The 72,089-nt window shown below is 43.1% G+C and overlaps 2 protein-coding genes across 2 annotated transcripts; one reads left to right on the top strand and one right to left on the bottom strand.

The window, feature by feature from the left end:
• Positions 1 to 33,037: 33,037 nt before the first annotated feature.
• On the bottom strand, positions 33,038 to 33,950 carry LOC308346755 (disintegrin and metalloproteinase domain-containing protein 20-like; the record flags this gene model as incomplete). Its single annotated transcript, XM_080809780.1, has 2 exons — positions 33,038 to 33,085; positions 33,168 to 33,950. The coding sequence occupies 2 exons, from the start codon at positions 33,948 to 33,950 to the stop codon at positions 33,038 to 33,040; spliced, it is 831 nt and encodes a 276-aa protein (XP_080665906.1).
• A 31,361-nt stretch (positions 33,951 to 65,311) lies between these two features.
• On the top strand, positions 65,312 to 67,522 carry LOC308346754 (disintegrin and metalloproteinase domain-containing protein 21-like; the record flags this gene model as incomplete). Its single annotated transcript, XM_080809779.1, has 1 exon — positions 65,312 to 67,522. The coding sequence occupies one exon, from the start codon at positions 65,312 to 65,314 to the stop codon at positions 67,520 to 67,522; it is 2,211 nt and encodes a 736-aa protein (XP_080665905.1).
• Positions 67,523 to 72,089: the final 4,567 nt, after the last annotated feature.

Here is a 72,089-nt window from a genome sequence, read left to right as displayed (position 1 = left end):
GAGCTGAGTCTTTAACCCAATGCCCCCAGTGTCTGTCTCCTCCATCTTCCACCAGGACAGGGCACATGGGGACCACCATGTGAGACTCACTTGAAACACCAGCTTTCTGCCTCAGTTCCACCCTTTTGTGCCCTGCTCCATGGAGGGACTATGGACAGAGGGGATTTGAAAGCATTTTATCCCTTGCTCTGTGGGCCAGGTAAAAGCTGTCCTGTGACCGTGTTAGGTGTCCCTAGAAGTTGGTCTCTTGGGCTCACTCTGGTGTGTGCTGGAAAGATCTGGTTTTCTACATGAGGGATGGGAGCCCTGTCCTTGCATCATGCCCCATGTTTCTGAGTGCAACACTGCCCTTCCATGAGGAGTCACAATGCATCAGATATTCAGGAGAATTAGGGTCCGTCACTGCAGCTCTACTGAGAGCTGCACACAGACAAGGAGTCAACATCTCAGTGTCAGGACCAGAGTGAATCCAGACCCGTCCTCCGTGCTCCTACTGGCCTCCTAGAAGGGTTAAGATGCAGAAAACTTGCAATATTGATTGTTGGTGATTGTGCAGAAGAGCAGAGTGTCATCCTGATGGGAAAGAATGGATGCAGTCACTTTGAGAGACAGTTTGGCAGCTTGGAAAAGACACCACCACAGTTTTACCCCAGGACCCTTTTGTCATGATCTCAGGTATTTACCTGGCTGAATTGACAACTTCCGTCCACTCAAAACTGGACCTGAATGATTGTGGGGCTTCATTCATGATGGCTGAAATTGGAAACAAGTATGATGTCCTTCCACAGGTGAATTAATTAGCAGTCTGGGCTCCACCGGTACAATGCAGTCCTACTGGGCTTTAGAAGAAATGAGTTCTCAAGGGGGATCAAGACATGGGTGACTCTTCCTTAATGGACAGGGTCTTCCCATGACAGGACATGACTGCTTTAACCTGAACAACTGAGTAGCACTTAGTCATTCACAATGAGGTGCAGCCCCCTCTCAGTCTAGTTCCACAGCCTTGCTGTCACCTCGAGAAGAAATGCTGTCCTCTTCAACCAGTTGCTTGCTTCCCTCTGGCATCCCAGTCTCACCCACTAACCACCAATCTGAGTTATGTCTCTCAGGATTCACCTGTGGTGTGTATTCCGCAGGACTGGAGTCCTACGCTGTGTGATCTTTTGAGTCTGACTCTTCTCAGTTAGATTAGTGTTTCCGAGGTTCACCCATGTTCTACTGTCGAATGGTATTTCATTTTTATTTTGACTGGGCAGTATCTTCCACAATTTATGTATCCACATATCTATCGCTGAATATCTATGCTGTTGCCACTGTTTTTGGTCATTGTGAATTATGCCTACATGGACAGGGGTGTCCATGTGTTTGTTTGAGTACCGGTCCTCAATTCATCTGTGGACTGGTGACATGATCTTCCCATCTGTAACTTTCTGAGGAATTTTCTTTTTTCCCCAGTGTCTGAATCATTTTGCATCCCCAGCCCACAAATGGACACGGATTCCCTTTCCCCCACAATCCCTGCTTAACACTTAATTTCACTTTGTTTTTTTACAACTATCCTAGTGATTTGCGAGTGGTCTATCATGTTTGTTTTGTTTTAATTTGCATTTCCCTAATAATAATGATGCCGAGCATATTTTCATGTACTTGTTCACCATTGGAGCAGTGAGTTCTCAAATCCTTTGCCCTTTTAAAGTGAGTGGTTTATCCAGGGGGGGGGGCAAGATGGCTGCAGAGTAAGGGACCTCGTTTCATCTGGTCCCTCAAATTTAGCTCGGTATCCATCAAACTATTCTGAACTCACAGGGGTTCAACCTCAGATACAAGAAGATTCATCTGGAGCTCCAGAAGCAGAAAAATGACTACTTTTTGCAGTGTAGTAGGTGCATAACCTTGAATCTTAGGGAGGAATATCCGAAGGTAAAAGGAGGGTGGTGGGAGCCACCATAAACCGGCTGCTGGGAAGTGATATAACACTGGAGCAAAAAAGTTGAGACCTTTGGAAATCTTCTCTAGTGAGAGACAACCCCTTCTGAAAAGGACACATGGGGAGCGTAGGACAGAACTCTAGGGGGATCATTGTGGTCTCAGGATTCCAGGAGAGTCAGTAAGAACAGGGGAACTGGTACCCACAGAGTGCCCAAGGAGTGGAGCAGGGAGACTTGTTGTGGTCAGCAAACCCAGAGGGTATTTTCATCTCTGGTCTCCATAAGCCAGGATAGGAGATAGTAGGGAGACCACCCTCTGACTGACCACCCTGAAAAGGACTAGAAGGTGACAGCTTTTTAACATCCCAAGGGAAACAAACAAACAAACAAACAAACAAAAAAGTCTGCACCCATGACAGGGCAACAGCTCTCAGGGCGGTGTGAATCAGGAAAGGACACTGGGGCAGCACCAAGCATGACCTGGGAGCTGAAGAGGAGGGTGCATGTGAAAGCCCACAGCCAGTGGCAGTTGCAGAGTCACAAGGCACAGAGATGCTTGCGGGTCCCCTTGACTCCCCTGGAAGTGGTGTGTTGGTCATGAATTGAGAGAGTCTTTGGAGTTTGGTACACGCTGAAGTGGAGAAGGTTTGAACTGAGGGGTTCATTGAAGAAAGGGGACTGCGACGTTGCAGCTCTCGGCTGAAGATGCCTGTATTTTTCTTTCTTAATTTAATTTTTAAGATTTCATTTTATTCTTACAGTGTTCCAAAATTTATTGTTTATGCACTACACCCAGTGCCCCATGCAATACATGCCATCCTTAATAACCACCACCAGGCCTTCCCAATCCCCCACTCCCCTGCACTCCAAACCCCTAGTATGTTTCTCAGAGTCCACAGTCTTTCATGGTTCTTGTCCCCCTTTCCCCTTCTCTCCCGATTCCCCCCAACTCACTTCTCCTCTCCTTCTCATGATGTCCTCTGTGTTATTCCTTTTGCTCTAAAAGTAAGTGAAACCATATGATAATTGACTCTCTGTATCTGACTTATTTCACTCAGCATGATCTTCTCCAGTCCCGTCCATGTTATTACAATAGTTGTGTATTCTTCGCTTCTGATGGAGGTGTAACATTTATTCTTATGCTCACAAAGTGACACCATCTATTGATCTGCTTCCAACACAGCTCATACACCAACCCAGACAAACAAGGCTTGTGAGTTTAGCAAAGACATGCACACATGTGATCCTGGGAGGTCCAGGGTAGCTAACTCTGTCCTTGTCCACTTATACATGTGAAATCTTCCTCTCGACATCTAGATTAGAATCCAATCCCCAGCAGTGGGAGTTCACAGCTCTATCTTCTGGAAGGTTGAGGTCTCTAGGGAAGACAGAGCTGTCATCTTGAGGAATTTGAGTTTGTAGGGCCTTCACTGTTTCTGGTGTCAGCTTCCTAATGTGATGGTCTCAGATGTCAGATGTGGTCCTGCAGGGATGGTTTGAGTGTCATGACTGACAGGGACTGAGTCTCCTAAGGTTTCCTGTCCTCGGTGCCACAGCAGAAGTCAGGTCTAGGACTGGTGAGGGGTTCCAAGACCTGCACCTCACCAGCACCATCTCTGGATTCTATCTCAAGCAATAATTTCTGGTGGAATTGAATCCACCATCACCAGGTGACCGGATGCAAGATATTTTTTCACAAATCATATATCTAGCAGGTAGACAGCCTATCCCATAAGCCTTTGCATGTCCATCTCCAAAATCTCACCAAAGAACCATTTCTTGGAGATGACTATACTTAGTGCCCATTAAGGTCCTGGCCCTATATTCAAGTGAAGAGACACTGAAGGGACCCATTGAGAGGTGAGACCCAAACCTCCCTGCAGGGATACAGAACAAGCTGGGCTGCAGGGTTGCTCAAGTCAGCGTAGGGTTCTCAGGACCCCACAGGGAGCAGAGATCACAAGGGGACACTCTAGTCACCAGGGGACACACAAGACCCAACAAATATAGGGTAGGTCCAGCTATAGGTACAGAAGGTGAACTGTTTTTCTTCTCAGATTGAAAATATGTATTGGGATTGTGGGTCCAGATTTTTACAGGATGGGAAATTTTATTAGTATTAAATTATAATCTTTAGGCTGCTTTTGGTAAACTAAAATATATTTTAAGTGTTCTCTGGAAATTTAAAAAAATGAATATATCATGTGGAAATGAACGTTTGGGACTTCATCAAGATAAAAAGCTTCTGCACAGCAAAGGAAACAGTCAATGGAACTAAGAGGCAATGGAAAAGGAGAAGATATTTGCAAATGACACTACAGATAAAGGGCTGGTATCGAAGATCTATAAGAAATATCCCCAACTCAACAACCAAAAAACAAATAACCCAGTCAAGAAATGGGCAGAAGACATGAACAGACACTTCTCCAAAGACATATGAATGGTTAACAGATACATGAAAAATTGTTCAACATCACTAGTTACCAGGGAAATTCAAGTCAAAACCACATTGAAATACCACCTTACACAAGTTAGAATGGCCAAAATTAACAAGACAGTAAACAACGTGTGTTGGAGAGGATGTGGAGAAAGGGGAACCCTCTTACACTGTTGGTGGGAATGCACATTGGTACAGACACTTTGGAAAACAGTGTGGAGGTTTGTTAAAAAGTTAAAAATAAAGCTTCCCTATGACCCAGCAATTGCACTTTTGGGTATTTACACCAATTATAAAGATGTAGTGAAAAGAAAGGTCCCATGTACCCCAGTGTTCATACAGCAATGTGCATAATAGCCAAACTCTTGAAGAAGCTGAGATACCCTTCAATAGATGAATGGATAAAGATGGGGTACATATATGCAATGGAATATTGCTCAGCCTTCAGAAAGGATGAATACCCACCATTTGTACTGACATGGATGGAACTGGAGGAAATTATGCTAAGTGAAATAAGTGAAGCAGAGAAAGACAATTATATGGTTTCATTTACTTATGAAACATAAAATATAGCATGGAAAGCATTAGGAGAAGGAAGGGAAAAATGCAAGGGGAGGGCAATCAGAGGGGGAGATGAAACATGAGAGACTATGGACTCCAGGAAACAAACTCAGGGTTTCAGGGGAGGGGGTGGGGGAATGGGTTGGCCCAGTGTTGGGGATTAAGGAAGGCACGTATTGCATGGGACACTGGGTGTTATACGAAAACAGTGAATCATGGAAGACTACATCAAAAACTAATGATGTGAGGAGGGGCAGGATGGTGGAGACATAGGAGACTCTGTTTCAACTGGTTCCCTAACGTAAGCCAAATATCTACCAGAACACTCTGAGCATCCAGGAAATCAGCTTGAGATGTAAGATTGTACACTTCTGGATCTCTATGGGGGAAAAATACATCAGTGGAGAGGTAAAGCAGAGTAGGAACACTCTGACTGATATTGGAGGATAAACAGAAGGGGGAGGGAGCACCAGAAGTGACACATTGGAAAGTAATACCCCAATACAAAAGTGCCCGGTAATTGGAGACCAGTGTTAACTTACTCAAAAAGCACTGGTTAAAAGCACTCAAAAAGAACAAAATATCTTAAGGGGCAACTTGTGGAATCCAGTGGTCATGGGCGGGGGTTAACACCACATTCCCAGGATGGTCACTGCGGATGACCACCCCTGACAGAGTCCAATAGGACCTCCAGTTAGTGGTCCCTGAGCCTGCAATTTTCCACTGCTTGCACCACTGCTCAGCTGGGTGCACTCCTGTCCACATCTGAGAGAGCCTGATGTGGGCACCAGCCCATGGTCTCTGGGACCACAGCCTTCTGCCATCACAGGGTCTGAACCTCCCAGCTCATGCCTGAAAGAACCCAATGCAATCTCTGCTCAGAATCCCAGGGTGGCAGCCTTCCACAACCTACATTACTGTGTGGTCTGAAGGCACCTGGCATGGGCCTGGACTCCAGACAGCAGTCCCAGCAAAGGCAGGCACCAGAAGTGGGCTCCCTGGACCAATGTAACTCCTGGCATTAGTGGCATGGGGGTTCAGAGACAAGTGGGAGCCTTGGGTGACCACTGGGACGGTGGTTGGTGGTATGTACTGCCATTGGGAGGCTGTGCTGTTCAGCAGAGTTTGCAGAGGGAGAGTCTGTGTGTCCTGGACCACACAGAGGGGTACAACCTGAGGCTTCTCTATGAGGTGGAGGATTGGGTGCAGACAGATGCTTTCTTTGCTCTGATCCTCTAAAAAGCCAGAAAACGTCACCAAAGAGCAAAACCCTCCAGAGAACAAAGACCTGAAAAACCAGTTTCCACAGAAACCAGCCCACCTTTTTTTATATTTAAACTTTATATATTTTTTCATTGTTCCAAGATTAATCGGTTATGCATCATACCCAATGTGTTTCTGCATCACACTAAAAAAAAAAATACAGAATACTCATGAAAGAAATTGAACAAGACACAAAATTATGGAAGATCATTCCATGCTCTTGGATCGGAAGAATAAACATTGTTAAAATGTCTATATTGTGTAGAGCAATCTATACTTTCAATGCCATTCCGATCAAAATTCCACTAGAATTTTTCAAGGAGCTGGAGCAAGCATTCCTAAAATTTGTAAGGAGCCAGAGGAGAACCCAAATTGCTAAGGAAAAGTTGAAAAAAAAAAAAAAAGCTGGGGCATCACTTTGCCTGATTTCAAGCTTTACTACAAAGCTGTGATCACCAAGACAGCATGGTACTGGAACAAATACAGACGCATGGAACAGTGGAACAGAATAGAGCCCAGATATGGACCTTCAACTTATGGTCAACTAATCTTCGACAAAGCAGGGAAAAATATACAGTGGAAAAAAGACAGTCTCTTCAATAAGTGGAACTGAGAAAATTGGACAACTGTGTGTAGCAGAATGAAACTCGACCATACCCAAAAATAAACGGGAAATGGATAAAAGACCTCAACATGATGCAGGAATCCATCAGAATCCTAGAGGAGAACATAGGCAGTAACCTCATCAACACAGCCACAACAATTTCTTTCAAGATATGTCTCCAAAAGCAAAAGAAACAAAAGTGAAAATGAACTTTTGCGACCTCATCACGATCAAAATCTTCTGCACAACAAAGGAAACAGTCAACGAAACAAAGAGGCAACTCATGGAATGGGAGGAAATATTCGCAGATGACCGTAGAGACAAAGAGCTTATATCCAAGATCTATAAAGAACTCATCAAACTCAACAGACACAAAACAGATAATCACGTAAGAAAATGGGCAGAAGATATCAACAGACACTTCTCCAATGAAGACATACAAATGGCTACCAGACACATGAAAAAATGTTCATCATCACTAGCCATCAGGGAGATTCAAGTCAAAACCACATTGAGATACCAACTTACACAAGTTAGAATGGCCAAAATTAACAAGACAGTAAACAACGTGTGCTGGAGAGGATGTGAAGAAAGGGGAACCCTCTTACACTGTTGGTGATAATGCAGGTTGGTGCAGCCACTTTGGAGTGGCTTAAGTGTGTGGAGATTCCTTAACTGTGGAGATTCCTTAAGAAATTAAAAATAGAGCTTCCCTATGACGCTGCAATTGCACTACTGGATATTTACCCCAAGGATAAAGATGTAGTGAAAACAAGGTCCATCTGTACCCCAGTGTTCATAGCAACAATGATTACAGTCACCAAACTGTGGAAAGAACCAAGATGCCCTTCAATGGACAAAGAAGATATGGACCATATACACTATGGAGTATTATGCCTCCATCAGAAAGGATGGAATTCCCAACTTTTGTATCAACAGGGACGGGACTGGAAGAGACTATGCTGAGTGAAGTAAGTCATGCAGAAAGAGTCAATTATCATATGTTTTTGCTTATTTGTGGAGCATAAAGAATAACAGGGAAGACATGGGGAGCTGGAGAGGAGGAGGGAGTTGGGGAAATTGGAGGTGGAGATGAACCATGAGAAACTGTGGACTCTGAGAAACAATCTGAGGGTTTCAGAGGGGAGGGGGGTAGGTTGGGTGAGCCTGGTGGTGGGTATTGTGGAGGGCACGTATTGCATGGAGCAGTGGGTGTGGTGCATAAACAATGAATTCTGGAACACTGAAAATAAAAAAATAAATAAAAAACCTGGGGCATCACGTTGCCTGATTTCAAAGTATATTAAAAATCTGTGATCACAATGATACAATGGTAATTGGCACAAAAACAGACACATAGACCATTGGAACAGAGTAGTGAGCCCAGATATGGACCTGCAACTCTATGGTCAAATAATCTTTGACAAAGCAGGAAAAAAAAAAAAACATGCAGTGGAAAAAAGAGTCTCTTCAATAAAGGTTGCTGTGAAGATAGGACAGCAATGTATGGAAAAATGAAACTTGACCATTCTCTTATACCACACGGAAAGAGTCCAGCCCCCTTCACAGCCGGCTGGGCGACTCAACCCAAGCTATACTGACAGGAGGACAATGAAGCAGGTCCTTCCCTCAGAGGAAAAGCCAAAATAATAAGAGGACAACCAGCACAGGGTTCCCAAAGAACTGTAAAACCCCAACATCAGGTAAAACAATATATTAAGCTCATGGTGTGGCCCTATAACATATATATTTCATAACTACCTTTTTAAAATTCATTCTGATGATTCTTTTCTTTTAATTTTTAACCTACTTTCTTATACAACTAGATTTTAATACAACATATTCCTTAATGACTTTTGAACTTCAACTTTGTTCATTATATACTGTGTTTCTTTTTCTTTTCTTTTCTTTTTTTTTAATATAGATATTGATATATGATTCAAGATAATCTTTTTTTCCATATTCAATACTACCCCCATATATAAACCAGTTTTAATTTCCCTTTATTTCTGGAAAGTTGAGGCTTCTTTTAAAATTAATTTCTTTTCAACATAACAGAATTCTTTGTTTATGCACCACACCCAGTGCTCCATTCCATACGTGCCCTCCATAATACCCACCACCAGGCTCACCCAACCTCCCACCCCCCGCCCCTTCAAAAAACTCAGATTGGATAGAGCAAGATGGCGGGGAAGTAGGAGGAGGCGCCTCTTCAACCTGTACCCTAATGTGAGCTGATTACCTACCAAAGAAGTCCGATCACCCATGAAATCAACCTGAGATCAGAATTATACATGTCTGGATCTCTACAGGGGCAGAAGACACCAGTGGGGAGGTAAAGCAGAGTGGGAACGTCGGACTGATATCAGAAGATAAACAAAAGGGGGAGGGAGCCACCAGAGGCGACCGGTTAGAAAGGAATACCCCAATTTGAGAGTGCCCTGCGTCTGGGGACCAGCATTAACTTGGAGTCTGGTTGAAAGCACTCAAAAAGAGCAAAGGTTTGTGGGGGAAATTGTGGGAATTGGGGAGGTTAGGGACAGGGGCTTAAGTCCCCGGACCCAGGAGAGCCTCCCCTGGCGCTGAGCCAGAGAGTGCTGCGGAGATACCAGGTCTTAGTCCCTGAGCCGCCAGCGCCCCCAAGAATGTGTGGGGCCTGGCTCCTGTGAGGGGCTGGTAGCCTCGCCAGCCATCAGAATGCTGCGCCATGCTATCAGAGCCTGAGACGCAAACACCCCACACCCTCCCCTGGGAGAGGTGCACGCAAGCCCAGCTCTCTTAGATCCAGAAAGACCAGGCACTCCTAGCCCGGGCCAGAGGGAAAATCTCAGTGTGCAATCACTGCTTAGAACCTCTCTGGCGGTCTGGAGCTGCCCAGAAGACGCCACTGCAGTGGTTTTGGGTACAAGCAGGAGATCCTGCCTCCCCAGGGACTGCGACTCAGAACCTGCTCTGCCAGCGGCCAAGGGGGAATTTATATGGGCTTTGCAGCACGCACAGGGGAGCAGACTGATGCTTCTCTCCGAGCGGGAGGTCGGGGTGCAGTTTACTTTCCTCTAAACCTCCAAACACCATCAAAAGCTGTCAAGGCGAGAGAAAAGAAGTGAACAAACATAAAAACCTCCAGAGAACAACAGCCTGAAAAAACCGGTTTCCTCAGAGCCCACCCCCTTGAGGGGGGAGGACTTAACTCAGGGAACACCATTGACTGAAAACCCATGTGGCAGGCCCCTCCCCCAGAAAACCAACCAGGAAAAAAAAAAAAAAAACTACAAGGGAACCACCACCACTACTTCATAGATACAGCTTTTATTTTTAATTCGTTCCCACTACTCTGGTTCATTTTTATATAGATAATTTTTAACCTATTTACCATCACAGTGAGATGTCCAGTACATCAAATTCCATAATAACCTTCTAACCTGAACTTTTTGATGCATACACCTGTGTTTTTATTTTGCTTTTCTATTTTTTTCATTTTTTAAAAATTTTAGTTTAGTTTAGTCTAGTTTATTCCTTTTTTATTTCTATTTTCTAATATTCATATAGAGTTAAACATAGGTAAACCAATTTTTAATCCCCCTTTATCTTAGGAAAGTTGAGTCCCTTAACAAAGATATCAAGATACATCCAGGAAGAATCAAAATAAACTTCCTCACCCACACTGAGAATCTATAACCACCCTCCCATCTTTTTCTTCCACCAGTGGTTCTGTGTATTTGTGTTTGTTGTGATTGTATATAAAGCTTATACTTGGGGTTCCTTTTGACGAGATTCTTTCTTTTTTTGCATATATATATATGCAAATATATATACATATAATATAATATATATAATAAATATAAATAAATATAGATATATATATATAGATTATAGATATACATTATATATATACATATATAGATTATAGATATAGATATAGATTATATATATATATATATATTTCTTTTGTCATATACTTTTATCAGTCTTTTTATTTGTCTGTTTTTGTTTGTATACTTCGTAAATCTTACCTTGGGGCCCATTTGGGCTGAACCTTCTCTTTTATCTTCACTTTTTTTCCTGTCTCTCTCTCTCTCTTTTTTTTTTCCTTTTTCTTTTATTTTTTTCTATCGTTTGGGTGAGGAATTCTGATTGCTCAGAAGTGTTCCAGGGTGCACCTTGAATGCACCACGGTCGATACATCCAGCTACATCTGTTCAGTCATCTCTCACCAAAATGACTAGGAGGAGGAATCCCCAACAGAAGAGAAATACAGAGGATGGGCCTTCTGCAACAGAGGTAATGGCTATCAACATAGACAATATGTTGGAAATAGAATTCAGGCTAACAATTATCCGGGCAATAGCTAGGTTGTAGAAAGCCATGGATGACAAAACAGAATTGATTAGGGCAGAATTGATATCCACCAGGGATGATGCTCATAATGCTCTCAATGAATTCCAATCTAATCTAAATTCTCTAAAAGCTAGGGTAACTGAGACAGAAGATAGAATTAGTGATCTGGAGGACAAACAGGTAGAGAGAAAGGATCAGGAGGAAGCATGGAACAAAAAACTTAGAAGCCACAAAAACAGAATCAGGGAAATAAATGACGCCATGAAATATTCCAATGTCAGAATTATTGGAATCCCTGAAGGGGAGGAGAAAGAAAGAAGTCTAGAAGATATAGTGGAACAAGTTCTTCAGGAAAATTTTCCCAATATGGTGAATGGAACCAGCGTACATGTACCAGAGGCAGAACGGTCTCCCCCCAAGATTATAGATTCCAAAAAAACATCCAGGCACCTGATAGTAAAATTGAGAAACCATAATTGTAGATACAATCTCTTGAAAGCTGATAGGACAGTGAAGCTCCTTACGTACAGAGGAAAGCCCATCAGAATAACGTCAGACCTGTCCACAGACAACTGGCAAGCCAGAAAGGGCTGGCAAGATATATTCAGGGCACTAAATGAGAAGAAAATGCAGCCAAGAATACTTTATCCATCAAGACTGACATTCAAAATGGATGGAGAGATAAAGAGTTTCCAAGACCGGCAAGGCTTAAAAGACTATGCAACCACTAAGCCGACACTGCAGGAAATATTAAGGGGGTTTCTATAAAAGAGGAAAAATCCTAAGAATAGCATTGAAGAGAAATATAGACAATCGACAGAAAGAAAGACTTCAAAGGTAACACGATGTCAATAAAAACATATTTCTCAATAAGCACTCTCAATGTGAATGGCCTAAATGTGCACATAAAAAGACACAGGGTTGCAGATTGGATAAAACGACAGGACCCATCCATATGTTGTCTACAAGAGACCCATTTTGAACCTAAAGATACACCCAGACTGAAAGTGAAGGGATGGAGAAGCATCATTCATGCCAATGGGCCTCAAAAGAAGGCTGGGGTTAAATAAGTCAAGCAGAGAGCGTCAAGTATCCTATGGTTTCACTTATTTGTGGAGCATAATAAATAATATAGAGGACAAGTGTAGATGGAGAGGAGAAGGGCGTTGAGGGAAATTGGAAGGGGAGGTGAACCATGAAAGACTATGGACTCTGAAAAACAACGTGAGGTTTTTGAAGGGGTGGGGGGTGGGAGGCTGGGGGAGCAGGTGGTGGGTATTGTGGAGGGCACAGATTGCATGGAGCACTGGGTGTGGTGAAAAAAAATGAATACTGTTACGCTGAAAATAAATAAAAAATTTAAAAAAAAAGAAGGCTGGGGTAGCGATTCTCATATCAGATAAATTAGATTTTGAACTAAAGACTGTAGTCAGAGATACAGTAGGACACTACATCATTGTTAAAGGGACTATCCACCAAGATGACCTAAGAATTGTGAATATCTACGCCCCCAATATTGGAGCAGCCAATTACATAAGAAAACTATTAATCAAGATAAAGAGTCATATTGATTTGCATACCTTAATAGTAGGAGATCTTAACACCCCTCTCTGAGAAATAGACCATCGAAGCAGAAAACCAATAAATAAACAAGAACATTGAATGACACATTGGACCAGATGGACCTAATAGATATATACAGAACATTCCACCCTCAAAAAACAGAATGCTCATTCTTCTCAAGTGCACATGGAACCTTCTCCAGAATAGACCACATACTGGGTCACAAATCAGGACTCAACTGATACCAAAAGACTGAGGTTATTCCCTGCATATTCTCAGATCACAATGCTTTGAAACTGGAGCTCAATCACAAGGAAAAGTTCGGAAGCAACTCAAACACCTGGAAGCTAAAGACCACCTTGCTTAAGAATACTTGGATCAACCAGAAGATCAAAGAAGAACTTAAACAATTCATGGAAACGAATGAGAATGAAGACACTTCACTCCAAAACCTATGGGATACAGCAAAGGCAGTCCTAAGGGGGAAATCCATAGCCATCCAAGCCTCCCTCAAAAAAATTGAAAAATCCAGAATACACCAGCTGTCTCTACACCTTAAAGAACTGGAGAATCAACAACAAATCAAACCAACTCCACACCTAAGAAGGGAAATAATCAAGATTAGAGCAGAGATCAACAAGGTAGAAACCAGAGATACAGTAGAACGTAACAACGAAATTAGAAGCTGGTTTTTTGAAAGAATCAATAAGATTGATAAACCATTGGCCACACTAATCCAAAAGAAAAGAGAGAAATCCCAAATTAATAAAATTATGAATGAAAAGGGAGAGATCACAACTAACACCAAGGAAGTAGAAACAATCATCAGAAGCTATTACCAACAGTTATATGCCAATAAGCTAAGCAACCTAGATGAAATGGATGCATTCCTGAAAAACTATAAACTCCCAAAATTGAACCAGGAAGAAAGTGACACCCTGAATAGACTGATATCTAGTAACGAGATTGAAGCAGTGATCAAAAACCTCCCAAAAAACAAGAGCCCAGGACCTGACAAATACCCTCGGGAATTCTACCAAACTTTCAAAGAAGAAATAACACGTATTCTCCTAAAGCTGTTTCAAAAAATTGAAGCAGAAAGAAAACTCCCAGACTCTTTTTATGAAGCCAGCATTACCCTGATCCCCAAACCAGGCAAAGACCCTACCAAAAAGGAGAATTTCAGACCAATATCACTGATGAATATGGATGCTAAGATTCTCAACAAGATCCTAGCAAACGGGATCCAACAGCACATTAAAAAGATTATACACCATGACCAGGTGGGATTCATCCCTGGGTTACAAGGATGGTTCAACATTCACAAATCAATCAATGTGATAGAACAAATCAATAAGAGAAGAGAGAAGAACCACATGGTCCTCTCAATTGTTGCAGAAAAAGCATTTGACAAAATCCAGCATCCGTTCCTGATTAAAATGCTTCGTGGTATGGGAATAGAGGGAACATTCCTGAATTTCATAAAATCTATCAATGAAAGACCCACAGCAAATATCATCCTCAATGGGAAAAAGTTTGCAGACTTCCCATTGAGATCAGGAACACGACAAGGATGCCCACTCTCACCACTCTTGTTCAACATAGTATTAGAAGTCCTAGCAACAGCAATCAGACAACAAAGAGAAATAAAAGGCATCCAAATTGGCAGTGAAGTAGTCAAACTCTCTCTCTTCACAGATGACATGATTTTTTATATGGAAAACCCAAAAGACTCTACCCCCAAACTACTAGAACACATAGAGCAATTCAGTAACGTGGCAGGATACAAAGTCAATGTACAGAAATCAGTGGCTTTCTTACACACTAACAAAGAAAATAAGGAAAGAGAAATTAGAGAATTGATTCAATTTACTAGAGCACCAAGAACCAAAAGATACCTGGGAATAAACCTAACCAAAGAGGTAAAGTATCTGCACTCGAGGAACTACAGAACACTCATGAAAGAAATTGAAGAAGACACAAAAAAATGGAAGACCATTCCATGCTCTTGGATCGAAAGAATAAACATTGTCAAAATGTCTATACTGCCTAGAGTAATCTACACTTTTAATGCCATTCCGATCAGTATTCCACCAGTATTTTTCAAAGAGCTGGAGCAAATAATCCTTAAATGTGTATGGAATCAGAAGAGACCCCGTATTGCTAAGGAAATGTTGAAAAATCAAAATAAAACTGGTGGCATCACGTTACATGATCTCAAGCTTTACTACAAAGGTGTGATCACCAAGACTGAATGGTACAGACATAAGTACAGACACATGGACCAGTGGAACAGAGTAGAGAGCGCAGATACGAACCCTCAACTCTATGGTCAAATAATCTTTGACAAAACAGCAAAAAATATACAGTGGAAAAAAGACAGTCTCTTCAATAAATGGTGATGGGAAAACTGGACAGCTATATGGAGAAAAATGAAACTCAACCATTCTCTTACACTGTACACAAAGATAAACTCGAAATGGATAAAAGACCTCAACATGAGACAGGAATCCATCAGAATCCTAGAGGAGAACATAGGCAGTAACCTCTTTGATATCAGCCACAGCAAATTCTTTCAAGATATGTCTCCAAAGGCAAAGGAAACAAAAGTGAAAATGAACTGTTGGGACATAATCAAGATCAAAAACTTATGCACAGCAAAGGAAACAATCAACAAAACAAAGAGCCAACCCACGGAATGGGAGAAGATATTTGCAAATGACACTGCAGACAAAAGGTTGATATCCAGGATCTAGAAAGAACTCAGATTGTTTTTCAGAGTTCATAGTCTCTCATGGTTCATTTTCCCTTCCAATTTCCCTCAACCCCCTTCACCTCTCCATCTCCCTATGTCCTCCATGTTATTTGCTATGCTACACAAATAAGTGAAACCATATGACTTGATTCTCTCTGCTTTACTTATTTCACTCAGCATAATCTCTTCCATCCCCGTCCATGGTGATACAAATGTTGGGTATTCATCCTTTCTGATGGAGGCATAATACTCCATAATGTATATGGACAGCATCTTCCTTATCCATTCATCCGTTGAAGGGCATCTTGGTTCTTTCCACAGTTTGGCGACCATGGCCATTACTGATACAAACATTGCGGTACAGATGGCCCTTCTTTTCACTACATCTGGATCTTTGGGGTAAGTACCCAATAGTGCAATTGCAGGGGCTTAGGGAAGCTCTATTTTTAATGTCTTAAGGAATCTCCACACTGTTCTCCAAAGTGGCTGCACCAACCTTCATTCCCACCAACAGTGTAAGAGGGTTCCCCTTTTCCACATCTTCTCTAACACACGTGGTTTCCCGTCTTGCTAATTTTGTCCATTCTTACTGGTGCAAGGTGGTATCTCATTGCGGTTTTGATTTGAATCTCCCTGAGGGCTAGTGATGATGAACATTTTTTCATGTGTCTGGGAGCCATTTGTATGTCTTCATTGGAGATGTGTCTGTTCATGTCTTCTGTCCTTTTTTTGACATGACTATCTGTTTTGTGTGTGTTGCATTTGAGAAGTTCTTTATAGAGCCTGGATATCAGCCTTTTGTCTGTACTGTCATTTGAAAATATCTTCTCCCATTCCATGGGTTGCCTCTTTGATTTGTTGACTGTTTCTTTTGCTGTGCAGAAGCTTTGATCTTGATGACATCCCAAAAGTTCATCTTACCCTTTGCTTCCTTTGCCTTTGGAGACATATCTTGAAAGAAGTTGTTGGGGCTGATATCGAAGAGGTTACTGCCTATGCTCTCCTCTATGTTCTGATGGATTCCTGTCTCACGTTGAGGTCTTTTATCCATTTCGAGTTTATCTTTGTGTACGGTGTAAGAGAATGATCGCGTATCATTCTTCTCCATATAGCTCTCCATTTTTCCCGGCACCATTTATTGAAGAGACTGTCTTTTTTCCACTGGGTATTTTTTCCTGCTTTGTCGAAGAATATTTGACCATAGAGTTGAGGGTCCACATCTGGGCTCTCTACTCTGTTCCACTGGTCTATGTGTCTGTTTTTATGTCAGTACCATGCTGTCTTGGTGATCACAGCTTTGTAGTAAAGCTTGAAAACAGGTAACGTGGTGCCCCCAGTTTTGTTTCTCATTTTCAACAGGCCTTTCAAAAAATATGAAGATTCACCTAGGAGGAACAGAAATAACCATCCTCACCCATATCGAGGATTCATAACCACAGTCCCTTCTTATTCTTCTGTCAGTGTTTCTGTGTGTTTGTTTCTGTTCTGGTATTGTATAAATCTTATTCTTGGGGATCATTTTTGCTGGGCACTTCTTTTGTTCCTGAAAATTACTTTTATCTTTCTTTTTATTTGTTCATTTTTGTTTATATATCTTATAAATCTTACTTTTTGTGCTTTTTGGCTGATTTTCTCTTTTCTCTCTCCCTCTCTCTCTCTCTCTTTCTCTCTCTTATTTTTTTTTCTTTTCTCTTTCGTTTCTGTGGTGACTTCTGATTGCTCTGAAACTTTCCAGGTTGCACCTTGCCTGGATCGTGGTTGATATATTCAACTATACATCCAGTCAACCACCTCTCATGGATTGACTATGAGGAGGAAAGCCAAACAAAAGAAAAATTCAGAGTCTGTGCCTTCTCCATCAGAAGTATTGCATATGGACAGAAACAGTATGTCAGAAAGGGATTTCAGGGTAACAATTATCCAGGCAATGGCTAGGTTGGAGAGGACCATTAGTGACAACATAGAATATCTAATGGTGGAAGTGGAGCTGATCTGGCAGAAGTTAAAAATGCTATCAATGAGATCCAATCTAATCTAAATATACTAACAGCTAGGGTAACTGAGGCAGAAGATGGAATTAGTGATCTAGAGGACAAACTGATAGAGAAGAAGGATCAGGAGGAGGTCTGGAACAAACAGCTTAGAAGTCACAAAAATAGAATTAGGTAAATAAATGATGCCAGGAAGTGTTTCAACATCAGAATTATTGGAATCCCTGAAGGGGTGGAGAAAGAGAAGAGACTAGAGGATATAGTTGATCAAGTACTGGATGAAAATTTCCCCAGTCTGGGGAATGGAACAAGCATTCCTGTCCTAGAGGTGGAATCAACGAATCTAGAAAGACCTACATACATTTGATTGTGAAATTCATGAATCTTAATTTTAGACAAGAAGTCCTCTGGGCAGCTAGGGGAAAGAGATTCCTCATGTACAGAGGAAGCTCGTCAGAATAACGTCAGACCTATCCACAGAAACCTGGCAACCCAGAAGAGGCTAGAAAGATGTATTCAGGGCACTAAATGAGAAGAACGTGCAGCCAAGTATACTCTATCCAGCAAGGCTGACATTCAAAATGGTGGAGAGATAAAGAGCTTCTAAGCTTCTAAGATAGGCAAGGTTTAAAAGAGTACGTGACCACCAAATCGGCACTACAAGAAATACTAATGGGGTTTCTATAAAAGAAGAAGAAACCCAAGAGTGACATAGAACAGAAATTTACAGAGAGAATCTAAAGAAACAAGGACTTCACAGGCAACATGATGTCAATAAAAACTTACCTTTCGAAAATCACTCTCAACATGAACAAACTAAATGCTCCATAAAATGGCACAGAGTTGCAGATTGGATAAAACGACAGGTATTGTCCATGTGCTGTCTACAAGAGACACTTTTGGAACCTAAAGATACATCCAGACTGAAAATGAAGGGATGGAGAACCATCTTTCATGCCAACAGGCCTCAAAAGAAAGCTGGGGTAGCGATTCTCCTATCAGATAAATTAGATTTTAAGTGCAAGACTCTAGTCAGAGATACAGAAGGACACTACATCATTCTTGAAGGGTCTATTCACCAAGAAGATCTAACAATTGCAAATATTTATGCTCCCAGGAAACAAACTTTTTAAAATGAAACCTAGATTTTCTCCACTATAGAAAGACTGTATTGTTCCTTCTGTTCTTCCTCTGACTGTGCTGGGCATCCTTCAGACTGTGTCTGCTCCATTATCTGTGCTGTTAGCTCAGCAGGGCAGGCCCAGATCCTAGTCCAGATCTTAAGGCCTGTGTGCATTAAGTAATTGGTCTGATGATCAGCTGTGTTGACATCAAGGTTGTGAGTACAATCCTGAATTCTCATGCCTGTCCACACGAGCAGGTGATCACAACACAGGTATGGATGAATGGAAGGCTGCAATGTCCAGCACAAGAGCAACGATGTCTCTGCCTTTCCTTCCACCCAGTTTCTTGGGCCCACAAAACTTCCGTGGAAGTCTCTCTCAGGGACATAGAAAGACAACATGGCAATCAGACTCTTGGGCTGATGTCCACACCACTTCAGACTGTCAATAGATGTTCCAGCATAACCCCCATGGTGCAAAGATTATCCAGACTACAGAATGTGTCCTATGGCTCTGAGGCCACCTGTGCATGAGTTGGCATAGCTCAGAAATTCCCTAATAAGCCTGCCTAATATCTCAAGGTATAAAACTTGACCAAAACTTTTCACTAAGTTGGTCAGGTGAGGAAAGAGGTCTTATAGCTGAAAAAGGACAGTAGACCTCCCATGTCTCACAAACTCTCAGGTGCCCATGGGAATTGGGGTGTGCAGACAGCAGCATGACCAGTGACAGAGGGCCTCAGTCACCCAGACCAGAACTATAGGCCTCTCCCCTGGACCTGGGGGAGGGGGGTGGTGGTGCAATATCATGATGACGGTGCGGCTGTCAAGATTGACCACAGGCAGCTCGGTACAGGTATATAAAGTGAAAACAGACCCTGGCTGGGACTTCTCTGCCATCGATGTTGAAAGGAACGTACTGGCTAGATCAATCACTGCGGTGTGGTCCCCTGCAGCTCCTTCAATGTCCTCAGCTGACTGCACAGTATTGGGAATGCAAGTTGTAGGAGAGGACCTGGGTATGTACATTTTGTTAGTCAACTGTAAAGGGCCACCTGCCAATAAGGGCTATAACGTCTGACCCATGGGGGAACTGAAAGGAGACATGGTCTGGTTAATGACACCTCCCTTCAAGCAACCTTGAATTATAGGCTCATATTGCTCAGTCCCCTATTACAAACAACATCAGTGGGTATATACAGTCTTGATCTGGCAGGGGTAGGGGTGGCAGTTCTCCAGCCTACTGATGGACACTCCCACCAGAGAGATCATGTATTGCTATGTTCCCACGGGCCTTCAGGACATCAGGTCATATGTACCTTTACCAGGAAAGGTCAGGACCAAAATGTCATTCAAAGAGTTTCAGCAAAATTTTCTCCATGAGTGACATCCCAGGAAAGTTGAACACCTTCTACTACCCTGCCTGTTCTACAGATAACCTAAAGTGCACCCCTTGCCTATGTTTGGGGGGTCCCTGGGAAGCAGTATAACTTGGCTCCAGGGTCAATGAAAGCAGCAAAGCTTGTGTATGTGTGTGTCTGGAGGTAACTAGAGATGTATATACGTGGATGTCCTTGGATGAGTGACAGGCTCCTGAACTGTCAGATCCTGAGACAGGGGCCTTGGCGGGAGCCCACCTCCCGCTGATTGTCAGGGTTGGATTCCCATTAGCTCTCCATACCCGGCTGGGACTGTGGTGTTAGAGAGGTGATGGAACCCACCTGATTGGTAAGGCCAGCAGTCTCTGGATGAGCCTCAGGAACCTGAACAAAGTTCAGATTTGAGTCCCAGAAGTCCTGAGATAAACTCATTAGGGAACCCTGATCTCAGAGCTGCCCATACAGAGAGGTGTGGGTCACCCATCTCCACTGGAAAGGAGCTGGAATGAAGTGCCACCACTTGACTGGGGCTGATAAGAGGCCCAGATGCCCCTTACGCCCTTGGGACCCTCCACTCTGTTGCCCTTTGTAGAGACCGTGGGGCCATTTAGCCTTTGTGGAAAAAAAAAAAATCTTGTGTTTCAGGAAAATCCTCCTTGTTACATCTGGCTGTGGCATCCATGATGTCTAATACCTGCTGTCCTGAATCCGGTATTACTATGAATTATAAAGGCACAGGCTTACGATTAGGGCTGTACTTCCTGAAGAACTCCTCAGATTCTGGCAACAGAGGTATCTCCTCAGGGTTCAAAATGGTCCAAGGTTCCTGGGATGGTGAGGCTAAGCAAAAGGACACTCCCACTGAACTGTCCCAATTCTACCTAAGAGGAAGTGTACCTCACCTGTGCTTGTCCCCACCCACTGGCACTGGGTGTTCCTGCCACAAAAATCCATGTCCCAGCAACAAGACCCTCTTCCCTCTTACCTCAGTGGGACTGAGGTCTTGAGTTGGCTCTTCCTCAGAGTACTTCCTTTTTCATTTGGCCTGCATCTCTTGCCCTGTTTTCTTGGTGTGCTTGGCAAGGAATTTGGGAGCAGCCACAGGAGTGGAGGGTCCACCAGGAAGTCCCTAAAAACAGACCTTTAATACTTCATTGTTTTCAAAGAATGTTGAATTTTCGGGTCTGTCCACCCCGGGCAGTAGGCACATGACAGGTGCTTAAGCAACAGCTCAAAAGCATTTCAAAATACTCACGAGAGCATATCAGTGCCCTTGTTTCCGTCCATGAGGACACATAATTCCAGGAAACCTTGCATTTCCACGATGGTGTGGTTACCTATCCCTTTGTCTCACTCATGCTGGTCCTTGGACATGTTGATACACGGTGACAGGGAACACCTGGGATGGAAGTTGCCTCTTCCGCAACTAATGAATGGTGGCCTTTTGCACTCGGGTGTCCCACTCAACCCCTGAGAGTCTGGGGGTGCTTTGGGACAGAACAAGGGCTGCACCCACACTGGATGCCTGCCTTGGCCAATGTCTCTGCACAGGCTGGCACGATGCCCATGGTAGAGTTGCCATGTCACTGCCTAGGGCTGCTGCTCTAAGTTATATACCCGACTCCCTGATGCCCCAAAACATGTTGAGCAGCTGGTCTCTCAAATGGCAAAACCTTAGGGGCACCATCTTTGGATCCTAGAACCAAATAGTCAGCGCACCAGGTTCCTACCTGGGGAAAGAGGCAGGGCCTTACATTCCAAGTTAGCAACCCTGTTTTCAACTCAGGCCTACCTCTGTAATTATAGCTCATCTCAACCATCTCCAACATCCAGCTTAGTATTGTTTAGAGACATATAGGAAATACACACACTCGTGGCCCCCCAGACTGGTGCCTGTTGGTTGGTCTGTGCCAAGAGTCTGACCTTTTACATCGTTGAAAATTTAGGCTGGGGCTTCTGGCAACACCTGTCATCAGCTCAAGCGATGTTGCAGACCACCAACAGCGGCAGCTCCTCCTCAGAGAAGCTGAGTGATCTTGGTGAGGAGGTGAGTGAGGCATTCTCAGCTCCAAGGCATTGCTGGGGGCATGTGCTATCTCCCAAACCCACCCTTGTGGACAATTATGTTGGGGACCCACAGCTTCTGTATTGAATTATGAACATGCAGTCTGTGTCCAGTTACATACAGTAGGTAAACAGGTAACTTCCTCGACATCTGAGCACCCCCTCTGGGGACATGAGTCCCACATGGACATTCTGACTGGAGGTGTGGTTTCTCTACACCTCACAGTGGAAGTGGAGTTCCAGATTTTATGGTTTACAGAGCCCAGAAGCCAGGGAGGCACAATGACCCAGGTTAGGCCTGACCACCACCATAGACCGCAGGAGCAGGAGATAGAGAACAGGACAGCAAGAACCTAATCACAAAGGAGGTGGATGGGGCTGAGGTCCTTAATGTTTCACAGGCTCACCTCTGTGTGATTACTTTAAAAGATGCCTGGGAGAACCAGAGTGGGACTCCCAGGCAGGCCCATCCAAGGGTGTTGGGGGGGTGGTGAGTTTCATGGGACTCTGTGTCCCGTGCCCAGGCAGCAGCTCAGAACAATAAGTTGATTGTTTGTGATTACCTACACAACTAATGTCAGTGCTCAGCTCCCTGAAATTCAGACTAAGAGGGAACGGAGAGATGAATATTCCTAGGGCTCCCTTGGATTCCAGAGTTGCCTTCAAAACACTCAGATTGATTTTCAGAGTACATAGTCTCTCATAGTTCATCTTCCCTCCAATTTCCCTCAACTCCCTTCTCCTCTCCATCCCCCCATGTCCTCCATGTTATTTCTGATGCTCCACAAATAAGTGAAACCATATGATAATTGACTCTCTCTGCTTGACTTATTTCACTCAGCATAATCTCTTCCAGTCCCATCCATGCTGATGCAAAAGTTGGGTATTCATCTTTTCTGATGGAGGCACAATACTCCATAGTGTATATGGGCCACATCTTCCTTATCCATTCGTCCGTTGAAGGGCATCTTGGTTCTTTACACAGTTTGACGACCGTGGCCATGGCTGCTATAAATATACATTGCGGTACAGATGGCCTTCTTTTCACTCCATCTGTATCTTTGGGGTAAATACCCAGTAGTGCAATTGCAGGTTCATAGGGAAGTTCTATTTGTAACTTCTTGAGGAATTTCCACACTGTTCTCCAAAGTGGCTGCACCAACTTGCATTCCCACCAATAGTGTAAGGGGGTTCCCCTTTCTCCACATCCTCTCCAACACACGTTGTTTCCTGTCTTGCTAATTTTGGCCATTCTAACTGGTGGAAGGTGGTATCTCAATGTGGTTTTAATTTGAATCTCCCTGATGGCTAGTGATGATGAACATTTTTTCATGTATCTGAGAGCCATTTGTATGTCTTCTTGGAGAATTGTCTGTTCATATCTTCTGCCCATTTTTTAATATGATTGTCTGTTTTGTGTGTGTTGAGTTTAAGAGTTCTTTATAGTTCCTGGATATCAACCTTTTGTCTGTACTGTCATTTGCAAATATATTCTCCCATTCCGTCGGTTGGCTCTTTGTTTTGTTGACTGTTTCCTTTGCTGTGCAGAAGCTTTTGATCTTGATGAAGTCCCAAAAGTTCATTGTCGCTTTTGTTTCCTTCGCCTTTGGAGACATATCTTGAACGAAGTTGCTGTGGCTGATATCAAAGAGGTTACTGCCTATGTTCTCAATTATGATTCTGATGGATTCCCACTACACATTGAGGTCTTTTATCCATTTTGAGTTTATATTTGTGTACAGTGTAAGAGAATAGTCGAGTTTCATATGAAGCCAGCATTACCCTGATCCCCAAACCAGGCAAAGACCACACCAAAAAGGAGAATTTCAGACCAATATCACTGATGAATATGGGTGCTAAGATTCTCAACAAGATCCTGGCAAACAGGATCCAACATTAAAAAGATTATCCACCATGACCAGGTGGGATTCATCCCTGGGTTACAAGAATGGTTCAACATTCACAAAGCAATCAATGTGTTAGAACAAATCAATAAGAGAAGAGAGAAGAACCACATGGTCCTCTCAATTGATGCAGAAAAAGCTTTTGACAAAATCCAGCATCCGTTCCTGATTAAAACGCTTCAAAGTATAGGGATAGAGGGAACATTCCTGAACTTCATAAAATCTGTCTATGAAAGACCCACAGGAAATATCATCCTCAATGGGGAAAAGCTCACAGCCTTCCCGTTGAGATCATGAACATGACAAGGATGCCCACTCTCACCACTCTTGTTCAACATAGTATTAGAAGTTCTAGCAACAGCAATCAGACAACAAAGAGAAATAAAATGAATCCAAATCGGCAATGAAGAAGTCAAACTCTCTCTCTTCACAGATGACATGATTCTTTATATGGAAAACCCGAAAGACTCCACCCCCAAACTTCTAGAACTCATACAGCTATTCAGTAACACGGCAGGATACAACGTCAATGTACAGAAATAAGTGGCTTCCTTATGCACCAACAATGAAAATACAGAAAGTGAAATTAGAGAATTGATTCCATTTACTAGAGCACCAAGCACCATAAGATACCTGGGAATAAACCTAACCAAAGGGGTAAATGATCAGTACTCAAAGAACTACAGAACACTGATGAAAGAAATTGAGGAAGACACAAAAAGATCGAAGACCATTCCATGCTCTTGGATCGGAAGAATAAACATTGTTAAAATGTCTATACTGCCTAGAGCAATCTACACTTTTAATGCCATTCTGATCCAAATTCCACTGGTATTTTTGAAAGAGCTGGAGCAAATAATCCTAAAATTTGTATGGAATCAGAAGAGTCCCCGAATTGCTAAGGAAATTTTGAAAAACAAAAATAAAATTGGTGGCATCACGTTACCTGATTTTAAGCTTTACTACAAAGCTGTGATCACCAAGACAGCATGGTACTGGCATAAAAACAGACACATTGACCATTGGAACAGAGTAGAGAGCCCAGATAGGGACCCTCAACTCTATGGTCAAATAATCTTCGACAAAGCAGGGAAAAATATCCAGTGGAAAAAAGACAGTCTCTTCATTAAGTGGTCCTGGGAAAACTGGACAGCTATATGGAGAAGAATGAAGCTCGACCATTCTCTTTCACAGCATTTTGCCAAAGATTTCTTGGCAGTGCACCGTGCGGCCAGTGCAATTTCCATGATAACAGTAACCCTCTTCTGTGCATGGGGTTCCATCTTGCATATAGAAATCACCAGAGCATGAAAAGGACTCCCCTTAGCAGTACTCGGGAAGATCACATACATTTTGGATTGGTCTGCAGAGTGTGCCAGGAGGGGAATAGTTGCAGTTTGTACAGCATTGGCCTGTTTTACTTTTGCTGTCTATGGTGAAGGTACAATCATTTGTACAGCAGAGGTTGTTGTAGCACTGTTTGAAGGAGCCACAGTCACACTCCTTGCCTTGATCCTGTATGTAGTTTCCGCAATGTTCATGGGTCAGGCTTTTATTTAAATATACCATTTTGGTGCTGAATAGGCACTCACCTTTCCCACAACCTACTATGTGCTGTACATGCATATAGGAACAGTTACTGAAGGAATCTGTCAGAGATTGTTGTCTGTGCATAATACACAAGGACCTTCTCTGGCAAAAACAAAATTTCCCATCATAGAATAAACCAAAATTTTCCCCACCTTTTGTGCTGCTGTGATAGACAACAATAGACACTGTCTGCCTAGGTAACTAAGCATAACAAGGTTTCATTTATGGCATATACTGTTAGGGTCCGTGATCAAAGGAATGAGACTGATGCAAAGCAAAAGTCAAGCAAAGCTTTATATCACGCCAAGCATCAAAAACCAGACCAACCGGTAGGGGCTGTCTCTTACGAAGAGGCTACGATGATGACCCCGATGAGGCCGATCCCCAGATGAGGCTGCTCCAGATGAGGCCACTCTCGAGGATGAAGAGGCGACGACGACGAGGACAACAACCCCTATGACATAAACTCTGCTCCCCACGAGCAGCCACTCCGACGAGGCTGCTCGCCCACGAGGCTGCTCCCCAGACTGGGCTGCTCCCCGGAATGATGCCGCTCCAGCGAGGGCGCTCGCAGTGGGGCCGTGGCTCGGGGTGGCGGGGCCGCAGCTCGGTGGTGGCGAGGCCGCTAGCGGTGGTGAGGCTGCTGGCAGTGAGGCCATTATCCACGGTGCCGCTGCCAATGACTATGACCACCAGGAGGAACAGGATGCTCCCACCGAACATGATGACCAGCATGCTCTGACGACTACCTTAATGGCTCCTGACAGCTACTCTAACAGCTATTCTAATGGCTATTCTAACTCCTCCTCCTACTCCCCCCTCAGCCTCACAGACTAACTTTTATAGAGGTGGTTGAGCCTGGCCCACACCAGGTGGCCAATGAGATTTCAACTCACCACAGTAATATATGTGCGCCCCACTGATTGGATGTCTGCATCCGACCTGGCCAGCCCCTATATCCGGGGTTTGCAACTAAGTTCCTCTGGCTAACCAGGCCCTTACATTCCCCCCTTTTCTTTGGAATTTAGTCAAATCCTTGACTTTTCAGCCAGTTCTATGTTCTCCTGTTGTAAGGGGTTATATTGAGCATATAAGACTAACATGTTTATCACTCTAACTATCTTTGGTACAAATGACATTAGGGCATTTATAATACAGGGGCCAAAAAGTAACAGTAATGCACAGTCGGCTGATGAGTTAGCCATTCAAAGCTTTGTATAACCTTTTCCATTTTTCCTAATTCCATTCATCTAATTTCCCACCTATACCTTACATAAACAGGTAACAATAGGAGCAACAATAAACTCACAGATTTTTAGTCTTAGCTTTAGTCCATGGTCAGCGGGGTCCATTGGCTGTGGCTTCCATCTCTGGGGGGCGTCCTTGTCCTCAGCAAGTTTGATGTGAAACGCGTGAACCCAGGCCCTAATGCCTTCTACTTTTACTGCCGTGGGGGTGGTCAGGATAACAGTAAATGGTCCCTTCCAGCGAGGCTCCAAGTTTCCCACTTGATAGCAATGGGGTTTCCCAAACATTATTTCAAATGGGGTCACCTTGTTTAAATAGGGTGTACATTGTGCCCTGAGGAGGGCGAAAGGAAGGAGATCCACCCATCAACCGTCAGTCTCCAGAATTAATTTTGTCAAGGTCTCTTTAAGAGTCCGGTTCATTCTCTCTACTTGTCCAGAACTCTGGGGCTGGTAGGCACAATGTAGTTTCCAATTAGTGCCCACGGCCTTGGGCAATGCCTGTGATACTAAACTCACAAATGCAGGGCCATTGTCTGACCCAATCACGAGAGGCAGACCAAACCTAGAAATTATTTCTTCTAGTAGCTTTTTGACTACCACTCCTGCCATCTCATGTTTGGCAGAAAAAGCCTCTACCCAGCCTGAAAAGGTATCTACAAAAACTAACATATACGTGTGCCCATATTTTCCGGGTTTCATTTCTGTAAAATCTATTTCCCAATAAATTCCTGGTTCCTTACCTCTTTCTCTTTTCCCTCTTCCCATTTTAGTTCTTCCCACATTAATTGCCTGGCATTGAGCACATCTATCAACTTACGTCCTGAACCATACGCCCTAATTTAGAAATCTGGAACTGCTTGCCTATAAGATTCTTGAGTTTGAGAGTCCCCAAATGAGTACCCTGATGTACCTGGTCTACTAACTTCTTACCTAGTCTTAGAGGAAGAATTATTTTTCCTGTTTTAGTCTTAGCCCAGTCTCCTTCATAGTCCAATTTAACCCATTTCTATAAATACTTTAAATCTTCTTCTGAATAGTTCGGTTTTTCTGGTAGGGCTGGAGCCGGGAGTGTAACTAGTTTTTGTACTGTTTCTTGGGCTGCTTGCTTTGTGGATTGATCTGCTAATTGGTTTCCTTTTGAAATCAGATCAGTCCCCTTTTGGTGTCCTGGGCAATGCATAACACCCACCTCTTTTGGGTCCCAAATAGCCTGGAGGAGAGCCAATATTTCTCCTCTGTTTTTAATTCCTTTTCCTTCTGCTGTTAAAAGGCCCCTTTCTTTATAAATAGCCCCATGTATATGGAGAGTAGCAAAGGCATACCTGCTGTCCATATAGATGTTGATGGTTTTACCTATGGCCATCTGCAGTGCCTTAGTGAGTGCAATCAGTACTGCTTTTTGTGCTGAAGTTCTGTGTGGCAGAGCTGCTGTCCAGAGTTCCTGCTCAGGGGAAACCACTGCAGCGCCCGCATACCTCTTTTCATTGACCATGTAGCTACTCCCATCTGTGAACAGAGTCATCTCGGCATCCGGGAGAAGAATGTCTCTGAGATCTGGCCTTATTCTTGCGACTTGGGTTAGGGCCTCCCCACAGTCGTGTGGGTGGTCAGCCAGCTCCTCTGGCAGCAGTGTGGCTGGATTTAGCACCACCGGGGACCGGAAAGTCACTCTTGGTTCATTGAGGAGGAGGGCCTGATACCCCGTCACTTGGGCATTCGTCATCCATCAGTCTGATGGAGTCCAGAGAAGGCCCTCGATAGCGTGGGTGGTGGTCAAGATGAGATTTTGACCCAAATTCAATTTACTTGCATCCTTGACCAGGAGGGCCATGGCAGCAATTATGCAGAGGCAAGAGGGGAACCCAGCCCCTACTGGATATAGTTTCTTGCTAAGATGGGCTACTGGCCATTGCCAAGGCCCCAGAGTCTGAGTCAAAACTCCTTTGGCCATCCCTGCTTTTTCATCCACATACAAGTGGAAGGGCTTGGTAACATCTGGGATGGCCAATGCTGGGGCACTCAGTAAGCTGCTTAATTCCCGAAATTATCCTTCTGCCTCAGCTGTCCACTCTACCATAGTGAGCACCCCTTTTCCCAGTTCGTAGAGAGGTTGGGCAATCTCCGCAAACTGCAGTATCCACAATCAAGAATAGCCCACCATCCCAAGAAACTCCCTCACTTGTTGGGACGTGGTGGGGCAGGGTTATTGGGTGATCACCTGTTTCCTGACCTCAGACAGGGAAGAGCACTCCCTTGTGGAGATCAAAGCCTAGATAAGTGGTGTGGCTCTGACAGAGCTGTGCTTTCTTTGCTGACACCTGATACCCTTTTTCCTGCAGAGTCTGTAAGAGAGGTTTCGTCCCCCCGCAAACATGACTCATAGTCCTCAGTGGCTACTAGCAAGTCATCAACATACTGTAACAGAGTGACTCCCGAGTTGGAGGTTCTGTACTCACGCAAATCCTCGTGTAGGGCCTCGTCAAAAATGGTGGGTGAATTCTTGAACCTTGGGGAAGTCTTGTCCAGGTGAGCTGGCCTTGAAACCGTTTCTGTGGGTCGGATGACTCAAAAGAAAAAGGGGCCGAGATTCCCTTGCTAAAGATATGCAGAAAAATGCATCCTTGAGATCTAAGATGGTATACACAGTTCTTCTGGGGCCCAGGAGGGAGAGCAGCGTATAGGGGTTAGGCACCGTTGGGTGGATATCTTCAACCCATTTATTAACTTCCCACAAGTCCTGAACGTGTCGGTACTCCCCAGTCTCGGCCTTTTTGACGGGCAGCAAAGGTGTGTTCCATGGAGATTTGCAAGGAACTAGGATCTTGTCTCCTCAGAGGCTGTTAATTTGTTTTCTGATCCCTTCCTTTGCTTCCTGGGAAAGGGGGTACTGCAAAACGCGAACAGCTGTAGCTGTCGCCTTTAATTGTACCACCACTGGAGGTTGTTCCTTGGCCAAGCCAGGGGGCTTCCCTTCTGCCCAGACCTCGGGAAACTCAACCTGTAAGGTTTGGAGAAGGCTCCCCCGCTTTGTCTCCTCTGGTTTTGAGACTGGTTCGTAAAGGAGGTATTCATCTACTGCTGCCATAAGCACCCATACAGTGGGTTGTCTCAAGGTTACAGTCATGTCTCCTTCTGAGAACTGAATGCCAGCTCGTAACTTGTGGAGGAGATCTCTTCCCATCAAGTTATGTGGGGCATTAGGGAGGACCAAAAATCGATGTTTAACTATTCCCACGGCCAAATTTAAAGTCCTTTCTGTTGTCCATTTATGTCTCTCTGTGCCATTTGCTACTTGTACCCAGACTTCCTCTCCAAGTAGTTTTCCCATAGGTTTAAGTAATGATGAAAATTGGGCTCCCATGTCCACCAAAAAATCAACTGATTTCCCCTCGACTTTAATTTTTACTCTGGTGGCCAGCACTGCCGTCTTCCTTTTGGGGCACTCCCTGGCCCAGTGTCCTTTTTCCTTACAGTAAGGGCACTGATCTGAATCTAAGTCTTCCCGTCTGCCTTCTCTGTCCTTAGGATTTTCCTTCAATTTATCGTCCCCTACCTGCCTCATGTAATGCCAAAACCTTAACCAGCTTTTGTCTGTTGTTTTTTTTTTTTTGTTCATCCTCCTGTGCATCCCTGTTGTTAAACATCCTTTCTGCTATTCCCACTAACTCAGTCAGATTCTTCCTTTCAAATCCTTCAATTTCCTGAAGTTTCCTCCTTATCTCTGGGGCTGTATCAAGTGATGACCCTTACCAAAACATTGAAACTTTAGGAAATATATAGAACCTCTGGAGTAGTTATAGCATTTACCCAAATGTAACCCAAGGTTTATCATTGATTTAGCAGTACTTTCTGAGTAACTTAGCCTATCAAGGAAAAGCCTTATGAGTCAAAGAGATCTCATTTACAATTCTGGGCGGGCAAAGAGAAAACCATTTACATTTCCTTAGAAACATCTCAAACTCTAGTGAAGACTAAATATTAACCAATTGTGAACTGTTGCAACAGCAGTTAAGCACAAAACATGTTTACCAACAGATTTCAAAAGCACAAACCCAGTTCCAGCAACCAGCGCCCTAGCACTTCATCCCATTTGTCATCCAAGCAAAACTTCAAAGCTTCAGGTTACCAAAGACTCTGAAAGCTACTTTAACAATTACCCATTAAAACCCTGAGACAGACAATTAACCATCAGCCCAGCCATCCCTCCGCCAACAGAACTCATGTTCCACCTGGGCCCATTCCAGTTCAGATGCCATGCTTTCCCCGCCAGCAAGGGGGAGGGGCTAGGCAGTCCACATCGGGCCAGAGAAGGTACAGAATTCCCTGAAACAAAGGGAGTTTCGGCAGCTGCTTGGGAATATTCCTTAAAGTCGCTGTTTCATGTTCAGTTCGTCCCGCAGCACCAGTTCTCCTTACCAAAAGTGGCCCACTAGGCACTCATATTCCACGCCCAGCTCCAATGAGCATCAGCATTGGGCACCTTAACCTAGCATTAGAATAACCCCAGTTGGCTCCAGTTATAGCCCTTAACACACGAAATGAGTGAGGGAGAAGCCCCACATCTATTATGAGGAATGGAGAGATAAAATTCAGAGTCCCCTTACTCTCTGCTTGCTCCATTCCTTCAATAATAACAAACAACACAACAGACAACAAAAAGACAACACACAGACAACCACAGACCCAGCTGTCCTGCCGCCAGTGGAGATTTTTTCGGTCTCTCGTGACCGCCCAGGGGGACTTGAACCCCCTGGCCACCACCCATAGGAACTCGAACCCCCAGCGATCCCCTGACCACCCAGGGGGACTCAAACCCCCCAGTGACCGCCTAGGGGTACTTGAACACCCTGACCACTGAGGGGGACTTGAAACCCCCGACCACCGCCCAGGGGGACTCAAACCCCCCAGCAGGCCCCTGACCACCCAGGGGACTCGAACCCCCCAGAGACCGGCTAGGGGTACTCGAACCTCCTGACCACTGAGGGGGACTCAAAACCCCTGAATGCCACCCAGGGGGAGTCAAACTCCCCAGCAGGCCCCTGACAACGCAAGGGGGACTCGAACCCCCTGGTGATCACCTGACTGCCTAGGGGGACTCGAACCCCAGAGACAGCCCAGGGGGACTTGAACCCCGACCATCTAGGGGGACTCGTACCCCCCGACCGCCCAGGGGTCTCAAACCCCCTGTCGATATACCAGCAGAGGGATGGGGCATCCCTGCATCCACTCCAGCCCTGGGGAGCATGGCTGCGTCCAGCTTCTCCCCGGTGGGCCATACCCTGGAGCTCCAACCAGATGGACAAGATCCCAATACCCAAGATCCCAATACCTCCAGAGGCTTTTCCCAAAAATTCCGATGCTGGCTCAGGGCTCATCGTTTGATCCCAGACGAGCCCCCAATGTTAGGATCCGTGATCAAAGGAATGAGACTGATGCAAAGCGAAAGTCAAGCAAAGCTTTATTTCGTGCCAAACATCAAAAGCAAACCAACCAGTAGGGGCCATCTGTTACGAAGAGGCAATGATGATGACCCTGACGAGGCCACTCCCTAGACGAGGCTGCTCCAGACGAGGCTGCTCTCGAGGATGAAGAGGCAACAACGACAAGGATGACAACCCCGATGACAAAAACTCTGCTCACCATGATGCCACTCCAACGAGGCTGTTCCCTGGATGAGGCTGCTCACCCACGAGGCCGCCCCCTGGACAGGGCCACTCCCCAGAATGAGGCCGCTCCCCCGAGGCCTCTCCGGCAAGGCTGCACCCCAGACGGGGCCGCTCCCCGGAATGATGTCTCTCCGACGAGGCCTGGCCGCCCCAGCGAGGCTGCTTCCCAGATGGGGCCACTCTCCAGAATGATGGCTTGGGACGGCAAGGCCACTCGCGTGGGGCTGCAGCTTGGGGCAGTGAAGCTGCTCAAGGTGGTGAGGCTGCTGGTGGCGAGGCCATTCTCCATGGCGCCGCTGCCAACGACTATGACCACCAGGAGGAAGAGGATGCTCCCGCCGACCATGACGACCACAACGCTCCGACGACTACCCTAACGGCTCCTGACAGCTACTCTAAAGGCTATTCTAATGGCTATTCTAACTCCTCCTACTACTCCTCCCTCAGCCTCACAGATTAACTTTTATAGAGGTGGTTGAGCCCAGCCCACACCAGGTGGCAAATGAGATTTCAACTCACCACAATAATATATGCATGCCCCACTGATTGGATGTCTGCATCCGGCCTGGCCCACCCCTATATCCGGGGTTTGTAACTAAGTTCCTCTGGCTAACCAGGCCCTTACATTATACCATATAACAAGTTCATAAATATGACCCTCTGGCCCATCTTTAATCAAAATTATTGATGAATGTGATTCAAGAACGATATATAAAAAAGACTGATAATATCGAACATATGGGCTATGTACCTCATGATAATACTCCAAGTAATTTGGATATTCCTGATCACAAATGGTCATGAATTCAATATAGTAATTGATATCAATATATTGAAAGAATGTGTCAATTAAACTAAATACCCTTATCAGGAATTGGGCACATTTTGACACATTGTTAAACACAGTATACATTGAGTTGGAACTTAGGGCAAGTGCTTTCATATTTCCATGATGGGATGAATACATCTTACTAGAGATCCTGGGGACAACAATGATATTTATATGAGAGAAAAGGGGGTCCCTAACCTCCCAATATCCCAGTTTATAGGTAGGTCCCATTGCATTCATGTCTGCCACTATCTGAGAAACAATGTATTCAAACCTTTGGGAATCGCTGAGGGGTTTGATATCATAAGCAAGGTCATCCAACTTCAAGACAACTTCAAGACCCCCGTAGCATGTATCCACCGTGACCGTGGAAAAAGGAATCTCCTCCAGGTAGCCGAGGTAGTAACAGTCTGGAGGGATGAAGGGATAGTCCATCTGCAAGGCTCCTTGGTCGTCCTGAGTCATCATCAGCAGATGTCTGGACCAAAACAGTTTCTTGTGCCGCATGTGGATAACGTGCCTCTTGCCCCCAAATCGCAGGCAATAGGACAGCCAACCTGGCATCTGAACGCCTTTGCCATGGTGCAGCTCCTTCCTGGGAATGACCACCTCAGAGGAGATGTAGCGCCATGACGGATGGCCTTGAGAACATTGGACAGGAGCCAGCCCTGCCCAGACAGCAAGCAGCAAGAAGAGCTCCCTCATGATGACCTGGCCATCTGCCAACCTCAGGCCCCTGCTCAGAGATATCTGTCAACAAGAAGGGATCAAGGGTAGATCCTAGTGAGGGCCAGGTCTAGAGCATCTGACAGAATAGAGAGCTACTTCAGACTACCAGCACCCCACACCTGGGGGCCACCTGTGGAGATGAGGTCACAGTCACAGGGTGTGGCAGTGCACACAGGTCACAGTGCACAGGTGGACCTGCACACCAGTGCAGCTGGGTGGATGTGCGAGAGATGGGTGGGCCATGTGCATGAGTCCTCCCATGGACATGGGAAGTGTGTTGGGCCCAGAGGCTTCACCAGATACAAGACGTTCAATCTTTCCTCCAGATACCTGAATACATGATATACATTTATAAGGCAATAAACTCCTTTACCAGTTCCATCTCCCATGAAACTGCTGGGTCACTTTAGGTGGATTTCTCCCATAATTCACTATAAATATCACTGTTCCTACTTCGCTGGCATGTGGAGGTCGAGAGTGAAAATTTTATCATATAAAAAACAAACAAAAATTTACCTTATAGTTGTTGGAAATAATGGCTTATATGTTACATGTATTACTACGTGTCTATTCATGTTTGTCATATATTTGCAAGTAACTTGATCCTTTTGAGATTTATTTATTATTTTTAATTTAATTTTATTTTTTCAATGTTCCAAGATTTATTGTTTATGCACCACACCCAGTGCTCCATGCAATATGTGCCCTCCTTAATACCCACCACCAGGCTCACCTAAACCACCACCCCCATCCCCACCAAAACCCTCAGTTTGTTTCTCAGAGTCCACAGTCTCTCATGGTTCATCACCCCCCTCCAGTCTCCCCTGATTCACTTTTCCTTTCTTTCTGCTAATGTCCTCCATGTTATTCCTTATTCTCCACAAGTAAGTGAAGCCAAATGATACTTGACTCTCTCTGCTTGACTTATTTCACTCAGCATAATCTCCTCCAGGCCTGTCCATGTTGACACAAGAGTTGGGTATTCATCTTGTCTGAAGGAGGCATAACACTCTATTGTATATATAGACCATATCTTCTTTATCCATTTGTCTGTTTGTCCATTAAAGGGCATCTTGGCCCTTTCCACAGTTTGGCAACTGTGGCCATTGCTGTTATGAACTTTGGTGTACAGATGGCCCTTCTCTTCACTACATCTGTATCTTTGGGATAAATATGCACTAGCAAAATTGCAGGGTCATAGGGAAGCTCTATTTTCAATTTTTTTAAGGAATCTCCACACTGTTTTCCAAAGTGGCTGCACCAACTTGCATTCCCACCAACAGTGTAAGAGGGTTCCCCTTTCTCTGCATCCTCTCCAACACACGTTGTTTCCTGTCTTGGAAATTTTGGCCATTCTAACTGGTGTAATGTGGTATCTCAATGTGGTTTTAATTTGAATCTCCCTGGTGGCTAGTGATGATGAACATTTTTTTCATGTGTCTGATAAACATTTGTATGTCTTCTTTGGAGAAATGTCTGTTCATATCTTCTGCCCATTTTTTGACGTGATTATCTGTTTTGTGTGTGTTGGTTTGAGGAGTTCTTTATAGATCTTGGATATCAGTCCTCTGTCTATAGTCTTTATTCACAGGTATCTTATGGTTCTTGGTGCTACAGTAAATGGAATTGATCCTCTAATTTGCCTTTCTATACTTTCATTGTTAGTGTGTAAGAAAGCAACTGATTTCTGTGCACTGATTTTGTATCCTGCCACATTACTGAATTGCTGTATGAATTCTAGTAGTTTGGGGGTGGAGCCTTGTGGGTTTTCCATATAAAGTATCATGTCATATGTGAAGATGGAGAGTTTGACTTCTTCTTTGCCAATTTGAATAAATTTTATTTTTTTTGTTGTTGTTGTTGTGTGATTGCTCTTGCTAGAACTTCGAGTACTATGTTGAAAAAGTGTGGTGGGAGTGGGCATCCTTTTCGTGTTCCTGATCTCAAAGGGAAGACTCTCAGCTTTTCCTCATTGAGAGTGATATTTGCTTTGGGTTTTTCCTAGATAAATTTTGTGAAGTTGATTAATTTTCCCTCTATCCCTATACTCTGTAGAATTGCAATCAGGTATAGATACTGTATTGTGTCAAATGTTTTTTTTCTGCATCAATTGAGGGGACTATGTCGTTCCTCTCATCTCTTATTTATTTGTTCTATCACAACGATTGATTTCTGAATTTTGACTAAACCTAGCCAAAGAGGTGGAGGATCTGTATTCAGGAGCTACAGAACATTCATGAAAGAAATTGAGGAAGACAAAAACAAAGATGGAAGAACATTCCATGCTCATGGATTGGAAGAATAAACATTGTAAAAATGTCTGTACTTCCCAGAGTAATCTATACTTTCAGTGCCATCCTGGTCAAAATTCCACCGGCATTTTTCAAAGTGCTAGAGCAAACAATCCTAGAATTTTTTTGGAACCAGAAGAGATCCTGAATTGCTGAGAAAATGTTGAAACAGAAAAACAAACCTGGAGGCATAATGTTGTCTGAGTTCAAGCTTTACTACAAAGCTGTGATCACCAAGACAGCATGGTACTGATATAAAAATAGACACAGGTCAGTGGAAAAGAGTAGAGAGCCCCAAACTCTATGGTGAAATAAACTTCAACAAAAGTGGGAAAAAAATCCAGTGGAAAAAAGACAGTTTCTTCAATAAATGGTGCTGTGAAAATTGGACAGCTATGTATGGAAGAAGTAAATTTAAAGTTTCTCTTACACCATTCACAAAGATAAACTCAATGTGGTTAAAGACTTCAATGTGACATGGGAATTTATCAAAATCCTAGAGGAGAACATAGGCAGTAACTTCATTGACATCAGCCACAGCAACTTCTTTCAAGACATGTCTCCAAAGGCAACAGAAACACAAGTGAAAATGAACTTTTGGGACTTCATCAAGATTAAAAGCTTCTGTGAAGCAAAGGAAATAGTCAACAAACAATGAGACAACCCAGGAAGTGGGAGAAGATATTCGCAAATGACAGTACAAAGGGCTGATATCCAGGTTCTATAAAGAACTCCTCAAACCAACACACACAAAGCAGATAATCACGCCAAAGGATGGGCAGTAGACATGGACATAGACATAGACATAGACATAGACATGGACAGACAATAATCCAAAGAAGACATACAAATGTCAATCAGGCACATGAAAAAATATTCATCATCACTAGACATCAGGGAGATTAAAATCAAAACCACATTGAGATACCACCTTATACAAGGTAGTATGGCCAAAATTACCGAGACAGGAATCAATGTGTGTGGGAGAGGATATGGAGAAAGGGGAACCCTCTTCCACTATTGGTGGGAATGCAAGTTGGTGCAGCCACTTTGGAGAACAGTGTGGAGATTCCTAAAGAAATTAAAAATAGAGCTTCTCTCTGACCCTGAAATTGCACTACTGGGTATTTATGACAAAGATACAGATGCAGTGAAAATCAGGGCCATCTGTACCCCAATGTTTATAGCAGCAATGGCCACCGTCGCCAAACTGTGGAAAGAGCCTTCAAAATACGAATGGATAAAGAAGTTATGGCCCATGTATCCTATGGAGTATTATGCCTCCTTCAGTAAAAATGAATACCCAACTTTCGTAGCAACATGGACGGGACTGGAAGAGATTATGCTGAGTGAAATAAGTCAATTACAGAGTCAATTATCATTTTGTTTCACTTACTTGTGGAGCATAAGGAATAACAGGGAGGATACTGGGAGAAGGAGAGGAAAAGTGAGTGGGCAGAAAGTGGAGGGCGTGATGAACCATGAAAGACTGTGGACTTGGAGAAACAAACTGAGGGTTTTGGAGGGGAGTGGGTTGGGGTGTTGGGTGAGCCTGGTGGTGAGTATTAAGGAGGACACATACTGCATGGAGCACTGGGTTTGGTGCATATACAATGAATCTTGGAGCACTAAAGAAATAAAATCGAATTTTAAAAAATGAAATAAAAAGTGAAAAAAAAAAGATAAGAATGCGTAAAAAAAGAAAAGAAAAAGCCACAAAAGTATAAAACCCTCCAGAGAACAAAAGTCTGGAAAACTAGTTTAAATATAGCACAGCCCCTTGATAGGGGCAAGGATGACTCAACCCATGGAAGACTGACTGAAATGAATGAAGCAGGTCCCTCCCCCAGAAGGCAAGCTGAAAGAATGAGAGGACAACTACCACAGGGTCTCCATAAAACTGTAAAACCCCTACATCATGGAAAACAATATATTAAGCTCAGAGTATTGCCCTAAAACCTGTATATTTCATAGACACAAGTTTTTCTTTTAATTCAATCTCAGGATATATAATTTTTTTTTTTTACCAACTTACCATTACAACTACATGTTTTATACAACATATTCCATAATAACCTTTTAACTTGAACTTTTTTTTCATACATTCACCTGTGTTTTTCTTTTTCTATTATTTTTTCTTCTTAAATATACATATATATATTTAAATCTCAAGGAAATCTTTTTTTTCCCTATTGAATACTACCCCTATATATAAACCAGTTATAATCTCCCTTTATCTCTGGAATGTTGAGTCTTTAACAAAGATATCAAGATATACCCAGGAAGAACCAAAGTAAACTTTCTTGCCTATATTGAGGTTGTATAACCACCTTCCCATCGTTCTCTTCTGTCAGTGTTTCTGTGTATTTGTTTTTGTTCTGGTATTAAATAAATCTTATTCTTGGACTTCATTTGACTGGGTTCTTCTTTTTTATTTCTTGTTATTTACTTTTTTGGATCTTTTTGTCCTACTTTGTTTATATGCCTTATGTATCTTACTTTTGGGGACTCATTTTGGTGAGGTTTTCTATTATCTCCCTCTCTCCCTCTTTTTTTTTTTCTTTTTTCTTTCTTTTTGGTAGTGATTTCCAATTGCTCCCATGGTGCAGCTTGCCTGGAACGTGGTTGATATATTCAGCTATACATCCAATCATCCACCTCTCACTAAAATGACTAGGAGAAGGAACACCCAACAGGGGAAAAATTTAGAGACTGTGCTCTCACCATCAGAGCTATTGGATATGGACATAAACATGACAGAAAGAGAGTTCGGGGGGGCGGGGAGGAGTCAAGATGGTGGAGAAGTAGCAGGCTGAGATGATATCGGGTAGCAGGAGATCAGCTAGACAGCTTATCTAACCATTGTGAACACCTACAAATCCAACGGGAAATCGAAGAGAAGAAGAGCAACAATTCTAGAAACAGAGAATCGATCACTTTCTGAAAGGTAGGACCTGCGGAGAAGTGAATCCAAAGCGACGGGATGATAGACCCTGGGGGGAGGGGCCGGCTCCCGGGAAGCGGTGGAGCAACGGGAGCACAAAATCGGGACTTTTAAAAGTCGGCTCCACTGGGAGACATCGCTCCAGAGGCTAAACTGGGGGGAAACCCAGGCGGGGTCAGCATAACCCCAGGTCCTGCGGGGTCACAGAAGGACTGGGGATGTCTGAGTGCTGAAGAGCTCACAGGTTTTAGAGTGGGGAAGCCGGCTATAGCGACAAAGCCGAGGAGTGATCTCTAAGCCCGGGGTTACCTTGTGCCAGTCGCAGACTTTGTGGACTCGGAGTGCGGGCAGAGGCCACGGAGACGGAAGCGACCTGGCGCTTTTCTCCAGCTCCAGCAATTGGCTGCTTTCCTCGAGGCGCGACCGCAGGCCAGGGAGGCGGGGCTATTGGGCGCTTTGCTCTGAAAGCGCACTGAGGAGCAGAACCCCAAGCTCTCGACTCCTCCAGGCCGAGAGATTGGGAGGCCGCCATCTTCATTCCCGTCCTCCGGAACTCTACAGAAAGCGCTCAGGGAACAAAAGCTCTAGATAGCAAACCCAAGCTAATTACTTAGCCCGGCCCCTGGCAAGGGCGGTCCAATTCCGCCTGCGGCAAAGACACTTGAGAATCACTACAACAGGCCCCTCCCCCAGAAGATCAACAAGAAACCCATCCAAAACCAACTTCAGTCACCAAGAACAGCAGAATTCCACAGCAGGAGAAAGCAAATCCTACCTGGACAAAATGACAAGGCAGAAAAACTCACCTCAAAAAAAAGAACAAGAGGTCGTACCGAAGGCTGGAGACCTAATCAATACGGACATTGGTAACATGACAGATCTAGAGTTCAGAATAACGATTCTCAAGGTTCTAGCCGGGCTCGAAAAAGGCATAGAAGATATTAGAGAAACCCTCTCCGGAGAGATAAAAGCCCTTTCTGGAGAAATAAAAGAACTAAAATCTAACCAAGTTGAAATCAAAAAAGCTATTAATGAGGTGCAATCAAAAATGGAAGCTCTCACTGCTAGGATAAATGAGGCAGAAGAAAGAATTAGTGACATAGAAGAACAAATGACAGAGAATAAAGGAGCTGAGCAAAAGAGAGACAAACAAATACTGGACCACGAGGAGAGAATTCGAGAGATAAGTGACACCATAAGACGACACAACATTAGAATAATTGGGATTCCAGAAGAAGAAGAGAGAGGGGAGCAGAAGGTATATTGGAGACAATTACTGGAGAGAATTTCCCTAATATGGCAAAGGGAACAAACATCAAAATCCAGGAGATGCTAAGAACGCCCCTCAAAATCAATAAAAATAGGTCCACACCTCGTCACCTGATAGTAAAATTTACAAGTCTTAGCGACAAAGAGAAAATCCTGAAAGCAGCCCGGGAAAAGAAGTCGGTAACATGCAAAGGTAAATACATTAGATTGGCAGCGGACCTATCCACAGAGACCTGGCAGGCCAGAAAGAACTGGCATGATATATTCAGAGCACTAAATGAGAAAAACATGCAGCCAAGAATACTATATCCGGCTAGGCTATCATTGAAAATAGAAGGAGAGATAAAGAGCTTCCAGGACAAACAAAAGCTGAAAGAATTTGCAAACACCAAACCAGCTCTACAGGAAATATTGAAAGGGGTCCTCTAAGCAAAGAGAGACCCTAAAAGTAGTAGATCAGAAAGAAACAGAGACAATATACAGTAACAGTCACCATACAGGCAATACAATGGCACTCAATTCATATCTCTCAATAGTTACCCTGAATGTTAATGGGCTCAATGCCCCAATCAAAAGACACGGGGTATCAGAATGGATAAAAAAACAAAACCCATCCATATGCTGCCTACAAGAAACTCATTTTAGACCCGAAGACACCTCCAGATTTAAAGTGAGGGGGTGGAAAACAATGGACCATGCTAATGGACATCAGAAGAAAGCTGGGGTGGCACTCCTTATATCAGATCAATTAGATTTTAAGCCAAAGACTATAATAAGAGATGAGGAAGGACACTATATCATCCTCAAAGGGTCTGTCCAACAAGAAGACCTAAGAATCTTAAATATCTATGCCCCTAACATGGGAGCAGCCAACTATATAAACCAATCAATAACAAAAATCAAAGAAATACATCGACAGTAATACAATAATAGCAGGGGACTTTAACACTCCCCTCACTGAAATGGACAGATCATCTAAGCAAAAGATCAACAAGGAAATAAAGGCCTTAAATGACACACTGGACCAGATGGACATCACAGATATATTCAGAACATTCCATCCCAAAGCAACTGAATATACATTCTTCTCTAGTGCACATGGAACATTCTCCAGAATAGACCACATCCTGGGTCATAAATCAGGTCTCAATCGGTACCAAAAGACTGAGATCATTCCCTGCATATTTTCAGACCACAATGCTCTGAAGCTCGAACTCAATCACAAGAGGAAATTTGGAAAGAACGCAAATACATGGAGACTAAACAGCATCCTTCTAAAAAATGAATGGGTCAACCAGGAAATTAAAGAAGAATTGAAAAAATTCATGGAAACAAATGATAATGAAAATACAACAGTTCAAAATCTGTGGGACACAACAAAGGCAGTCCTGAGAGGAAAATATATAGCGGTGCAAGCCTTTCTCAAGAAACAAGAAAGGTCTCAAATACACAACCTAACCCTACACCTAAAGGAGCTGGAGAGAGAACAACAAAGAAAGCCTAAACCCAGCAGGAGAAGAGAAATCATAAAGATCAGAGCAGAAATCAATGAAATAGAAACTAAAAAACAATAGAACAAATCAACAAAACTAGGAGCTGGTTCTTTGAAAGAATTAATAAGATTGATAAGTCCCTGGCCAGACTTATCAAAAAGAAAAGAGAAAGGACGCAAATAAATAAAATCATGAATGAAAGAGGAGAGATCACAACCAACACCAAAGATATACAAACAATTATAAGAACATACTACGAGCAACTCTACGCCAACAAATTTGACAATCTGGAAGAAATGGATACATTTCTAGAGACGTATAAACTACCACAACTGAACCAGGAAGAAATAGATAACCTGAACAGACCCATAACCAGTAAGGAGATTGAAACAGTCATCAAAAATCTCCAAACAAACAAAAGTCCAGGACCAGACGGCTTCCCAGGGGAATTCTACCAAACATTTAAAGAAGAATTAATTCCTATTCTCCTGAAACTGTTCCAAAAAATAGAAATGGAAGGAAAACTTCCAAACTCATTCTACGAGGCCAGCATCACCTTGATCCCCAAACCAGACAAGGATCCCACCAAAAAAAAAAAAGAATTACAGACCAATATCTTTGATGAACACAGATGCGAAAATTCTCACCAAAATACTGGCCAATAGGATCCAACAGTACATTAAAAGGATTATTCACCACGATCAAGTGGGATTTATTCCAGGGCTGCAAGGTTGGTTCAACATCCACAAATCCATCAATGTGATACAATACATTAATAAAAGAAAGAGTAAGAACCATATGATACTCTCAATAGATGCTGAAAAAGCGTTTGACAAAGTGCAGCATCCCTTTCTGATTAAAACTCTTCAAAGTGTAGGGATAGAAGGCACATACCTCAATATTATCAAAGCCATCTATGAAAAACCAACTGCAAATATCATTCTCAAAGGAGAAAAACTGAAAGCTTTTCCGCTAAGGTCAGGAACACGGCAGAGATGTCTGTTATCACCACTGCTGTTCAACATAGTACTAGAAGTCCTAGCCTCAGCAATCAGACAACAAAAGGAAATTAAAGGCATCCAAATTGGCAAAGAATAAGTCAAACTATCACTCTTTGCAGATGGTATGATACTATATGTGGAACACCCAAAAGGCTCCACTCCAAAACTGCTAGAACTTATACAGGAATTCAGTAAAGTGTCAGGATATAAAGTCAATGCACAGAAATCACTCGCATTTCTTTACACTAACAACAATACAGAAGAAAGAGAAATTGAGGAGTCAGTCCCATTTAAAATCGCACCCAAAACCATAAGATACCTAGGAATAAATCTAACCAAAGAGGCAAAGAATCTATACTCAGAAAACTATAAAGTCCTCATGAAAGAAATTGAGGAAGACACAAAGAAATGGAAAAATATTCCATGCTCATGGATTGGAAGAACAAATATTGTGAAAATGTCTATTCTACCTAAAGCAATCTACACATTTAATGCAATCCCTATCAAAATCCAACACATTTTTTTAAAGAAATAGAACAAATAATCCTAAAATTTATATGGAACCAGAAAAGACCTCGAATAGCCAAAGGAATATTGAAAAAGAAAGCCAAAGTCGGTGGCATCACAATTCCAGACTTCAAGCTCTATTACAAAGCTGTCATCATCAAGACAGTATGGTACTGGCACAAAAACAGACATATAGACCAATGGAACAGAATAGAGAGCCCAGAAATAGACCCTCAACTCTATGGTCAACTAATCTTCGACAAAGCAGGAAAGAATGTCCAATGGAAAAAAGACAGCCTCTTCAACAAATGGTGCTGGGAAAATTGGACAACCACATGCAGAAAAATGAAATTGGACCATTTCCTTACACCACACACGAAAATAGACTCAAAACGGATGAAGGACCTCAATGTGAGAAAGGAATCTATCCAAATCCTTGAGGAGAATGCAGGCAGCAACCTCTTTGACCTCAACCGCAGCAACTTATTCCTAGGAACATCGCCAAAGGCAACAGAAGCAAGGGCAAAATGAACTATTGGGATTTCATCAAGATCAAAAGCTTTTGCACAGCAAAGGAAACAGTGAACAAAACCAAAGACAACTGACAGAATGGGAGAAGATATTTGCAAACAACATATCAGATAAAGGGCTAGTATCCAAAATCTATAAAGAGCTTATCAAACTCAATACCCAAAGAACAAATAATCCAGTCAAGAAATGGGCAGAGGACATGAACAGACATTTCTGCAAAGAAGACATCCAGATGGCCAACAGACACATGAAAAAATGCTCCACATCACTCGGCATCAGGGAAATACAAATCAAAACCACAATGAGATGCCACCTCACACCAGTCAGAATGGCTAAAATTAACAAGTCAAGAAATGACAGATGCTGGCGAGGATGCGGAGAGAGGGGAACCCTCCTACACTGCTGGTGGGAATGCAAGCTGGTGCAGCCACTCTGGAAAACAGTGTGGAGGTTCCTCAAAAAACTGAAAATAGAGCTACCCTATGACCCAGCAATTGCACTACTGGGTATATATCCTAAAGATACAAGCGTGGTGCTCCGAAGGGGCACGTGCACCTGAATGTTTATAGCAGCAATGTCCACAATAGCCAAACTGTGGAAAGAGCCTAGATGTCCATCAACAGATGAATGGATAAAGAAGATGTGGTATATATACACAATGGAATACTATGCAGCCATCAAAAGACATGAAATCTTGCCATTTGCAACGACGTGGATGGAACTAGAGGGTATCATGCTTAGCGAAATAAGTCAATCGGAGAAAGACAACTATTATATGGTCTCTTTGATATGAGGAAGTGGAGATGCAAGGCGGGGGGGTGTTGGGGGGAGGTAGTAAAAGAAAAAATGAAAAGATGGGATTGGGAGGGAGACAAACCATAAAAGACTCAATCTCAAGAAACAGACTGAAGGTTGCGGGGGGGAGGGGGGACGGGAGAGGGTGGCGGGGGGAAATGGTCATTGGAGAGGGTATGGTCTATGATGAGTGCTGTGAAATGTGTAAACCTAGCGATTCACAGACCTGTACCCCTGGGGATAAAAATACATTATATGTTTATTAAAATAAAAAATAATAAAAAAAGAGAGTTCAGGGTAACAATTATCCAGACAATGGCTAGGGTGGAGGAAACCATTGATGACAACACAGAATCTCTAAATGCAGAAGTGAGAGCTGATCAGGCAGAAGTTAAAAATGCTCTCAGTGAGATCCAATCTAATCTAAATAGTCTAACAGCTAGGGTAACTGAGGCAGAAGATCCTGATAGGCAAAAAGGATCGGGAGGAAGCCTGAAACAAACAGCTTAGACGCCCTGAAAAACACAATTAGGGAAATGAATGATGCCATGGAATGTTCCAACGTCAGAATCATTGCTATTCCTCAGGGGATGGAGAAAGAGAGAAGACTAGAAGATATTGTTGATCAAATTCTGGTTGAAAATTTCCCTAGTCTGGGGACTGGAAGAGCCGTTCATGTCCTAGATGCAGAAAGGGTACCCACCAAGATCAACGAATCTAAAAAGGCCTCAAGACACTTTATTGTGAAACTTACGAACCATAATTTTAGACAAGAGTTTCTGAGGGCATCTAGGGGGAAGAGATTCCTTACATACAGAGGAAGAACCAACAGAATAACGCCACACCTGTCCACAGAAACCTGGCAAGCCAGAAAGGGCTGGCAAGACATACTCAGGGCACTAAATGAGAAGAACGTGCAGCCAAGAATATTTTATCCAGCAAGGTTGACATTCAAAATGGATGGAGAGATAAATAGGTTCCAAGAATGCTAAGGTTTAAAAGAATATGTGACTACTAAGCCAACACCACAAGAAATATTCATAGGGATCCTACAAAAGGAGAAAGAACCCAAGAGTGACACAGAACAGAAATTTACAGGGACAATCTCTAGAAACAAGGACTTCACAGGCAACTTGATGTCAATAAAAATGTATCTTTCAATAATCACTCTCAATGTGAATGTCATAAATGCTCCCATAAAATGGCACAGATTGCAGATGGGATAAAACGACAGGACCCCACCACATGCTGTCTATACAAACAGAAATCGACAAAGACTGGGACACCTGGGTGGCTCAGTTAGTTAAGAAGCTGCCTTTGGCTCAGGTCATGATCCCAGCGTCCTGGGATCAAGTCCCACATCAGTCTCCTTGCTCCCCAGGGAGCTTGCTTCTCCCTCTGCCACTCTGTCTGCCTGTGCGCTCTCTCTCTCTCTCTGACAAATAAATAAATAAAATCTTAAAAAAAAATAAATGGACAAAGACTGACAAAATTAAATGACAAGAAAAAAAAATAAGAACCCAGCCAAAATGAACCCCAAGAATAAGATTTATATAATGTCAGAACAAAAACAAATACACGGAAGCACTGACAGAAGAAAAAGATGGGAGGGTGGTTGTAAATTTTAATGTGGGTGAGGAAGGTTATTTTGGTTCTTCCTGGGTGTATCTTGTTATCTTTGTTAAAGAACTCAATGTTCCAGAGATAAAGGGAGATTAAAACTGACTTATATACCGGGGTGGTATTGAATAGGGAAAAAGGATGACTTTGAAGCTTACTTCTAAATGTATTTTTAAAAAAGTAGAAAATGGAAAGAAAAAGAAAAACACAGTTGTATGTATGAAAAAGTTCAAGTTAAAAGGTGATTATGGAATATATTGTATTAAACCTCTCATTCTAATGGTCGGTAGGTTTAGGAAATTAAAAGCATAAGAATCCTGAGAATGAATTAAAACAGAACAAAACAAACAAGTTGTATCTATAAAATTTACAGGTTTTAGGGCAATACCATGAGCTTAATCTATTGTTTTCTCCTGAAGTTGGGGTTTTACAGTTTTCTGGGGACCCTGTGGTGGTTGTCCTTTGGTTCTTTTGGCTTGCCTTCTGGGGTAGGAGCCTGCCATATTGTTTTCCAGTCAGTCTTTCTTGGGTTGTGTTGTCCTGCCCCCTATCAAGGTGCTGGGCTCTGTGGAAACCTGTTTTTCAGGATTTTTTTTTCTCTGGAGGATTGTTTTATTTTGCTGTTGTTGTTCTTGTTCTTGTTTTGTTTTGTTTTTTGTTTTTGTTTTTGTTTTGTGCGGCTTTTTGTGGCTTTTTGGAGGTTTAGTGTAAAGCAAACTGCACCCAGACCTCTGCCTCAGAGAGAAGCCTCAGTCTGTTCCCCTCTTGGTGGTCCAGAACACACAGACTCCCCCTCTGGAAACTCCGCTGAACAGCGTAAGCTCCCACAGGTGGTGTGCATCCCCAGCCACTGTTTCAGGGGACACTCCAAGCCCCTGCTTGTCTCTGTACCCCTGTTCCATTAAATCCAATAGTGATATTGCTCCAGTGGGCCCTCTTCCAGTGGCTCCCTGTGCTCGGACTGCTGTCTGGCGACCGGACCCAAGCTGCCAGGTGTGCTCAGTTGCATGGCTGCTGCTGTTGAGGAATCCCAGGCATAGATCTCACCAAGTTCTTTCAGGCTGAGTCTGGGAGCATCCAGCTCCCCGGGTGGTCCTAGAGACTGCCGGTTAGCATCCACATCAAGTTCTCTTAGGCACAGGTGGGGAGCCTGTGGGCAGACCCTGCTTGTGCAGTGTGCACAGAGGGCAAAAGGCTATGGTTCTAGAGAGCACCCGCCAACCGTCCCATGCATGGAGCCAAGCTTAGTGGTAGTGCAAGCAACATACATCCAGGGGCACAGGGACCAGGAACTGGAGGCTCTGCCACACTCTTTCTGGCATAGGTGTTCACCAGTGGTGGCCATCCTGGGTACCTGGGCTTAGGCCCATGCCTGTGACCACCCGATTCCACCAGTTTCTCCTTAAGATATTTTGTTCTTTTGGGGTTCTTTTAACCAGACTCCAAGTTAATGCTGGCCCCCAACCACAGGGAATGTTCATATTGGGGTAGTACTTTCCAATGGGTCACTTCTGGTGCTTCCCTCCCCCTTCTGCTTATCCTATGATAGCAGTCCAAGCATTTCCACTCTGCTTTACCTCTCCACTGGTGTCTTCTGTCCCCATGGAGATCCAGGAGTGTATAATCCTACCTTTCAGGCTGATTTCATGGGTGTTCAGAGTGTTCTGGTAGATATTTAGCTCACTTTAGGGGACGGGTTGAAACAGGGTCTCCCACTTCTCCACCATTTGGCCCATCCTCCTTGGTCAGATATTCTTTTTTGCAATTTCAAAAGGCCCTTAAGGTTGAAAAAGACACATTGAGCATGTGGGTGGATTTGAGTGATAGTGGATCTGTGACAGTTTCATGAGCAGGATGTCTTGTGCCTGCAGTTGTCCAGTGTGAGATGCATTTGGTGGAGTCTGGAGAGACCTGATGAAGCCTGAGTGGGGGGTGTCTCTGAGGCTCTCCTGTGCAACCTCTGGACTCACCTTCAGTAGCTTCTCAATGCACTTGGCCCACCAGGCTCCAGGGAAGGGGCTTCAGTTAGTCTTATGTATTAGCAATGGTGTAAGTAACATATACTATGCAGACTCTGTGAGTTCCTCCTTGAGTCATTTTGCTCAGAAAAGTATGTATGAGAGGGTGAGAAGAGTCCAAAATATGAACCATGACCCAAGCAGAATACACCAAAGACAAATCCAAGCAGTCAGCAACCATAACAGAGAAGCAAAATAAAACTAAACTAAACTAAAGGGGGGGACTATAATCTCACAGGATGGACAAAACCAAGTGATCCACTTGTGACTGAGAGAATTTTGGTCTGTGTTTTAGAGGACACTAAATCCCAAAATTTCACTTTCTTTGAAAAAGAAATATATATATATATATATATATATATATATATATATATATATATATATATATGAGAGAGAGAGAGACAGACTGGCAGAAAGAGAGACAGACTGGGAGAGTGAAAGAGAGAGGGTAATGGAGTGAAGAAAGGACTGAAATGAAACATATATCTATAAAATGTAAAAAATACTGTGTGTGTGTGTGTGTGTGTGTGTGTGTGTGTGTGTTACGTTAGTCACCATACAGTACATCATCAGTTTTTGATGTAGTGTTCCAAGATTCATTGTATATATACATAACACCCAAACTTTTGCATCAACATGGATGGGGCTGGAGATTATGTTGAGTAAAGTAAGTCGAGTAAAATTAGTCAAGGATCATATGATTTCACTTACTTATGAAACATAAGGAATAACAGGGAGGACATTAGGAGAAGGAGGGGAAAAGTGAGTTGGGGGAAATCAGAGGGGAAGATGAACCATGGGGGACTCTGGGCTATGAGAAACAAACTGACAGCTTTAGAGGTGAGGGAAATGGGTGAGCCTGGTGCTGGGTATTAAGGAGGGTAATAAAACTTTTTATTTATCATTATTTTATGTATGCATGTATGTATGTATATATGTATTATTACTATTACTATTGCTATTTATTACTATTATAGAGGGGATATTTGCAACCTCTATGTGGTCAGTAAGTGGTAATATCTGCAGAGGCTACATCTGGGAAGAGTAGGGAGGTGTCAGCCTGCAGAGTCCAGGACTGTAGCTTGATCCCTAACAGGTTTGGATCTTCTCTCCTGACATCAGAAATGTGATGATGTGTTTGGGGAAAAGAAAGGACATGAGAAGCATAGATGAATTTCTATACCCCAGTCTCCATTTGATCATCACACACATCATATACTGGTAGGACAGTCCGGAACTCATGGTCACAAGTCATGGGCTGACAGGTGTGCCAGGTTCAAGCTCAGTCTACATCAGCACATCATCCTTGCTGTCCCCCTTCAGTGCTGAATTCCTGCAGAGGCTTCTCCTCACAGACTACAGCCTGGGAGTGTCCCTGTCCCTTGGTCAGTACTGCTGGCCATCACACAACATGGGTAACATGAGACTCCGTGAAAGTGTGACACTTACATCCCACCCTGTAGTAGTTCCTGGGATCAGTGTGTCCAGGTACCACACACGGGGCTCAGGTCTACACATATTTATTCTCCTACCATCTGGAGGTCTACGTGAAATCAAGTCCACTAGGCTACAGTCAGTGTTGGCAGGCTATACCCCTGCAGAAGCTCTGGGGTTGAATGTGTTCCTCCTGGTTTCCAGAGCTGTGCCTCTTGCATTTTCAAACTCATGACTCCTTCCTCCACCTTCACAGTGAGAAGACCATAGAGCATCAATGGTCACATGAGTCAGTTCTACTGGGGCCTAACCTCCCTCTGTTGCCTCTCATAAGAGCACTTGACTTTACATCGGGAGCCACCCAGATGCTCCAGAGATTTTATTCCATTTTCCTTAAGTATCGCTGACACAGAGTGTTACATGTTTCTGGAGGACAACATACTGATTGGACAGGATTATATGGTGTGCTATGCTCACCACAGGTGTATCTACCCTCAAGATAGTTGAATGTATTTTACTTTCAAATATTTGAATATTTGAATATTATTATCTCTACATCAAGGAAATATAGAAAAGTCCCAAACACCATATAAAGGAACACCCTCCACTTCCAAACATTACCATGGTACCATAGTCAAATGTCGGATCTCCAGAATTCCACATCCATCCCACATGCCCATACATTTATCATATCCCTATGGCCCCCAAAGCCTCAGTCTAGAAATGCATAAACTCCAGTCCAAAATCTTTCTAAATATGATCACCCCAAATTCCCCCATCTCATCATCTAAAACAAATATGCACAGGAGTCTGGGTAGGATCCATCCTGGGAAAGCCTCCTCTTAATCTGAGAACATGTGACACTCCAAAATAAGCTATCTTTTCCCCAAATGCTTGGTGGAGCACACAAGGGACACCAACTGTACACTCTCCTGTTGCAGGGGTCACATGGAGTGAATAAAGGAGCGAATAGTAGTTTCAAAGAACACTTGGGAAACAATTAGTTCAAAGGTCTAGGATTCTCTGTAGTTCAGGACTCAACACTGGGTCTGTGGATCTGCCCATGGGGTCCGTTTTATTTTCTAGGATCTTTGCCAATGGATGAACATTATTTATTTATTTATTTATTTATTTATTTATTTATTTATTTATTTATTTTTCCCAGCAGTATGCTCTCTGCTGAGCTAAATCCGGGAGCCAATGGCCATTTTTCACACTGTCCTCTTCCTGTCCCGTGCAGTCGCTGGTGGGGGTGACCCTATTGCTACAGGTTTGTAAGAACCGTGTAGGGCTCTGCTGCATGAGCAAAGATTCATTGCACTTGGATAAGATCTAGCAATAACAAAATGACAAGACAGGTAATAAGCATGTTTTTTGTAGATGTGAAACCCCTAAATTTCATAAATTCATGAAGCTTATTTTTTAATAATTTAATTTTTTTAGTGTTCCAAGATTCATTGTTTATGCGCCACAGCCAGCGATCCATGCAATATTGGCCAGCATGGAAGTACATGTGTATCATGGTACTGTTCCAGAACTGTCCCATGTCTGCTTGTAATTAAACTAGTGATGAGGACAATCTGGGTGGAGGACGCCTTCAGGACCCGACAAGAAAGAGGCCATGTCCAGTGCAGGTGTGTGGTGAGATTGGGCATGAACATGCTGCCAGCCTGCTACTCCCCTGTGTGCCCCCCAAAACAGATGACCAGCGCCCCTACTCAGCCATGGGCTGATGAATAAGGAAGGCAAATGTGTGATCACCTGTGTCTCCCAGGGCAGAGAGAGCACATCAAGGCCCCCTATCCATGCACTATTGCTAAGTGAAAGTACACATACTGTATATATATATATATATATATATATATATATATGTATATATATATATATATATATATATATATCTCAAGAGCACGCCCCTACTTACACAGTGTATGAAAAGGATGTGTCCATTGACCCTTTTTTTATTGAACAATGTCATCCCTCTCTCCAAATCACAGGCATTCTAAGCACAAGATCGTCGGAATAGCTCCTTGCTCTCTGCAGCCTGACACCTCTGCTTTCTGTCCATGCCTCAATGAGATGTCCTTTACACTCAGCACAATGGTTCATATATGTTAGAAGCATTTACTATCCCATCCTGGTGAGCATACAACCCACTGAGAGCCTCAGACCTTGCAAGTCAGAATAAACAATGAAACAGCAGCCCTGGAAACCCATCTGGCTGTTTCTCATGAAATTAAAGATGGACACTCATAACATGTTACCTGGAAATCCCACTGCTGAGTATTTGCTCCATAAGTATGAAATCCCATGTTCAAACAAAAGGCCAAGTGAATATTCAGTGTCTCATGTTGGAAGCTAAGAACAACTCAGAAGGCTTTCTAAGTTTAAAGAAACAATCCAAATAGAAAGCATCCAACAATGGAACAGTATTCTACAATAAGAAGTCACAATATTGATGCACACATCAACCCAGGGGAACCTTACGGACACGACACTGAGTGAAGGTTGGCACTTTCAGAGATTACAAAGGCCGTGTAGCCTGGGGAATTAACAAAGCCAACTAGGAGCAAAAGTGGTTTGGTTGGGCTTTCTTCATCTCTTGCTTCCCCATACGCAGATGATGAGCTCCTCTGCTTCAGGCTACATGCTGTCCTACTGTCCACAGTGTCTTGACAAATGGATTTTTCCACAGGAATGAACCAAACAACCCCAGGCCCATCTGAGGGAGAAATGCTGAGACCAGGGTCTAACATGAGTTCTGACATCAGCTGTCCCCTCTAGGGTCTGCATCTCTGGCTCTCTCATTCAGGTGAGTAGGAATAGTTTAGGACACCTCCAATGGGTCCATCCGTCTCCTGCTACTGCCTCTCCCCACAACCTGAGGGCTAGACATATAGGAACACTGCTTACTGGGTTATTCCACCTCTACCTTTCCCAGTGCAAAATTCTTGGCAGGGTCTGTAGCTGCCTTTGGGGTCAAACATAAGCTTCCATCCTCATTCAGTTCGGGAACAGATTGCCTATTTTAGAGGTAGGAGGCAACTTAATTTCTCTGTTCCTTGTCAGTACTGGTGGTATGAGACTCCTGCCATAGAAATCAGGGTTGGTATAATCAGGGTCCCACCAGCCCCAGTACAGTGTGCACAGGGCAGGACTTCTATCCTAGGAGAAGGTCTGGGTGGAATGTGTGTGCCCCATGTCCCAGTGGCACCTATTTGGGGCTTGACCTCACAGCAAAAATCATGGGCCAGAATGGGGGTCACTTTTGCACTGTTCTGGGAAAGAGTCCTCTGATGGGTGCTGGGCACATGGAAACCTAGGTTTTGGCTGCACCAGTCTTGAGTGGAGGTGCCAGATGTGTTGCATGTTACATACCTGTAGTCCCAGCTGCATGGAGTGGAGTTTCCATGTGTTGAGCTGGGATGGGGAAAGAAAGGAGCATATCTTAGGGCAAATACTCTAGCTGATACTTGTGTTAGTAGATTTCCTGAATAAAATGCTTTTCATGTGCTCTTTGCCGCCAAGGCCATTTCCAGAGCCTGTAAATACATTTAAGTTTGAATTTAAATTCCTGTTAGGGTACAATATGATATTAGTTTCAACAAGTGATTCAACACTTCCATACAACCCCTGCTGCTCATCACAACACGTGCACTCCCTAATCCCCAAAACTTATGTGACCCATCCCCCTACCCACTTCCTGTCTGATAACCCTGTTTGTTCTCTATGGCTTATAGTCTGTTTCTTGGTTTTCCTCTCTCTCTCTCTCTTTTTTTTCTTTTTGTGACTTTGTTCTTGTGTTTTCTTTCTTAAATTACACATATGCCTTAAGCAAGATGCTACTTTTCTTTCTCTGAATGTGTTATTTCACTTAATATAAGAGTCTGTATCTCTATCCATTTGTGGTAAATGACAAAATTTCGTTTTCCTTATGGCTAATATGCTACTGTATATGTAAACCACATGTTAGTTATCCATTCATTCGTGCAAGGACATAAGCATAGCTGTTACCATGGCTTTGCTATTAGGGATAATGTTGCCATAACCATCAGGCTGCAAATTTCCCTTTGAATTTCTGCAGTCTTTGGGTAAGTATTCATAGTGTGAATGCTTGATCAAAGGATAGTTATATTTTCAGCTGTCTGATGAACCTCCATACTGTCTTCCAGAGTTCCTGCAACATTTTCTCTCCCACCAACAGTCCATGAGGGTTCTCTTTTCTCTGTATCCTCCCCAACATCTGTCATTTCTTGTGTTCTTGATTTTAGCCATTCTGAGAGGTGTGACTGGATATCTAATCATAGTTTTGATTGTATTTACCTGATGCCAAGTGACGAGCATCTTTTCATGTATCTGTTGAACATCTGTAAGTTTCCCTTGTACAAATGTCTACTTGTGTCTTCTTTCCATTTTTTTTAATTGGATTCTTTAGTTTTTGGAGTTCAGTTTTGTAGTATATATAGAAAGCCCCAAAGACTCCTCCAAATGTGTCTGCTAGTACTGATAAATGAATTCAGTAAAGTTACAGGATACAAACTCAACATAGTAAATTAAGTGGCATTTCTATTTTTTTTCTTTTATTTTTTAAGGATTTTTAGATATTTGTCAGAAAGAGAGAGAGAGCACAAAAAAGGGGGGAGAGGCAGGGAGAGGGAGAAGCAGGGTCCTTGCAGAATAAGTAGCTGATGCAGGACTCAATCCTAGGACCATGGGATCATGACCTGAGCCGAAAGCTGCAACTTAACTGATTGAGTCACACAGGTGTCCCTTCAGTTGCATTTCTGTATACCCATAATGAAGCAGCACAAAGTGAAATCAAGGAATCAATCCCATTTAAAACTGAATAAATAGGGCAAGATGATGCAGAATTTGGAGATGCTGTTTCAAACGGCCCCCTCAAGTGAGCTGATTATCTACCAGAACATTCTGAACGCCTATGAAATCAGCCTGAGATGTAGGATTATACACTTCTGGATCTCTACAGGGGCAGAATATGCCAGTGGACAGGTAAAGTGGAGTGGGAACATTGGACTGATATCGAAAGATAAACAAGAGGAGGAGGGAGCCACCACAAGTGACCCAATGGAAAGTAATACCCCAATATGATAGTGCCCTGTGGTTGGGGACCAGCATTAACTTGGAGTTCTGTTAAAAGCGCGCAAAAAGAGCAAAAGGTCTTAAGGGTCAATTTGTGGAATCAGGTAGTCATAGGCATGGACTTAAGCTTTGGGGCAGCCACCACCAGTGACCACCCCTCCCAGAGAGAGTGCAGTGAAGCCTCCAGACCATGGTCTCTGGGCTGCTGGTTCATATGAGAGAGTCTTGGTGGACGCCAGCCAGGGCTCTCTAGAACCACAGCCTTTTGAACTCTATGTGCATGCTGCAAGATGTGGGCCTGAGCCACGCTTCACACTACCCCCTGAAAGAGGTCCTTCTGGGCACCAGCTGGTGGGTGCTTGAACTGGCCTAGATTCTGTACACTCCCAGCCTGTGCATGAAAATCTCAGCACTCTGTCTCTGTTTGGGATCTTTTGGGCGGTCTGGACCTGCCCAGAGAGACAACCAGAATCAAGCTCCCTGGACCAATATCATAGTATTAGTAGCACAGGGGTGCAGAGACAAGCCAGAGCTCCTATGATCCCTCAGAAGGTGGCTGGGGATGTGCTATGCCAGTGGGAGGTGGCAAAAGGGGTGTCTGTGTTTTCCAGACCAACTGGAGGCGAACGGACTGAGGCTTCTCTCTGAGACAGAGGTCTGAGTGCAGTTTGCTTTCCTCTAAACCTCTGAAGAACCCACAAAAGCCACAAGAGGGGAAAAGAACACACACACAAAAACAAAACAACAATAACAACAAAAAAACACCTCCAGAGAACAGAAGTCTGAAAAACTGGTTTCCTCAGAGCCTAACCACTTAATAGGGGGAAGGCGGATTCAACTCTAGCAGCACTGCCTGAAAAACAGCACGGCAGGCCCCACCCCCAGAAAGCCAGCCAAAGAAAAAAAAAAAAGAGGACAACCACCACAGTAGCCGGATAAAACTGTAAAACACCAATATCAGGGGAAAAGAAGATATTAAGCCCCCGGCATTTCCCTAAAACCAGTACACTTCATAGAGACAACCTTCATTTTTAATTCATTCCCAGGATTCTCATTCTTTTTATTTTATTTTTTTATAATTTTAACCTATTTACCATCACAATGAGAGGTTCCATACAACAAATTCCATAAAAACATTTTACTTGAACATTTTATACATATATCTGTGTTTTTCTTTTAATTACTATTTTTTAATATTCATATAGAGATAAGCTTCAGTGTAATCCTCTTTCCCCAATCAATACTACCCCTATAAACAAACCAGGTTTTTTTTTAAAGATTTTATTTATTTATTTGACAGACAGAGATCACAAGTAGGCAGAGAGGCAAGCAGAGAGAGAGGGGGAAGCAGGCTCCCCGATGAGCAGAGAGCCCGATGCGGGGCTCGATCCCAGGACCCTGAGATCATGACCTGAGCTGAAGGCAGAGGCTTAACCAACTGAGCCACTCAGGCGCCCCTAAAACCAGTTTTAATCCCCCTTTACCTCTGGAAAGTTGAGTCCTTTAATAAAGATATCAAGATACACCCAGGAAGAATCACAATAACCTTCCTCTCCCACACTTAGAATTTATAACCACCCTCCCATCTTTTTCTTCTGTCAGTGTTTCTGTATATTTGTTTTTGTTCTGGTGTTATATAAATCTTATACATGGGGTTCATTTTGGCTGTGTTCTTTTTTTTTTTTTTTTCTTTTCATTTACTTTTGTCCGTCTTTGTGTTTGCCCGTTTTTGTTTGTATACCTTATAAATCTAACCTTTGGGTCTCATTCTGGATGGGTCTTCTCTTTTTTTTATTCCTCTCTCTCTTTCTCTATCTCTTTTCTTTCTTTTTGGTGGGGACTCCTGATTGTTCAGAAACAGTCCAGGGCGCACCATGCCTGGATCACGGTTGTTACCTTCAGCTACACATCCCTTCAGCCATGTCTTACCAAAATGACTAGGAGGAAGAGGAATTCCCAAAAGAGGAAAAATTCAGAGACTGTGCTCTCACCATCAGAGCTATTGGATATGGACATAAACAATATGTCAGAAAGGGAATTCAGGCTAACTATTATCCAGGCAATGGCTAGGGTGGAGAAAACCATTAATGACAATATAGAATTGATTAACACAAAAGTGAAAGCCACCAAAAAAAGGGAATAAGGTAAACATGCTATCAATTAGTTTCAGTCTAATATAAATTCTCTAACAGCTTGGGTAATTGAGGCAGAAGATAAAATTAGTAATCTAGAGGACAAACTCATAGAGAAAAAGGATCAGGAGGAGGCCTGGAACAAACAGCTTAGAAACCATGAAAACATAATTAGGGAAATAAATGATGCCATGAAAAGTTCCAATGTAAGGATTATTGGAATCCCTGAGGGGGAGGAGAAAGAAAGAGTAGAGGATATATTTGAAAAAATTCTCCATGAAAATTTTCCCGATCTTGTGAATGCAACTAGCATTCCTCTCCTAGAGGCAGAATGGTTTCCCCCCAAGGCCATAGAATCTAGAAAGTATTTGAGACACCTGATTGTGAAATTGATGAATCATAATTTTAGAAAGGAAATCTTGAATGCAGCTAGGGGGAAGAGATTCCTTATGTACAGAGAAAAGCCCAGCAGAATAACATCAGACCTGTCCACAGAAACCTGAAAAGCCAGAAAAGGCTGGCAAGATGTATTCAGGGAACTAAATGAGAAGAACATGCAGCCAAGAATACTTTATCCAGCAAGACTGACATTCAAAATGGATGGAGAGATAAAGATCTTCCAAGACTGGAAAGGTTTAAAAGAGTATGTGGCCACCAAGCCAGCACTGCAAGAAATATTAAGGGGTGTTCTATAAAAGAAGAAAGAGCCCAAGAGTGTCATTGAACAGAAATTTATGGAGACAATATATGGAAACAAGAACTTCACAGGAAACACAATATCAACAAAAACGCTCTCAATAATCACTCTCAATGTGAATGGCCTAAACACTGCCATAAAATGGCACAGGGTTGCAGAGTGATAAAATGACAGGACTCACCCATATGTTGTCTACAAGAGACCCATTTAGAACCTAAGGATACACCCAGACTGAAAGTGAAGGGATGGAGAAGCATCTTTCCTGCCAATAGGCCTCAAAAGAAGGCTGGGGTAGTGATTCTCAAAACAGATAAATTAGATTTTAAACTAAAGCCTATACTCAGAGTTAAAGAAGGAAACTACATCATTCTTAAAGGGTCTATCTACCAAGAAGATCTAACAATTGTAAACATTTATGCCCCCAATACAGAAGCAGCCAACTACATAAGACAACAGTTAATCAAGATAAAGAGTCATATTGTTGGGGCGCCTGGGTGGCTCAGTGGGTTAAACCCTCTGCCTTCAGCTCAGGTCATGATCCCAGGGTCCTGAGATCGAGCCCCACATCAGGCTCTCTGCTCAGCAGGAAGCCTGGTTCCTCCTCTCTCTCTTTCTGCCTGCCTCTCTGCCTACTTGTAATCTCTCTGTCAAATAAATAAATAAATAAATAATCTTAAAAAAAAAAGTCATATTGTTATGAATGCATGAATAGTAGGGGATCTTAACACACCACTCTCAATAGCAGACAGATCATCCAAGCGGTAAATCAAGAATGAAATAAGAGCATTGAATGACATATTGACCAAATGGACCTCATAGATATATACAGAACATTCCACCCTAAAAGAAAAAGAACAAAACAAACAAACAGAATACTCATTCTTCTTGAGTGCACATAGAACATTCTCCAGAATAGTTCACATACTCAGTCACAAATCAGGACTCAACTGATACTAAAATACTGAGATTATTCCCTGTATATTCTCAGATCACAATGCTTTGAAACTGGAACTCAATCACAAGAAAAAGTTTGGAAGGAATTCAAACACATGGAAGCTAAATACCACCTTGCTATGGAATGTTTGCATCAACAAGGAAATCAATGAAATTAAATAATTCATGGACACCAATGAGAATGAAGCCTCTTCGGTCCAAAACCTATGGGATACAGCAAAGGCAGTCCTAAAGGCAAATACATAGCCATCCAAGCCTCCCTCAAAACAACTGAAAAATCCAGAATACACCAGCTGTCTTTACACCTTAAACAACTGGAGAATCAACAACAAATTAAGCCAACCCCACACACAAGAACGGAAATAATCAGTATTAGAGCAGAGATCAATGATATAGAAACGAGAGATACAGTAGAAAGCATCAACGAAACTAGAAGCTGGTTTTTTGAAGGAATCAATAAGATTGATAAACCATTGGCCAAACTAATCCAAAATAAAAGATAGAGGACCCGAATTCACAAAATTATTAGTGAAAAGGGAGAGATCAAGACCAACACCTAGGAAATAGAAACAATCATCAGTAAATATTGCCAAGAGTTATATGCCAATAGGTTAAGCAACCTAGATGAAATGGTTGCATTCCTGGAAAAGTATAAACTTCCAAAATTGAATCAGGAAGAAATTGGCAACCTGAATAGACTAATATCTAGTAACAAGATTGAAGCAGTGATCAAACCTTCCAAAGAATGAGAGTCCAGGACCTGAGAGATTCCCTGTGGAATTCTACCAAAGTTTCAAAGAATAAATAATACCTATTCTACTGAGCTGCTTCAAAAATTGGAAGCAGAAGGAAAATTCCAGACTCTCCTTATGAAGCCAGCATTACCTTGACCTGATCCCAAACTAGGTAAAGACCCCACTGAAAAGGAGAATTTCAGACCAATACGCCTGATAAATATGGATGCCAAGATTCTCAACAAGATCCTAGCTGATAGGATCCAACAGTATATTAAAAAGATTATCCTCCACTATAGGTGGGATTTACCCTGGGGTGCAAGGGTCGTTCAACATTCGCAAATCAATGTGGTAGAACAAATCAATAAGAGAAGAGAGAAGAACCACATGGTCCTCTCAACTGATGCAGAAAAAGAGCATTTGACAAGATACAGCATCCATTCCTGATTAAAACACTTCAAAGTATAGGGTAGAGGGAACTTCCTAAATTTCATAAAATCTATCTATGAAAAGCCCACAGCAAATATCATCCTCAAGGGGAAAAGCTTACAGCCTTCCCTGTGAGATCAGGAACACGAAAAGGATACCCACTCTCACCACTTCTGTTCAACATTGCATTAGAAGTCCTAGCAACAGCAATCAGACAACAAAGAGAAATAAAAGGTATCCAAATCGGCAATGAAGAAGTCAAACTCTCTCTTCACAGATGACATGATACTTTATATGGAATGAGTATTCAAAAGACTCCACCCCCAAACTATGGGATCTCTTACAGGAATTCAGTAATGTGGCAGGATACAAAATCAAGGTACAGAAATCAGTTGCTTTCTTACACAATAACAATGAAAATATAGAAAAGGAAATTAAAGAATCAATTCCATTTCCAAAGCACCAAGAATCATAAGATACCTGGGAATAAACCTAAGCAAAGAGGTAAAGGATCTGTACTCGAGGAACTACAGAACACTCATGAAAGAAATTGAAGAAGACAGAAAAAGATGGGAAACCATTCCATGCTCATGGATTGGGAGAATAAACATAGTTAAAATGTCTATACTGCCCAGAGCAATCTATACTTTTAATGCCATTCTGATCAAAATTCCACCAGCATTTTTCAAAGAGCTGGAGCAAACAATCCTAAAAGTTGTATGGAACCAGAAGATACACTGAATTGTTAAGGAAATGTTGAAAAAGAAAAAAAAATGGGGGGCATCCCATTGCCTTATTTCAAGCTTTACTACAAAGCTGTGATCACCAAGACAGCTTGGTACTGACACAAAAACAGACACATAGACCAGTGGAATAGAGTAGAGAGCCCAGTATGTACCCTCAACTCTATGGTCAAATAATCTTCAACAAAGCAGGAAAATATATACAGTGGAAAAACGACAGTCTTCAATAAATGGTACTGGGAAAATTGGACAGCTACATGTAGCAGAATGAAACTTGACCATTCTCTTACACCATACACAAACATAAACTCTAAATGGATGAAGGACCTCAATGTGAGACAGGAATCCATCAGAATCCTAGAGGAAAACATAGGCAGTAACCTCTTCGACATCGGCCACAGTAACTTCTTTCAAGATATGTCTCCAAAGGCAGTGGAAACAAAAGCGAAAATGAACTTTTGAGACTTCATCAAGATTAAAAGCTTCTGCACAGCAAAGGAAAGAGTCAACAAAACAACTAGGCAACCCACAGAATGGGAGGAGATATTCACAATTGACAATGCAGACAAAAGGCTGATATCTAAGATCTATAAAGAACTTCTCAGACTCAACACACACAGAACAGATAATCATGTCAAAAAAATGGGCAGAAGACATGAACAGACACTTCTCCAATGAAGACATACAAATGGCTAACAGACAGATGAAAAAATGTTCATCATCACTAGCCACCAGGGAGATTCAAATCAAAACCACATTGAGGGGTGCCTGGGTGGCTCAGTGGGTTAAGTCTCTGCCTTCGGCTCAGGTCATGATCTCAGGGTCCTGGGATCGAGTCCCGCATCGGGCTCTCTGCTCAGCAGGGAACCTGCTTCCTCCTCTCTCTCTGTCTGCCTCTCTGCCTACTTGTGATCTCTCGCTGTCAAATAAATAAATAAAATCTTTAAAAAAATCACATTGAGATCCCACCTTCCACCAGTTAGAATGACTATTATATATATTTTTTAATTTTATTTATTTATTAGAGAGAGAGAGAAGCACTTCCCTGCTCAGTAGAGAACCCCATGCAGGGCTTGATCCCAAGACCCCGAGATCCTGAGCTGGGCTGAAGGCAGAGGCTTAACCCACTGAGTCAATGAAGGATACAGAATGGCCAAAATTAACAAGGCAGTAAAGAAAATGTGTTGGAGAAGATGTGGAGAAAGGGGAACCCTCTTACACTGTTGGAGGGAAAGCAAGTGTGTGCAGCCACATTGGAAAACAATGTGGAGTTTTCTTAATAAAATAAAAATAGAGCTTCCCTATGACTCTGCAATTGCACTACTGGGTATTTACCCCAATGGTACAGATGTAGTGTACCCCATCTGTACCCCAATCTTCGTAGCACAGTCATCAAACTGTGGAAAGAACAAAGATTCCTTTCAATGGACAAATGGGTAAAGAAGATGTGGTCCATATACACTATGGAGTATTATGCCTCCATCAGAAAGATGAATACCCAACTTTTGTATCAACATAGATGGGACTGGAGGAGATTTTGCTAAGTGAAATAAGTCAAGCAGAGAGAACCAATTCACCATATGGTTTCGCTTATTTGTTGAGCATAAGGAACAACACAGAAGACATGATAAAATGGAGAGAAGAAGTGAGTTGGAGGAAGTTGGAGGGGGAAAGGAACCATGAGAGACTGTGGACTCTGAGAAACAAACTGAGGGTTTTGGAGGGGAGGGGTTTGGGCCCTTGGGTGAGCCTGGCTTTGGGTATTATGCAGGGCATGTATTGCATGGAGCACTGGGTGTGGTGCATAAACAGTGAATTCTGCAACACCCAAAAGAAATTTTTAAAAATAAATAAATAAATAAGTAAATAGATAAATAAATAATGAATAAATATAAATTTAAAGTATTAGAAATGGGCAGAAGTCATGGATAAAATCTTTAAAGTATTAAAAAATAAGTATAAAAATACCTATACCACCCAAGAAATATGTACTCAATGAAATACCTATCAAAATATCAACAAAACCAGAGGGAAGAAAACCATGAGAGACTGTGGACTCAGAAAAATACTGAAGGTTTTGGAGGGGAGGGGGTGGGACGTTGGGTGATCCTGGTGGTGGGTACTAAGAATGGCACATATTGCATGGAGCATTTGGTGTGGTGCATAAACAATGAATCTTGGAACACTGAAAAAGTAAAATAAAATTAAACAAAATATATCAACCACAATTATCACAGAGTGGAAGCAAACAATTCTACAACTTGCATGGAATGACAAAAGATCCCTAGCCAAAGTAATCCTGAAAAATAAAAGCAAACCTGGATACCTCAGGATTCTGGATTTAAAGGCATATTACACATATCTGATCATCAAGACCATATTTTACTGGCACAGAAAGAGATGTATAGATCAGTGGAACAGAAATAAATACTCAGGTTGGACCCACAACCCTGTTGCCAATGAATCTTCAACAAAGCATGAAAGAACATCCAGTGGAAAAAAGACAGTCTCTTCAACACATGGGTTTGGTGAAACTGGACAGCCACATGCTGAAGAATGAAGCCAGACCACTTTTCTTTTTTACACAATACACAAAAATAGATTTAAAATGGTTGAAATACCTTAATGTGACACAAGAAACCATCAAAATCCTGGCTGAGACCACAGACTAATCTACTTCATATAATCCATACAAATTCTTACTGGATTTATCTCCTGAGGCAAAGGAAACAAAAGCAAAAATAAATTTTTTGGACTTCAATTTATATATATATATATATATATATATAATATAAAAATAATATATATTTATATATATTATATATAATATATATTATATATATGATATATATAATATATAATAAATAATTATATTGTATATTATTATATTATATATTATTTATTATATTATATTATATTATTAATATATTATTTATTTATTATATTATTAATATATTATATATAATTATATATAATATATATTATATATAATATAATTATATATATATAAATATATATATAATTATATATATTGCTTTTGTGTGTATATATATACACACATACGTGTGTGTGTGTACACACATACATATATATGTGTGTGTGTGTGTGTGTATAGAGAGAGAGAGAGAGGGAGAGAGAGAGAGAGAAAACCCAACTACTTCTGTGCAGCAAATGAAATAATCAACAAAATTAAAAGGCAAACTCTGGAATATGAGAAGATACTTACAAATTTCATATCTGATAAAGGGCTAGTATCAAAAATATCTAAGTAGCTTGTAAATATTTCCCACATTTTTAGTAGAGAGCATGTCAGTGGAGCTCAGCATATTGTCATGATAGAAGCAGAATTCTTGTCTTTCACATTTGTATTGTGCTAAGATCTCACTACACATGAGAGCCATCCTCTTAACAAAATTTTAATTGTGTAGCACAGTATTGTTCTTTTGCAGGTGCAGGGTTTTGGAGGACATATCTAGAACTTAGTTATGTAGCATAACAGAAAATCATACCTCTTGAAATATTGGCAACTCACCATTGGCCCTCCTACTAACCCCTGGAAACTGTCATTCCACTCTCTGAATTCAAATTAAGCTGCCCATTGTTGGAAAGGCCAATATTGAAGAGATGAGTTTTGACTGGAAAGGGATGTGTTTTATTCAGGAGTCTAGCCACATTGGCAGAAGGCACACCCTTTTTCAAAAGCCAACACTGAAATTTCTGCCTAAAATAGGAGATTTTAAATGGGGTTTTGAATACTTGATTAAAGAAGGGAGTGCAATGGTTGGCAACATTTCTTATTCACATCCGAGCTGTATGATGCCAACTACAAAAGTAACCTCACCCCCTCTGTGTCTCCGGCTGAGAAAGGAACCACACATGGTGCCAAAGTCCAGGAAAGAACCAAAATAGAGGATTAGAGTGAACAACCCTTGGGTCTCACATGTGGTCAGCAGTACATTCTGTTTTCACTGTTGTGAGAAAAAAAAAAATAACATACAAACTTGTAACTCATCTATCGTTACACAGAGTAGTGGGGAATATATTACTCAGTAAGCTCAAGGGAAACTTTAAAATAAAAACCAAAAGGTTCAAATGACTTTCCAATGAATGGTAAACCAGGATAAGACAGGTAACACTGCAAAGACATTTTCATCAACGTCTATAACGTAAAATTTGTAATGTCCACCTCTGCATGTCAAGGAAGTAGGAACAGTGATGCCTATAGTGAATGATGGGGGGTAATCCACAGAAAGTGGACCCAGAAATACCACAGGAGATGGAAAAGGTAAAGGAGTTTATTGCATTATTACTGTATATCATGTATTCAAGTATCTGGAGGAAAGATTGAACGTGTTGAATCTGGAGAAGCCTCTGAGTCCAACACACTTCCCATGTCTATGTGAGCATCCATCTCTCACACATCCACCCAGCTGCACTGGTGTGCAGGTCCACCCACTGCCACACCCTGTGACTGTGACCTCATCTCCACAGGTGGCCCCCAGGTGTGGGGTGCTGGTAGTCTGAAGTAGCTCTCTATTCTGTCAGATGCTCTAGACCTGGCCCTCACTAGGATCTACCCTTGATCCCTTCTTGTTGACAGATATCTCTGAGCAGGGGCCTGAGGCTGGCAGATGGCCAGGTCATCATGAGGGAGCTCTTCTTGCTGCTTGCTGTCTGGGCAGGGCTGGCTCCTGTCCAATGTCCTCAAGGCCGTCCGTCATGGCGCTACATCTCCTCTGAGGTGGTCATTCCCAGGAAGGAGCTGCACCATGGCAAAGGTGTTCAGATGCCAGGTTGGCTGTCCTACAGCCTGCGATTTGGGGGCAAGAGGCACGTTATCCACATGCGGCGCAAGAAACTGTTTTGGTCCAGACATCTGCTGATGATGACTCAGGACGACCAAGGAGCCTTGCAGATGGACTATCCCTTCATCCCTCCAGACTGTTACTACCTCGGCTACCTGGAGGAGATTCCTCTTTCCATGGTCACTGTGGACACATGCTATGGGGGTCTTGAAGGTATCATGAAGTTGGATGACCTCGCCTATGAAATCAAACCCCTCAGCAATTCCCAAAGGTTTGAACATGTTGTTTCTCAGATAGTGGCAGACACCAAAGCAGTGGGACCTACCTATAAACTGGGACATCAGGAGGTTAGAGATCCCCTATTCTCTCAAGCAAATGCCAGCGTTGTCCCCAGGATCTCTAGTAAGATGTATTCATCCCATCATGGAAATATCAAAGCACTTGCTCTCAGTTCCAACTCAATGTATACTGTGTTCAACAACGTGTCAAAATGTGCCCAATTCCTCATAAGGGTATTTAGTTTAGTTGACACATTTTTTCAAGGTATTGATGTAGCCTATTATATTTCGTCCATGATCATTTATGATCAGCGAGATCCAGCTTCCATGGGTGATTATCATGTGACACAGAATCCATATTTTCGGCATTATGAGAATCATGTGTTTCCAAGTCTTCAACCACATTCATCCATAATGTTGATAAAAGAGGGGCCACGGGATCATAATTATGAGCCTGTTGCATATGGTATATGCCGTTATCGAAACCTCATCATGATTGGTTATTTTGGCAGACCGTATTTATTTTTGTCTATCATAGCAACACAAAAGGTGGGAAGAAGTGCTGGTATGTACTATGATGATTTATACTGTTTTTGCCAGAGAAGGTCCACTTGCATTATGTACATACCACCTGGTCTGACAGATTCCTTCAGTAACTGTTCCTATGCACACATTCAGCACATAGTGGGTGGTCGTGTACTTGAGTGCATGTACAGAACCCAACATGACTATTTCAATAAAAGCCTGACCCACAGTCGTTGTGGAAACCGCATAGTGGATCAAGGTGAGGAGTGTGACTGTGGCTCCTTCAAACAGTGTTACTACAACCCCTGCTGTACGAATGCTTGTTTGTTCACCAGTGGCAGCAAATGCAATACAGGCAGGTGCTGTACAAACTGCACCTATTCCCCTCCTGGGACACTCTGCAGACCCATCCAAAATATATGCGATCTTCCCGAGTACTGCCGTGGGGTGTCCTTGGCATGTCCTGATGATTTCTATATGCAAGATGGAACCCCATGCACCGAAGTGGGCTACTGCTATCATGGAAATTGCACTGACCGCACTGTGCACTGCCAAGAAATCTTTGGTAAAAATGCTGTGAAAGGTGAAAAACCTTGCTATGACATAAATAGAAGAGGAGATAGATATGGACACTGTAGAAGAGAAGATCGGATAATGAAACCTGATGCCTGTGCCATCGAAGACATTTATTGTGGAAGGCTGCAGTGTGGTAATGTCACACACCTCCCCCGCTTGCAAGAACACGTGGGATTCCATCAGTCTCTAATCTCAGGATTCTGGTGTTTTGGGCTGGACTCACATCGCTCCACAGGAACAAATGATGTTGGTCATGTGAGACCAGGTACACCCTGTGGTCCTGGAAAGATCTGTTACAATACCTACTGCAATGGCAGTGCAGCTCAGCTGAATTATGACTGTTTACCTGAGAAATGCAGTCACAGGGGGATTTGCAACAATAACAGGAACTGTCATTGTCACATAGGCTGGGATCCTCCACGCTGCATTGATAGAGGTGCTGGTGGGAGCACAGACAGTGGACCCCCTCCACGTAGAATGCGGTCAGTCAGGCAAAATGATGAATCTCTGGTGTATCTGAGAGTGGTCTTTGGTCGCATTTATGCCTTAATAGCTGTATTCCTGTTTGGCGTCGCCACAAATGTAAGAACAATCAGGACAGTTAGAGTTAAGGAAGAGAAAGCTGATGAAGCCAATCCTGGAATTAGACTCCAGACCCCCAAACAACAATAGGCAACCCACAGGAGCATGAGTGAAACTCTACAGTAAGGAAGTGGCAAAGCTGACATCCACATTTCCAGGGATCTGCAAGAGACAAAGTGTTACCAACACAAGTCACCCGAATTTCACACTAAGTCTGTGACCAGCACTCTGAAATAAACTGTGAAAAGCACATTCTCTGGCTTCTTTATATTTGTCTAAGACTGTAGGAGCCCACACTGATCCTAAGACACTGTCCAGGTACCTGACTCAGCAGCTGGGACTTGAGCTGAGGTCTTGTGGTGAAGAATTAAGGCAAGTTGTCACAGGCTTCTGAAGGAGAACATTCATGACATGCTCCAAAACAATGCTCTTGAGCACTGAGGATTTTCTCATTGTCTAGGTAATCTCTCCTTCTGCAGTCCCAAGGAGAGTTCAGGGCAATGGAGGGCTATTCCCCACCCATACTGCCTGTCCCACACTGGGATGCCTTTGGGAAGTAGGAGAGGGTGTCTGGTGTGTGATCCTACCCAGCACAAGCTATCCCACCCTGAAGAGCATGTTCTTGAATATGGAAGACTGAGACCATGATCCTGAACATTGCATCTCATAAAATCAATCAGAAAAATAGGTAGAAGTACTCATTGATGACTCTGGTATCCAGAGAGAATACTAGGAAGATCATTCCTCCCTTCTCTCTTAGTCTGCATTCCAGGGAGCTGAGCAGTGACAGTAGCTAAGCATGTGTGGTAAGAAAATCAACTTGTTCTGAGCTGCTGCCTGGGCATGGGGCACAGAGTCCCATGTACACTCCCTCCCATCACCCTTACATAAGGGCCTGCCTGGAATTCCCACTCTGGTTTTCCAGGGAACCTTTAAAAATAACCATACAGAGGTGGGCCTGTGAAACATTAGGGACTTCAGCCGCATCCACCTCCTATGTAATTAGGTGCTTGCTACCCTTTTCTACCTCCTCCTGCCTGGGGACCTAGGTTGAGACCAGCCCTTCCCTGGTTCATCGTGTCCCCTTTCTTGTGGGATTTGTTCATCATAAATGCTAGGACTCCACTTCCATTGCAGGGTGTACTGAAACCCCACCTTTAGTCAAAATCAACGTGTGGGTTTCATTTTCCCAGAGTGGGAGCACAGATGCCAAGGAAGCCACCTGTTAACACAGTGTGGGCAATGGATGTCTATTCCTTCAGTAAGACACAGTCTGCATGTTCTATATTCAACAAAGCAGCTGTGGCTCCCCAACGAATTTGTCCACAAAGGTGGGTTTGGTGACACAGCTTGTGCCCCCAATAATGCCTTAGAGCTGACAATGACTCACCTCCTCACCACAATATCTAAGACTCTCAGGAAGAAGCTGATGCTCGCTGGTGTTCTGTAGCTTCGCTTGGGTTGATGCCAGGTGTTGCCAGGAAAACCCACCATGAACACACAGTGCTCTAACAGGTCAGACTATTGGCAGAGACCAACCAGTAGGAACCAGTCTGGGGGGCCCTAGATGTGTGTATTTCCTATTCATCTCTAAACAAGTCCAAGTTAGTTGTTGGATCTGGTTGTGATGGGCTATAATCATTTGGGACAGTCCTAGGTTGACAACAGGGAATCTAACATGGACAGTAGGGCTCTGCATCTTTTCCCAGGAAAGGACTTGTGGTGGGGCCTATTTGGTTCTGGGAACCAAGGACAGTGATCCTAAGTTAGTGCCAAAGGGGATACCAGCTGCTGGACACACTGTGTGGCAGCTGGGAATCAGGTGTATAGCTTAGAGAGACAGGCCTATCCCATGATAGTAGCAACTCTATCAGTGCAGAATACGGCCAAGGCAAGCATACCCTGTGGGTCCAATCCCTGGTGCTATAGCCAATAATACCCAACCTCTCAGAGGTTGAGTGGGACACTGGAGTGCAGAAGGTCACCACAAATTAGTTGAGGAAGAGGCAACATCCATCCCAGATGTTCCCTGTCACCATCCACTATGTTAATATGTCCAAGGACCGCCATGGGTGAGACCCAGAAATTGGTAAGTATGTCATGGAAATGTGAGATTTCCTGGAATAATTTGTCCTCAAGGAGGTAGAAAGGGACATTGATTCGTTCTCATGAGTCTATGGAAATGACTGTATGCTGTTGCTTGTGTCCACTGCCTGGGGTGGATAAAACCCCCAAAATTCAACCTTCATTGAAAACAATGTAGTATAAAAGGTATGTTTTCTTAAGGACATCCTTTAAGACCCTCCACACATTTTTGCTGCCCCCAATGTCCATGGCAAGCACATCAAGCCACCAGGCAAGGAGATGCAGACCCCATAAAAAGGGGAAGTGATTGCAGGAAGAGCCTCCCTGAGCTTGAAGAGCCCACTGAGATAAGAAGAAAGAGGTTCTGATTGATGGACTTGGATTTTTGTGCCATGAGAGCTCAGGCCCACTGACAGGGGATAAGCCCAGATGTGGCATGCCTCCTTTCCAGGTAGAACTGGGAAAGTACAATGGGTATGTCCTTTTGCCTAGTGTCATGCTCTCATGAACCCTAGACCATTGCCAACCCTGAGAAGATGATTTGTTGCCAGCATCTGAGTTTTTCATAAAGCACAGCTCTAAGTATAAGCCTGTGCCTTTATAATTAATGGTAATACCAGATTCAGGACAGCAGGCATTAGACATCATGGATGTCATAGCCAGATAGGACAAAAAGAATTTTCCTGAAGCCCAAGTCTTTTTTTTTTTTGCCACAAAGCCCAGTGGGCCCACCGCTTCTACAGACAGGAATCCAGGGAGGATACCAAGGGCATAAGGGGTTTAAGGACATCTTATCAGCCTCAGTCAAGGGGTGGAACTTCATTCCATATCCCTTTCTCTGGAGATGGATGACCCCAACACCTCTCTGTATGGGCAGCTCTGAGATCAGGGTTCCCTAATGAGTTCATCTCAGGACTGCTGGAAAACAAGTCTAAACTTTCCTCAGGTACCTGGGGTTCCTCCAGAAACTGCTGGCCCTAGCTTTCATGTGGGTGCATCACCTTTCTGAACAAAACAGCCCTAGCTGGGGTGATGGAGAGTTAATGGGACTCCAACCCTGACCAGCAGTGGAGGGAGGGATGGGCTGGTGCCCAGGCTGTTGCCTCAGGACCTGGCAGTTCAGATCCTGTCACTCTTCTGGGTACAACCGCCTATGTACATCTCTAGTTACGTCCAGACACACTCATACACAAGCTTTGCTGTTTTCATTGTCCTTGGAGCCGAGTTACAAAGCTTTCCAGGAACCCCTCCAAACATACGCAAGGGGTGAATTTTAGCTTACCAGTAGAACAAACAGGATAGTAGAAGGGGTTCAACTTCCCTGGGATGTCACTCTTGGAAAAAACTTTACTGAAACGGAGCAACATTGGCCCCTTTGGCCCTGCCCTTCCAAGGTAAAGGTACATATGAACTGACATCCTCAAGGCCACAGAGAACAAACCTAGTGGCCTTTTCTGATGGGAGTGCCCATCAGTAGGCTGTTGGATTGCAAATCCCACCTCTTCCAGATCAAGACTCTATATACCCCTCAATATTGTTTGTAATAGGAGACAGAACATTTGAGCCCATAATTCAAGGTTGCCTGAAGGGAGTGGTCATTAAACAAACTTTGTCTCCATTCAGTTTTATTTGCCAGACCTTATAGCCCCTACTAGCAGATGGCACTTTACATTTCACTACCGAAATTTAAATGCCCAGGTCCCCTCTAATGGTGTACATTCCCAATACTGTGCAGGCAGCTGAGGAACTCCAAGAAGCTGCAGGGGACCACACTGCAGTAGCTGATCTAGCTAGTATGTTCTTTTCAGCATCTATGTCAGAGGAGCCAAGCCCAGATCTGTTTTCACCCTGTACACCTGTGTGCAGCCGCCTGTGGGCAATCTTGACGACCCCAACATCACCATGATGTTTGGCCATTCAGGTCTGGGGAGGGAGTCTGTTGTTCTCCTGGTCTGGGTGGCTGAGATTCTCTGTCAGTGGTCATGCTGCTGTCTGCACACCCGAATTCCCATGTGCACCTGCCACTTTGTGAGACCTGGGAGGCCTGCAATCCTTTGGCAGCTATAAGACCTTTTTCCTCACCTGACTGATTTAGTGCAGAGTTTTGGTCTGCTTTTATATAACTCAAGATATTAAGCAGACTTATCAGGGAAGTTCGGAGCTATGCAAGTTCATGCACAGGTGGCCCCAGGGCCATAAGACACATTTTGTGGTCTGGAGAATCTCTGTGCTATGGCGGTTATGCTGGAACATCTAGTGACACTCTGGAGTGGTGTGGACATCAGCCAAAATGTCAGATTGCCATGTTGCTTGCTATGTCCGTGAGAGGGAGAGAGAACACAGCACCATGCCTGTGTTCGTGTAAAGGGAGAACTTCTCTCCCAGTGCCAGTCCTGGAGCTTCCACGTAAGGTTTCTGGGTTGAAGCAACTCAGTGGAAGGAAAGGCAGAGTGACATTGTAGTTCTGGTTGTGGACATTACAGCCTTCCATTTACCCATCCCTGTGATGGAATCACCTGCTTGAGTTGACAGGCATGAAAAATAATTCAGAGTTGTATTCACAATCCTGATG

The sequence above is a fragment of the Martes martes genome (assembly GCF_963455335.1).
Source record: "Martes martes genome assembly, chromosome: 7".
Taxonomy (NCBI): domain Eukaryota; kingdom Metazoa; phylum Chordata; class Mammalia; order Carnivora; family Mustelidae; genus Martes; species Martes martes.
The sequence above is the reverse complement of the archived record's forward strand: the minus strand, read 5'-3'. Positions and strand labels throughout refer to the sequence as shown.